The sequence below is a fragment of the Parambassis ranga genome, chromosome 24 (assembly GCF_900634625.1).
Source record: "Parambassis ranga chromosome 24, fParRan2.1, whole genome shotgun sequence".
Lineage (NCBI taxonomy): Eukaryota > Metazoa > Chordata > Actinopteri > Ambassidae > Parambassis > Parambassis ranga.
Window position 1 is genome coordinate 6,951,353 of NC_041043.1, and position 70,567 is coordinate 7,021,919.

Consider the following 70,567-nt stretch of genomic DNA (forward strand, 5'->3'; position numbering starts at 1 on the left):
TGAGTTAATGAACTTAGGCGACTTAGTCATTCTGTGATGACCTCTCAGACTGTTGGTTCACACGAGGCTAAACCCGAGCTGATATTAGAAGCCCCTTATTATTCTAGGAAAATCTGATTTAACCCAAGAAACCGACGTTGGCCGGGGAGTTCTCTCTGCAGGCGCACACATGCTCTTTTCTTCTTTTAGCCTGGGTGTAAACAACCGAAAGATGCCAATGGTCTAATCCAGATCAGAGCAGCAGTTTAACAGAGCGGTGTGGAGAAACCAAATTCACAGGAACCCTTAATTATAGAGCTCTAACCATTTAAATGAGTTCACCATTACAGACGAAGATCAGACATTCTTTGCGATTCATGGGTTTCTTACATTTATGGTAAACACCTTGTTTGCCAGCCTTTAAAAGACCCTTACAAATTACATTAGTAGTTTGTTATAAAATAAGTAGCTGTTTTTGTAGATCAAGCTTATTCACACATGAAAAATGAGTGAAAGAAACATTGTTCAACACAGTCGATTATAACTGTAAGTAAAGCTCCTCCAATTAAACGTTATTGTTCAGATTTTGCAGCTGGACTAATGTGAAGTACAGTTTGAGACATTTTGGTTGAAGTGTCACAGGACCAGAGTTAAAGCACATCAGGGCTGACTAATTCATGACATAATAAAGAAAATCTAATGTCCATTCATCCAACGAGGTGCCCTTTCCTGAATTACATCAATTTATTGAATTACATTATTACTGTCCCTGTTTTTCATGTTCAGAGTTAGATCCAGGTGGCTGCTAACATTGTTCAGATGAAAACTAGTTGTATAATGAATGCAGACATTCAGCCAAGCTGTTTAATACCAACAATTGTTTTCTGCTTAATATGGCTCTGCTTGAGTAAATGACACCGGCTGATGGTGCCTGGCATCCCATCCTACTACTCTGTTCAACAAACAAACCCGCTGCAGATGTTTATATAAAAGAAAGAGGAGTCAGCTGATGCACATCTGGTTTGTTAACGACCATTTCTCACCAGGTTGTCTGCTGTTCTTGTTTAGAGTTCTGCAGAACACCGTCTCCTCCTCCAGCGCAACAGCTGCTGAACTGTTCCAGGTGCCTGGAGGGCTGCAGGTGCAATTCACAGAGTACATGAAGCAGAGGATCTTTTCAGCCCTGTCGGAGTTTGGCTGTAACGATTGATGATGATGATGCTACTCAAATTTATCAGTAACTCTATACTACTGGAGAGTCCAGTATGGATGGCTTGATGCCACTTTTTCATGTTCATGCTACTAAAAAAGCATGTTGCCCAATAACATATGAACATGGAAACAATACTGTCACAAACGTACAGATAAGGAGGCAGGTCGGGGATGGTAGTGGTACAAGCAGTGTGGTGATTCTTCATTTAGGAGATTAGTTGACAGTAAAAACATGAGAATGTGTTCCTAATAATATAAAGTCTTGTAGTCTCAAATGAAGACGTGATCATAAACACAAATGGCTTGGATGTAATCCAACCTATATGATATTAACATGGGACTATTTGCTCAACTTTCAGTGATTGCTGTCTGTTAAATAGAGGTGCTGGTTGATGCAGCAACAAGCAAAAGAATGCAAGAACCAAACTGGACAGAGGAGCAATGCTCACTTTGAGCACAGTTATGATGGTACAGACCGTTTTTAATGTCCTTGGACATATGCAGTCTGAAGGAAGGTATCAAGTGATGTTGTGTTAAAGACCTAAAACAAAAACAAAAAAAGGAAATTCTTTGTCACCTGTAGTGTTTTAGTAGCTCAGTCATTCTTTGTTTTGGAGAGAATTTCTCCTCTCAGTTTAAGGAACTCTCAAGCCTCACAAAAGTCCTCCTCTACTTTTAACAGTTCTCCACCTTAAGACCTCTTTTAAGATGTTCTGTGAATCACTTTGATCTTTACTAGGATTTAGTCTTAATTTATGAGGGGAAATTCTTAGAAAATGTCATAATTCTGAGAATTTTCAATATATAGTATTTTTCAATACTAAGAGAAACTCTTAGCACTAAGAATCGTTGTGAACACAGCCCCCGGTCAGTACTTCGACTACCATCAGACACAAAGAGGCGCAGCCATAACACGTCAGTTTTTCCTAGTGAATATGGGCTGCCTAAAACTTTATTATCAAATTTGAGACACCATTTCTGATCAGATACAGATTTCTCTCTAAATAAAACAAAACTAATATGACACAGGAAACACACTGCACCGACCAGTCCAGGGAAGTGATACAATCACACACACAGGTAGAGAAAGAGGACAGGACCCAGTACGGAATGACAAGGACAAGAGGGATCAGGTAATCACAAATGGAGGGAACACAACAGGAAGTAAATGTTAAGAGAATACACCAGGAAAAGAAGACTTTCAAAATAAAACAGGAAACAACCAAAAGAGGGCGAAGTAACCCACTAAAAATACAATGACACTAAAAGGACTGAAATGAAAACAAAACCAGCTGAACAAGGCATCATGACTGTCTGTGGGGAAGAAATTCTCAACTTTCAGCTGACGGAGCAGAAGTGAGTCTGTGTAGAGAAGTCACAGAAGGTCACATGTATTCTGACAGCAAGACAGGTTTTAAACCTACCAGTGTGGAAAAAAATCCACTCACTGTTGTTACAATGCAATCATCCTCACAGTGTTGATTTATGTTTAGTGTGCACGCCTCTCTGGAGGCGGAATCAGCTGAATACAGCTGGTTAGCTTTGCTTAACATTAAAAAAATGCTGTCCAAAGGTAAACTCCACCTGCTGACATGTTTAAGGCTCACTGATTAGCAGGTTATAGCTTGTCTTATTTGTATCAGGCTTTATGTGTCTTGGCAGTTGTTGCTGTCAAATGTTAAGGGCTGCACCTCAACAGACACGAGCGTCTATAAAAGGTGTAAAAAGAACACACAGCCAGGGATTAGATCATTCTAAATGTATTAAGACAAACAACTTGGCTCCTCTGAGACATTCACTGTATCGCCAAACGTATTCACTCATATGAACTTAGGTGACATCCCATTCTTAATCCATAGGGTTTAATGTGACATCGCCCCACCCTTTGCAGCTATACCAGCTCCAACTCTTCTGAGAAGGCTCTCCACCAGGTTTAGGAGTTTAGGGGAATTTTTGACCATGAGCATTTGTGAGTTTAGACACTGATGTTGACGTCTTCTCTGTTGGACAAGGCCTGGCTCACATTCTCTGCTCTAATTCATCCCAAAGGTGTTCTATCAGGTTGAGGTCAGGCTGGTCAAGTTCTTCCACACCAATTAAGAAACCTTTATTTCCCACAATGGGGAAATTGCTTAAGGCAGCCCAGCAGTGAGTACACTGGAGGCTATGCAGGTAAAGTGCCTTGCCTAGTTGGGATCGAACTACCAACCTTCCGGTTATTGGACAACCCTGCTATACCACTGAGCCACTTGCTTATCCATGTCTTTATGGACCTTGCTTTGTGCACTGGTGTGCAGTCATGTTGGAACAATACTTGTTTGACTGCATATGATTAAAATAACCTTTATTTGTCTAACAATGGGGAAATTGTCATGTTGGAACAGGAAGAGGTCATCCCCAAACTGTTCCCACAAGGTTCGGTGCATGGAATTGTCCAAAATCTCTTGGTATGCCAAGGCATTCAGAGTTCCTTTCATTGGAACTAAAGTGCCAAGCCCGGCTCCTGAAAAACAACACCACACCCTTCACCAAACTTCACACTTGGCACAATGCAATTTCCCCATTGTTAGACAAATAAGGGTTATTTTAATCATATGCAGTCAAACAAGTATTGTTCTCCTGGCAACAGCCAAACCCAGACTAGTCCATCAGATCGGCAGATAGAGAAGCGTGATTCCACACTCCAGCGTCTCCACTACTCTGGAGTCCAGTGGCGGTGTGTTTTACATCTGAAGAACAAACAAACAGACGTTCTGGTACTTATGTTACTTTTTCCTGGTGAGGTGTATTATTTACAGTAGTAAATGGGTTGCAGCTCCTCCTAGGTGAAATTGTTAAGGTGATTGATGGATGGTGTTTGTGTGCTTACATATGATGTAAACCTGCTGGTCAGGGAGGGATCTGTCACTATGGTAGCCTGGAGTCTTATTGCAGATATCTGTGAAATCTGTGAAATGATCTGTTCCTCAAAGCAGAATTAGTCCCTGAACCTAAATGGTCATGTTGCTTTAGTAGTCACTAGCAGTAGTGTTTTCTGTTATGTGTGTGTGTCACTTCACTTCATCTACACTCTTCAGTGCTGCTCAGGACTGGGTCATCCTGGCTGAGTGAACTCATCACCTCCATTATTATCTTCATCTTTTTTTGATAAAAGTGTTTGTGAAGTGTGATAAGTCATTAAAAATAAAACAATTGTTTTGTAACAGGGTGTTAGAGACGATCCACATGAGGATAAGAGAGAGACAGAGAGAGAGAGAGAGAGAAAGAGAGAGAGAAGACAGAGGAGGAAGAGACACAGGAAGGGGGAAAGGGGCTGGTCAGACACATGCTGGTCTTGTAACAGCATCACACAAACAGATCCAGGCGGTCACATGGATGTCATTTCTGTGATGAGGTGGAAAGTTTCAAGGTGAGGCAGCACGATTTGCAGTGGTCAAGGCTGAATTATCGTCACGTATCTTCCCAGGCAGGATGAACTTGAAAATAATGAACTAAAATATGTTGTTTAATCGCTGTTTACCAGTTTAGTAGCACCAAGAACAAACCGTAACAGATAAAACAGACATAAGGTTGATAAGAGAGAGTGAAGAGAGCATTTAAAATGGCTTACATGTGATTTACAGTGATTTAGTGTTAACTCTTCCCATGCTGGTGCAGGTGTTTTTTGTGAACATAAGATACTGCTCAACAGAACTGTGGTAAATAAAATAAAATTAAAATAAAATCACGTTCTGACAAATCAAAACTTCACAACAGTGTGTGTCTGTTAAACTGGTGCTGCCTTCAGGTGTTCAGTGGCCCCGGCTGATCTGTGAATGACTCATCCAGCCTGGACACGTCTGTTTGAACCCAGCGCCGTCTAGTGGCAGCGGAGGGTCCTGCACCCACCAGATCTGAGAGTTCACGGGCAGAACGAAGGGAAGTCACAGGTTTCCCCGGCTATGAGGTGCGCATATATGGCCAACAGTGAGCGCCGCACAAGGAAGTAAAAAAAAATCAGTGATGTTTAATGCACGTGGACTGAAGACTCCGTCATTGTTTTGGGCCTCTCTCTCTCTCTCTCTCTCTCTCTCTCTCTCTCTCTCTCTCTCCCTCTCTCCCTGGATCTTTGGAGCCCAGAGTTGACGGGAGGTAATCATCCCCACCATGTGAGTGGGCGGTGCGGGTACCAGAGGCGTGTTGTTTTTTTCATTATTCAAATACTGCTGTACCTATAAAAAGAGTGCATGCGTGCGTCAGATAGTTTTCTCCAATGAGCAGCTAAAGGTGACTCAATTGTCTCTCTCGCCGGCACAGTCTCATCCTATCGGCAGGGGAAGAGATGATGGACGACTCCGGCGGTGTCCAAATGGCGAGGGCGCTGAAGCACGCAGCCCTGTGCCTGATGCTGCTGCCCCGGTTCCTCCTGGCCGCCGTCATGCTCTGGCTCCTGGATTTCTTGTGCATTAGGAAAAAAGTGCTGCTGAAAATGGGAGAAAGGCAGGACGGCCAGGACGACCCGTCGGTGTGCGTCTCAGACTCCAACAAGATGTTCACCGTGGAGTCTCTCAGGGCCGTGTGGTACGGTCAGAAATTGGACTTTCTCAAAACTGCGCACCTCGGGCGCACTGCGCCCAACACCGAGGTGGTGCTGGTCCAGGAGCGGAGGCAGGTCCGGATCCTGGACTGTATGAAAGGGAAGAGACCACTCATTCTTAACTTTGGCAGCTGCTCCTGACCGCCATTCATGACGCGCCTGACGGCGTTTCAGCGCGTTGTGAGTCAGTACGCAGACATTGCGGACTTTTTAATTGTATATATCGAGGAGGCGCATCCCTCGGACGGCTGGGTGAGCTCGGACGCGCCGTATCAGATCCCTAAGCACCGCTGCCTGGAGGACCGGCTGAGAGCCGCTCAGCTGATGCTCATCGAGGTGCCCGGGAGCAACGTGGTGGTGGATAATATGGACAACTCGTCCAACGCCGCGTACGGAGCCTACTTTGAGAGACTTTACATCGTGATGGACGAGAGAGTGGTGTACCAGGGGGGCAGGGGTCCAGAGGGATACAGGATTTCTGAACTGAGGAACTGGTTGGAGCGGTACAGGGACGATGTGGTGAATTCCCAAACAGCGGTGCTCCATGTGTAGTTTGAACGATGCTGACCTGCTCTGCGCCCATTCTGCTTAAAGTGTCCAACCCACAGTGCGAAATATTCAGATGCTGCTATCAAACGTCCACACACGGCACATTTCAGATGTTCACAAGTCAAATAGCCTGAAGTCATATGAAGCCTATAGGACTGTAGGCGGGTATATTGCGCTTGTCCTGACCTTAACTGAGTGCTCATAGCGGTTTTCTTTCTGTTTTTTTTTATGAAAAAGTCTTGAATCAGTTGAAGCTGTATTCAATTGGTGATCACTCTATTTTTCTACAATACTGATGTGTGTGTGTGTGTCTGTGTGTGTGTGTGTGTGTGTGTGCGTTCACACTAATATCTCGCTCTGGTGTCTGTGTGAAGTTCGGTTTTTAAAAGGCGCATCCAGAAAACCGGCACTGATGTTTCTGACACCGGCAGCGGGTCCATATTAGCAGGATGCCTTCCTGATGATTGATGATTGCCAAACGATGTAATGTTGAAACAATGTAACTGAACAAATGTTTTTAATAAATGTCAGATTACACAGTGCTGTTGACTGTAAAACAAACACCTTTAATTTGATATATTTATACATCTGCTTCTCTGTTTACAGCTTGAATTGAGCTTCACATGTTGTTTATCTTCTTGTTTTGATTCAATATTAATCAGTCATCATGGCCAATCAGGATTCATTCACTCAACTTCATAAAAGGCTGATCTTTTTATTTGGAAAATGAGAAAAGAGAAGTGAAGTCAGCTTTTTTTTCCTCTTTTTTCACAGTTCAAAGGAAGAGTTGTTGTGTAAGAGGGTTAAATCAGACATAATAATGAAACTGATGGGATGATCAAGCAAAAGAGCAGAACATGTCAGGGTTTAGGCCTGAAATTTATTCTGTTTGTTGAATTGAAATATCTGTCAGGTTTATCATTACACTTTAAAGACTAACTGACTCACAAGAATTTTACATTCTGACCACAAAAACTGTAAACAGGCCAAAAAAAAGATGTTCTGAATCAAATCAAGCTCTGCTGCTGCTCGGCTGGTGTGATGCTGCATCTTTAATCTGCCTTCTTATCTTATTCACTTTCTCATTATTCCTGGATTCTCTCTCATACACTTCACATGTAATTAGGATTAGAGTGAATGCTGTGAATGATCCCGTGTGGACCCAGGTTTTCTTTAACATATTCAGGTTTTCTTTATGTCTCGCCTCATTTCCATTATCTCACAACATGTATGTACAGTTGACCCGAGTCTCTGAATGCAGCATGCTGCGAGGCGCACCAACAAACATCCTCACTTTTACCGTTTCTGTTCTAACAAGAGAAAACAGGTCTCTTTAAACCCCCCCCCCACCCCCAACCCCAGTCACAGAACAGTCAATATGAGGCCAGAGGACATGTTTGTTTTTCGTCCCAGCGTTGACCTGAGACTGACTGATAGCTCTGATTTGTGCCAGAAAATGTTCATCTTGACACGTTGCTCCGAATAAACATGAAAGATTTAGAAAACAACATCAGTCTAAGAAAAAGTAGGGAGAGAAAAATAACGTATAAAACTAAAGTTCTTTCTTTTTTTTTTTTAGCTGGTGTTTAAACTCAGATTTAAGTGTCTGACTATTTGTGTTTTTTTTGTTTGGGAGGATCACGTTTGTGTTATCTTGCAGACTGACCGGTCAGAAAACATACAGCAGGGATGAGTGGGGAGCAGACCTTATACACCAGAGTTTTATCAGATTGCGCCTGCCCTTTGCGTCAGACATGCATAATACATGTATGTGTCCAAATAAGTGCACAGTGGGTTGTCAGTGTAACGGGCTTATCTCTGTGACAGCGTGGCCAAAGCTGAGCCGTGATGAAGAATTGATGAAGAATGTCAGAGTCACAATCCTCATGTCCTCCTGTCACACCACGTCTACTGCTTTAATCACCACTAATGCTGATATACATCTAATATACACCCTTTGTTAAATTATCGTCCTCTACCCCCCTAGTGGCTGAAAAAATGCTTCCACCACTGCTGTCTGTCGTTGACTGTCTCACTGTGACTCCTACATCCTTTGTAAGATGTCTTCCTGACCCCTAGGCACTAAATCATTTACATACTGCCTCCCTCACCTTTTGCCCACCTGTATAAATGTTGTAACTTCACACTCGGTCAGCTCTGAGACAGTCTGTGTCTGTAAGCCCGCCGTACACTGCTGTGCTCTGAAAACAAGTTATTACAGCAAACTTGGAATATGATGTCAAGTGAATTTCTTCAACAGTTTGGTGCTGTGACCCGGATGGGGTCTACTTCGGAGGAGACTCTTTTTACAGACCAGGGACACACCAGCAACTTGCAAAATCCAAATTAGAACTAAAGGTAAGGGATCTTTTAAAAACCCAATTTCTGTTGCTGTGTGCTGTCGGAGGTCTGTGGAACTGTAGTCCTGAAGAAGTTGACACCATGTAATTTGAAGTAAGTTTGCTGTTAATGGTTGTGAAGGGTGAAATGTGTTTTTTACACTCTTGCACTTTTTTTACACAGCGACTAAAGCTGTAAAATCAGGCAGATCCTCTTGTTATAAGCTTGTTTGTGAGTTTTTGGCTTAGTTTGGTTTTCTTGTGTTGGCTTCTTGCCTTAGAATCTGACATGCTCTTGTAAAGGTTATGCATTTGAGTTTACAGAGAGTAGTGAAATAAAAGTTGGCTTAAAGAGTAATGATTCAGAGAAATCACAGTTAAGCACGTGTGTTTGGAAGTTTAGACATTTGTGAGAAAATGGAACATAGAGAGTCTTGGACACAAGAGAGAGAAAGAAATGTCCAGTGTGTCTGGGAAACACACAGATGCAGGACTGGTTGTATGAAGTGGAGGATGGCTTGCTCTCCCTAAACAACTTAAAGTTGCTGACCTGCTCTCCTTACAGTAACAGGAGTCAATTGAGTATTATATCAGAGTATTTAGAAGAAGATGGGGATAAGTTGTTTCCAGTCCTGCGGAGTATGTAGAAAATTTTAAAAAATAATTAATTAACCCCATAGAAATCCCTTGAAATTAATTACAAAAACAGCAGTTAACAAAATGCCTGAAGATGTAGAGGATCAATTGTCTGTGTGGATATGTTGTCAAACTGGCCAGAGGCCTGGCCTTGCAGGAAGGTGGGCTGTACCTCTGTGATAAAATGGCACGACTCAATGCAAAGATCTGACTTTCCACAGAACATCAACTCAGACTGAGGTGGCTAGAGGTGAACTTTGTGCACAAACTGGTCTAAAATGGACGACACTGTTGCGTAAATGTCCTCTACTATGTATGGAGAAGATGGTTCTGCTTTAACCTCTGTTGTCCAACAAGTCCACAGCTTCTGTCCTCTCCTAGTGACACAGCATATCACAACATCACACCCAGAGACTGGGTCTGCATCAAGGAGTTGCACTGGAAGAAATCCCTAAAACCACACTGGTCCAACCTCACCACCAATACCAGAAGAAGACACAGAACCCCCCACACACATGACAACAGGATCCAGGAGAAACTCAGCCACCAGAAGCAATGAGAAAAAGGAAGAGCCTTTTGACCTTTTTTTTAGAATCCTTGGACCACGATAGAAGTACAAGATCACAGCCACCCTCTAACACCTCCCTAACAGCACCACTCCCACAAAGTGCTTGTGGCTTCATCCCACAGCACGAGGGCAGGCGACAGGTTGGCCTTTGAGTTCATTTTCAGTCACTCTGGTGCAAAAGTGATTGATGTCAGTTGTTATGCTGAATACGCAATGAACAGAGGACACACACCCAACATGGTGTGTGTGTGTGTGTTTCATGGCCTTTCAGTTGTGGTATGATGACTGTGTTTCAACACCACGAGTCACAAAATGTGACTAACATGTGTCTGCATTTCAGAAATATCCTTCAGAAATATCCTTGTGGCAAAAATCACTGCCGCCTTCGCACCTTTACTACAGTCTTTAAATGAATGAAATTAATGCTTAAAGGAGTCCCACGGAGCATGAACATGAAACTTAATTTTTCTTTTACTTTTACTTTTGGATCATTTTTCATCCTCATTTCATTCTGTGCGCAATCTTAATACTCAGCTTGTGTTATTATGTGACTGCACCGCATTTCACATTCATGCAAATTTATATTGCAACAATCTTCAGGTGTAAACTGCAGAAACTGCATATAATAGAATAACAACTGCTGGTAATATGGAATGACATCACTTGGCTTGTTTGTCAGTAACACACACATGCAGCTATAAAAGTGGTGACATTTCTGCTGGATGTTTTCATGTCTGTGGGCTTTCATTTCTACATTTGTCTCCCAGACAAACAGGCACCGAGCAGAAGCAGCAGAAATATCTTTGTTTAGACAATTACTGTTGTCAAAATGTGATTCGATTGAGACCGATCAATTTCTTTGTCCAATCTTGGCCAGCACACAAAAGATTTTTCTAAATCTCAGGGAAGCATTTCCTGGTTAAATAATGTTATTAACTATTGAATAACACACAAAACACTTCCGTACCTCATAATCTTGTAGCATGATGGGAAATTCCAAAGCGGGGAAACCTGGAGCTCTAAAATATTAATTATGACTAAATGCTTCAGATATAATCCAGGTACACACCCAGGGCTGGGTGTCATTTTACAAACATGGCAGGCCATATGTCTGCATGAAAGCAGCAGGAAAAAAGGCCTGTTACATAAACAGCTGATGGTTGTATAAGGAAATTACAAAGAATTCAAATGCACAACAGCGTTCAGCTCATTGTTTACATTTTCTGCAGATTTACTGTTGGGTTAATCGCAGCTCTTAAATTTACAGTGTTCTTAAGAAACAATATTTTCTGTGCTTGCCTTGGCTCACAATGATCTTTTTCTAAACCTAACCAAGGAGTTCTGTTTCCTAAACCTGACCAAAGAGATACAACAACATACGTATAAGTGAGTTGTAAAACTCAACAAAACCCGGACCCGGACCTGAATCCTCCACCACAATCTGATATGACCACCTTACAGCATGTTCGTCAGGGTTGTCTTTCTAAAGGTTCTGTTCGCTTTGCCAAATATAGTGGAAACCTGCCGTGAAATGAAGCAACATGACAAAAACACAGTGTAAGACTGGCCCAGACACTATGAGTAGTGCAGCATTTTATTGTTTGACACTGTAACAACTGTGAAGAGCAGCTAGGATAATTTGTTTTGCTGTCTGGTAACATGACACTGGCCATGGAAACAGTGAACAAACAAATGCCCAAAAAATGTACAACAACAACTACTTGGTTTGGACATCAATTAGTTTCAGAAACACTCATGTTTAAGACAAACAAGCCTCTCCTGTCTGCAGCAAACTCCGCTGTTTATTAGTAGCTGGTTGCAACCTTTAAAACCTAGATAAGCAAATGATGTGTGTATATTGTGATCAATAGATGAGACACTGCTGATGATCACCCCTCACTCACTCTGATTATGCTCTGATGAAGAATACACATCCTTTGTTTCACTGTTAGCATTGTCTGAACCAGGTCCACCAGGCAGTCGGGTCATTGATCTTCCGGGTCTCAGTTCTTACCTGTCAAAGCAACACCTCACTCATATTGTCTGTCTGTATAAATGTGGTAACTCGCCGTCGCACTATAGCGAATTATAGCAAAGGACAAATTTGATGTAGCTCTACTCTGACAAGCTCAACCAATCAAAGATATTTATAAGTCTGTGCTGATTTCACAGCATGATTTGCTGCTGTGTGGAAAGATGTGGTCCAATACAGTCAAATCACCACTAATACACAATAACATGGAGGGAAAAAATATATGTATTTTGATTTAAATCCATTGTTTTCATCAATGACTGATGTTCTGGTCTACTGTATGACTCCACCCCCGGCATGCTGTCTACCTCAGAAACCCACACTGATTTATGAGAACAAAAAAAACAGCATTGACTGGGCAAAAAAAAAAAATATATATATATATATATATATTCCCACGCCTACAGGTCATGAAATAAATACTACTTGAGACAAGGGACTGCTTGGCAGGAGATAAAATGCCTCGCTGAAATGATATCTCTCTATCTAGCCAATCCCATGACTTCCCATTCAGCTGCAAGTTCTTGAAGTCATATGATGTAGAAAACAAGGTTTGTAACCATGGGACAGGGAAGCCATGTGGAAAGACACTCTATGACACACTTTACAATTTTGGACCTGACCTCAACAACCCCCTCTGCCCCCACCCGCCCGCCCCAGGATAATTTCTGTCATGTAAGCTTTTGATTTAGTATTAGTCTGAAAGCAGCACTTTAGCTGCTCACCAGGGACTCGATCAACCCTGTTCCAAAGCAATCATAAATGACATGTGGCAGGATGGCACACCTGCACAGGACATGACAGGCTATAACACAACCAAGGCTGCCTGTTGTGATGCAGCATTAGTGTACAATATTGCACAGGAATAAAGGCAGGAGGGGGGGGGTCTGAGTCAGTTTCATAAACTATGCACACAACATAGGCGATAATAATATGATACAGGAGCAGCGAGGAATCCCTGGAGGGGACCTGGAGATAACAACATGCTGGTATTTGACTTTAATATACAGTAAGCTCATATAAGCAACCGAGCTTATGACACGTGAGACAAGCACATAAATCTTCGCCCTGTGGTGCAAGTGTGTGTTAGATGTTGCACTTCATGTATATTAGGTAATATAATGTTTAGCCCCAAATTGACATAACAACTGTTTTCAAAAAATCATTAACTGTATCTACCCTTCATAAGCATATAAACATATTTTATGAAATGAAGCACTTTTAAAACTTCAGCCACACTCACCTACTAATACAGACATCAGTAAGTATAAAGAAGATGCAGACAATAATTTAGGGATGGAAACTAGATGAATCATTCAGTTATGTTTTTTTTTTCTTATGGAAAAATTTGTCAGTCTGGCAGCCAGTCACTCTGCATATCACCTCAGCATGGCATCTGTATCCAGGTTGCCATGGGAATGCGGTTGCTATGAGATCAATTTATCTGGAGATCTGGCAGTTGCAGATGTCACTGGGCGCTGCTCTCAATAACAAAGTCTTGGTCAAATCACAGTTGAGTCTTTTTGTATTTCAACTCCAACTGATAGAAAAGAATTAAGTCAAGGCAGACAATGATGCCTTACTGATGACTGTCATCATCACTGGTCCAAATACAGTGCATAAATGCCATGAGATGCCAGCCTCACTCTTTTCTCCTGACCCTGTTCCACTTCAGAGCCTTGTTGCTGCACGGTGCAGTGAGGCCCCTGCGTGACGCACGTGTCTGCACCTCTGACGTCCGGATCTGTTCAGAAGTTACTTGCTTTCCATTAGTTAATATCGCAGAGTGGCGTATGAAGCTCATCTGTCATGTAAATCTCTAACGTGAGTCAATACAATGTCCTCACTAAGACAGTGGTCATAGCAGGAGCTCAGGTTCTACCCTGGGCTACAGCATCATACCATGTAAGGCAACTATGTAGGACAAGACAGAAAGTAGGATGAGTCCAAAAACAAGAGGAAGTAGTCATCAATTGGAAGAGATTGAAAATCAGAAGACCCTTGCAGCCCTTAGCAAGCAGCCATTTCCCCACATTCAGTAGGCAATACAAAGGGAAAACAAGAGTTAATATTAAGGTCACTTTCCACCTCATCGCATCATTAGCTCTGCATCAGCTTATTTACCTTGTTTTTACTGTAGCCTATTATCTATGTTCTGCAATGAGAACATATATGTTCTTATGTAAGAACATATATGTTTTTACATAACATTACATATGTAAATACATATGTAATGTATTTACCAGCCATGTGTATAAGAGGAATATGCATTAATACTAATTAACATAGAAAGTTATTGTTTGTTTAAAGACACATTTTTTTCATTGTTTAAAGTTTATTTCAGGGAAATGGCTCGATACAAACCAGCTGGCGACCGTAAGTTGTTTGAGTCTCGTGTTATGGAAGACTGAGTCTTGTTTTACTTTGGTGCTGATACAGTTTTTCAGGCCATCTGCTTAATTTCCTTTTGGAATCAGACTGAAATACTGTGTATAGTTCTTGAGCCACATTCTTGCACAAAAAAATCTGTTTAATGAGTATAAATGGCTGGGTTAAAGGCTCTCTCTCTGTATCTGATTCCAATTGACAGGCTTGCTATTGAAGTCAATAGTGGAGTCCAGTTGAAAGAGCTTCTTCAGAATTATTGAGTGACTCCACCTGCGTGGTGAATTTTGTATATTAATATACAGTAGGCAGTGGATTATTGAAGTCTGAGACGTCCCATCATGTAATAACAAACTAATTGAGCAGAGCCAGTGTGTGGAAAGACTAAAGCGGAACTGACTGAGTCAGAGGGAGATGTTTCATCCAACCAATGCATGTAAACATGCCTGCTGTCTGTTTACGAAATGCTAATTGTTCCAGCCTGCATTTTCTATATCACTCCTGAATCCTACAAAACCTCTACTTAGACGAGAACACTGAAGTTGTGCGACACTTGTTTTGCTGAATTAAAAAATGAACATTTTTTTCCAGTCAACCTTTCTCTTTCAGCTGGTTATGTTGCCTGTTAAACACTCAGCTCAGGCATGTGCGCACAGCAGCGTCTGAGCAGAGCGCCGTTTCCTTTAATGTCAGCTGTTATTGCAACATATGGCGCAGACAGTTGAAGACGATCTGGACTCTCCTCAGACCTCACGTGCACTTTGGAATCTCGACTCTCACAAAGTCACCCTCGGCCTCACATACTCCTGCCGCTGTCTGCACTACATTGCTGAAGGTCGCCTAAGGGAACATGTTACCTTAAGAGATTTCTGTGCAAGTGCACACGGTGCTAACAAACAATCATGACCTATGAATTAACTCCTGAGGTTAGAAAACTAGTGCCACATGTTTCTCTTTCTGAGGCCTGGCATTCAGCAGATTATGCTTTCTTCACCACATCAATAAAGACGAACATATGAGACACTCCGGAGGCTGAGCTTCTCTAAATCGTGACCTCACATGCACCTTTCAATTAGATCCAGCAGAGGATGCTTACATATTTGTTGTTCTTTTACCTCTAGTAGTGCATGTGATCACATGGGACTGACTTATAATAATATATGCAGTCTAATCCAGCTTTGTGAATAAAGTCTGTGTTTACATTAATGGTGGTAAACATGAGTTGGAACAACAGTTGTTTTCTGTGTGCATACACCCACAGCACACAAATGCATCCATGCTGGGGAAAAAAATCCTTCAGCATCGCTGTCTAGATGAAGCCTCTCATCTGAACATCCCCTCCTGCAAAAGGTTGCCTCCGTCACTTTCTGCATATCCGTCTATCGCTCAGCCAAGTGGAAAAAGAGCAAAAGAGTGTGAAAGACCTCTGTGTGTGTGTGTGTGTGTGTGTGTGGCTGCTTGTCTGTTTCTCTCCCGCCCTCCAATTCCCTCTGTCCTTCTTGTCTTATTTCCAAATGCAAGCAAGTGTTTTCTGCCCTTCATGTCCCTGAAGTGTGCTCTGACCTTGTGTGCAAAGAGCAGTGAGGCTCCAGACAGTCAGGTGAGGCTGCTCTCTCTCTCTCTCTCTCTCTCTCTCTCTCTCTCTCACACACACACACACACACTTGTTCTGGTTCATCTGCCCCACATACAGTCAGACAGTTATATGTGTCTCTTGTATAGGCCGGGCCCTTATGTGTCCATGCAGCTTCACCAGACAATGGGGATGTCCCCAGGTGGCCCAAATACTGCAAGGATAATAAAGGTTTTGGTGTTTCTGTGTGTGTGTGTGTGTGTGTGTGTGTGTGTGTGTGTTCCAGACAGTCACAGAGGAAGACCGTCCTGGTACGACTCTGTTGTGCTCAGACTGACAGGCTGCAGGATTACTGCTGGAGAGGTGACCACGGTTTTATCTCCCAAATGCATACGCACGTGCACGCAGATGCACATGGAGAACACACTCTCACTTTTTCTCGCTCTCTCTCTGCATTCCCCATTTCCTCCCCTTAACATTAACTATCAAGCAAAAATGTCTTCACCAAGATCTACCTCTTGACCTCTTTTCAATGTTTTAAAACTTCTGACTTGTGATGACATTCTGGTATCCTGATGACATAAAATGCTACATTATTTAGCTCATGACAGATAACGTATGTCAGAGTGACACACGCTGCATCAGAACCCAGTGACAATCTTTCAAGGCAAATAAAAGAGACAACACAAGAACACAACAATACATCAACCCAAACATAACTTCACAACAACACAACTTTTACTGCCATCCTTTGTTTAGTTAAATAGAGACTCAGGGTCAGAAGAGTTCCTCTACAGTCCTGCAGAGCTAAATAACGGCTCTCCTGCAGGCTAAAAATGAAAATGAGAACTGGTCGATCTGAAGGAGGACATGGAGAAAAAGAAGAAAAGCTGGGAGCAGGAGCGACATCAGAGCTGACAGTTAGCAACGACTAACGCTAGAAAACTAAAAAAAAAACAGACACATGAGGTCATCCTGCTCCAACAACCTCTGAACATGAAGGTCAAAGAAAACCAAATCATCCAGCTGAGTCTGAGGCATAGTTCATCCAAGTCTCTGCTGAGAATGAGACACTGAAGAAGATGGTTGATCAACTGAAAGAAAACTTGGATCAACTCAAAGAGTCTTCAGCGAAGGAGTGCCTGGAGTTAAAGTCTCAGTTGGAGACTCACTTGTTTGTCAAATGTGAGCAGCTCTTCAGTGAATTTTCCACAAAAGAAAAAGAGATGGAAAAAACTGAAGCAATCACCGAGCTGACAGGAGAGAGGAACGCCCTGGAAGGTCAGCTGAGAAGCGAGCAACAGGCTAAAGAGGACGGCCTGAAGAAAATACAATAAATAGAAGAAGACTGAGAGTAACGAGACAGAGAGGAAACAGTGAAAAAAGGAAAAAATCAAATCAAATCAATACAAATAACCAAAGTATTCATTTATAAATTATATTTCCACACGGTGCTGGTAATGACATTATAAAGGCAGAGAGATATGTTTGCATTTGAAATAGATATTAGTGAGTATAGATTAGTGTGTATTGCAGAATTTTCACTTCAGGTAGAGGTAAAACACACAAAATAACATTTTAAGGGGAATGCAGGGTTTTAATGTCCATCAGAGCTGTTTACATCATACTATAGGTAGGAGGTTTACAAAAGTCCCTGTAGGAGGTGCCAACTGTCATAGTTTGTCTAAACTCCAGATTAGTCCAAATACAGGCAAAGAGGCGAGTGGAGCTGAGGGAGGAGGGCTGCTGACATGTGACTGTATGTATAAAGTAAGTGAGATATAAAAAGATATATTTGAAGTTGAAGCTGGATGAAGGTGTGTGTGTGTGTGTGTGAGGAAGGATGCTGGGTTGCTGCTGCTGGGCCCGATCCCAAGTCCTCAGCTTTGATGCAGAGGACTTTGAAGCCAAGTGTTGAGCATCAAAAGAAAGCACACCAACCCTCCGTCCTGAGGGGGCAGATCGGTTAAAGTGAAAGGTGCAACTCGTCATGTTGCTCAAGAAAACTTTAGGTGTTATAAAGTGCCAGCGTGAGAGGAAAGAGGTGGATACAAGACCACAGACCTAAGCTGTACATCAGACCCCCCCATGTGGTACGATGAGTCACTTTTTGGCTGCCATTCCTCACAAACACCACACAGACACACACAGACACACACACAAAATCCTCCTTCAGATGCAGTATCAGGTCCACACAGATGTACGCACACCAGACTTCTGACTAAAGTAATGCAGCACAGAAAGCTTTTCCTAAAATCTGATTGGATGTAGCCACAATGGGGGTCGACACTACGAACTTTTGAGCACTGTTTCCATGGCAATAGGTTCTGACATCTCCTGTCGTGACGAGATGTTTTTTGGTTGCAAGGACCGAGGGAGGGAGAGGGAGGGTGCACAGCAAGATCTGAGCACTGACAGTCAAGGAAGGTTGTCAGATCAAAAAAAAGGAGAAAAAACATTCAAGTCAAGAACTGCACTACAACACTCCAACTGCAGGCAAAAACACTGAACCCATGTGACCTTATCTGAGAGAGGAGAGAGGGAGATACACAGAGGCTTTTAACCACCCACAAAAAAAACACTGACGTATTTTGATTTTCAGTGACGCATCCAGCCCTGAGGAATATTTCCTTTCAGATAATTGGGATACAGTGTGTTGATAATGAGGCAAATGTTTGTTTCTTTTTCAGCATCCTCATTAAGAGAGGCATTTGAGGGCAAAGGCTATTATGCTACAACATTTTCTATGTTTACAGTAAATAAAGAAATGTAGGCTTGATTTGCATCTGTGGAATTGTTGAAATCTTTGCAGTAATGAGGCACACGCATGATCAATAATTGACGCGGCGTCTTTTTTCACCGTGTCACCGTCACAGCGGCAGTAGCCATGTTTCAGGTGGCGACAAATGCGTGTAAGTCTATTAGTTTTCTAAATCCCCGCAAGGATTGTTTGGGTTCAGTGCAGGACCCAGCAGGGGTGCTAGACACAAGAGAGTGGGTGAGTGCCAAAACCTCCTCGCTGTTGTCTTCAAATGAAAAGAGGAACTTAAGTGACCTCAGATAAAAGCACCTTAAAGAGGGGTTCAGGTTCCTAGCAACATCTCCTAAAGGAAAGCAACTGGTGGCCTTCAGATGATGGAGTATGAAAATATGAGTGTATTGAAATCAGAATATAATGCCACTTTACTCAGGAGTGGATTACCACATTAGGTAACTCACCTCAATGCAACAAGGCTGAGTATATAAATAATACCATTTATTGGAATAATAACTGAACATATATTTGCTTGTGCAACACTAAATAATAGGTCAATATTTACTGTAAATACAAAGGGAATTGTACTCATTACTGTAACGAGTCATTGATCATTGATGTTTTTTTCTGTCAGCTGAAGATGCATTTAAACACTACATTTTAATGTATTTCAACCTGGTGGGCAGCAGTGTCAGTAAAACCTATGCTGTGTTAAGATGACGTTTAACATTTTAAATGTTTCCCTTTTTTGTCCACCAGGTGTCACCAAAGGACTGCTGATTCACCTCACCTGTACCATCCTAACTGTGAGGGAGCACTCTACCCAGATGTACTGCACAGTCTTTGGGCTCTGACAGATGCATGACTGCCTCATTCAGCATAAATGATCTGAATACAATCGTTTCTACTGTTAGCATCGTCTGAACACACTCTCGGGTCTTGGGTCACATGATCTGAGTTTTGTTGGCGAGACATTATGTAGACTTTCAAAAATATCAAATGGAAGTTATTTTATTTCTTTTAGTAAACTTAATTTTGCCTCCTTTTTTGGTATAGCCTCACTATTGTTTGATTTAAACACAGTATTCTGCCAAAAGACTGGTTGAGGCCACCAGGTAGATGTGTTGTGAAGTGGCTGACAAAACAGACATTAAGAACTGATGCATATTGGCATGTTGTCAGAGACTGGATAAGTTGACTGTGTCCTCCGTGCAGTATGTAAATAAAGACACATCAGCAAGTGAACAGGAGGGCCTTTAAAGTCTGAGGGCCAGAAACTAATAGCAGAGGTGCTACACGCAGTGAGCATTCCTCCATCACCACAAATCAAATTATCCACCTTTATGAAGTATTTTTATTCCACTACATGAAAGACCTTTTGTTTTCTGCAATTAGAAGGAACAAACACAGTGCATCCTTACTATCATGCTAACGGTGTCACTGCAAAGATGAAGGAGACCGATTATGACGAATAATGACTCAACAAAGTTTTTTTTTTTTTTTAGGATGAAAATATAAAACTCACATGTTCTCTTTATTTGCTGTATATAGATAGATATACACCACTGGAGATTTGGATAAAAGCACACACAAAAAGCTCATGTAAGGATCAACACATGTCTGAAGGTGAAAAGAACGAAACAGAAAAGATGTCTGATTACAAAGATAAAAAACTATCCAAACTCTATATGGTTTCTAAATGTAAATAGTTACATGTGTTGAACTCTGTGCCACATACCAACCGTCTGCTAATACACTCTGTATTCTGTACACGGGGTAGTTTGTACAAAATATGAAATCTACCATTTAATAATAGATATAACATAAAAGTACATTATGTACAATATTAGATGAAGCCTTTTAGTATATAGAGTTATACTAAAGGACACTTGCAAAAAAAGAACAAGAAAACAAAGCTTATTTAAAATAAGGAGCTCCAAAGAAGCCAAATATTAAAGCTATTTCAAGAAGAACAGCAGTCACCAACTAACACTGTGCTCCTCCAGCACATGACAATCAGAGGCTGCAGATTACTGAAGGGATGGAATCACTTACATACACTGAAATAGCCGGGGTGGAGGAGGAACCTCGGTAGCTGTTGTTCTTCAAGACAAACATAAAGACAATGGATGTATTATTTACAATTTGCACATTCAGCTGAAACACTGATGACGAGGTTCTGCAGGCAAAGGAAGAGTAAGACGACGACATAAAGGACTCGCAAGCATCCAGAACAGATCGAACTGATGTCCAAACAATCCCTACAGGACAGTAGGTTTTTCTTTTAACTAAAGGGGGTGCGCAGGTCTCAGCGGGAAAATGATGAAAGTCAATAGTTAAACGGGACAGCAGAGGAGGGGGGAGAGTGGGGGGCGGGGGTAAGGAAAGCTTATGATGGGAGATGTTTCCTCCTGTGGAGGCTAGCTCTTAACAACAGGCACCACGGAGAGGTGACCCCACACACCAAGACAAACAGCATCATGGATTTCAATTCTTTACTTTGTTGTTTTTCAGTTGAGTTTTTATTTTCTTTCAAGTTTTATCAGGAAGTGCTTCATTGCAAGTGGTTTGGGGCGACCACGCTGCCTCTAGTTTCTCTTTTTCCCACAAATAAATCTACTATGTCACTTCAACAAGGCATGTGCTAAGAGTCCAAGCAGCTGCAGATGTGGCAAGCACAGACTTGAACACATCTTCTGGAAACCTATGTTACGTTTTCTAAATGACGCAGCTTTCGCACTACTTCTCCATTCTCAGCAGAGCAAATATCCCCCTCAGACTAAAGGCACTGTGAAACGAAAGGCTTATGTTTGACCTCTACAAACCAAACATACCTCCTCCTCTATGAAGCAATCTCTACCCAGTGTTTCATAAATAAAAAGGGTCTTACTTGAGAAGAGTAGAAAAATCAGCACAGGGTCTGCCCCTGTATGACTTTTCAACACACAGCAACACTGTGTCAATCCCAGACAGGCAACTACATCTCTCTGACCTCACGTAAGCCTCACAGGAATGACACCGACTTGTACTGAATGTTAATGACCATGTTTAACACACTCCTACAATGGCTGGATGAGAACGGGTGACTATAAATAAAACCCACATTCCCCTTTCATCTAACTGGTGCAGCAAACCAGAGACCACTAAAATGGTTCTGAATGTGTAATCAACTATCCGAGCAACAGACACAACCTGCAACCTGTGCTAATTTATTGCCAACACAATGAAAGCCTTATTTTAAGGGGCTAAATTAGAGCAAGATGTTGGCACCAAACTGGGCAGAACAAGATGTGTTAGATGTAAACCTGGACCTCAGTCAGGCAAGCAGTGTTTGATGAATTGATCTCCAGATAAACTGAATGATCATTGAATGAGCAGACGGAAGCAAAATGACAGGGTAGGTAAGAAGGTGGGACCTCACTCTCCTAATACACCACACAGGGAAAAATATAAACAGCTGTTTAGTTTGAGAATGTTAAAGAGAAAAATATAAAGTTTATAGAAACAGCTGACATTGTCTCACCAACTGATGTTTTGTTTTTTTTTTTAACTAAAAAAGTCCTCTGTGGAGGCAACAGTTGGGGTGGGCTCATATTTTTTGTGCAAGCACCTGACATCTATAGAGGCAAGAAGAGAAGACCGCTCACACACCAATGGAACACCTGAGAATATGACCACGAGGGGGCAGCACACTACCCCAAAAACACAAGCGTAGAGGACAGGAAAAGAGAAAACTGGGGAAGGAAGAGGAGCAAAGACATTACAGTATATTAGAAGTGAAGCTTGGGAAATGGTTGGTGTTGTGGTCACTCTACAGACCAAGTGGGGCGGGGACAGGGGGATAAGGCACCGCATGTCCCAAAAAAACCTAACCAGGCTGATTTTGTGTGTCAGGTGGAGCTAGGACTGTTCAGTTCGGTGTTGTGCTGAGCTGGATTGAGATACTGTTGTTGTGCTGGCCTTCTGTGAGCCTGTGGTTCCTCTGTGGATGCTGCTGCTGCTGCTGGTTTGTGCTGGATCTGAGGTGGTCTCTTTAGTGGCCGTCGTGCGTTGTCAACATTTCCTCGGCTCTTCGGTGTAACTCCAGCGCTGTGACAGTTGAGATGTCTTTGGGGAGCTCTGATTTCCTCCGCATCAAAGGGCGTTCTCTGCGCTGATCTCTTTGGATCTGGACACAGACACATTAATGTCGGACTAATTGTCACAGATTCTGTACTGAAGGTGGTCTGACACATTGAAGTGTTGAGTGACTATTATATCTGACCAACTATGGGATTAAACAATACACAATTTTACAATGAAAACACAAATTATCGAAATGATCAAATTATTTACCAGATAAGTAATGTTTTGTACTTGAACATGAAGTGATAATAAAATTATATATTCATCAAAATAAAATAGACCTATAATAAATTGTAAGATTGTAAGAACTTGACAAAAACAAAACAACAAAAAAAGGCAAAATCGACTGCACAGTAAATGTAAACAACTGTGGCACAGGTTGATGGTCACTGAACAAGTGAGCATCCTTATGCGTCTTTTTTAAACACCAATCGAAAGGTTTATATTTGCTGAGTGCCTCTGATCAGAGTGGGTTAGCAAGCAACGTTTACTTAAATAGCAATTTACAAAATCTGACAAATATATAATAAATAAAAACATCAGATAAAATATAAAAAGCACAACAAGTTAAATAAATACATACAGAGGTACTAGTGTGCTGACAGGATCTGTCATATGCTACTTTCTCCTCCTAACTGCAGAGAACATAAAGCCTTTCCTGAAAACTTATCAGGAAAGAAATGCATTTCAGGATGCTGCGGAGGAACAGCATGATGGATGAAACAGCTCATTATCCGTCTGCTGAAGCACAGGTCATACCGAGCCAGTGCTCTCAGTGGAAATAATACATGCACCATGAATCCTAGCACCTCTCCCTTGTTGCAAATGCCAAATATTCGTCCACACCCTGATAAGGCTGAATGTCACCCAAGACGAGACAGCACGGCCTAATTATCAACACATCATACTTTAACGGAGGCAGCCATTGAACCACAATGAAATATTTTTTCCTTGACTTCTTTCATTTTACATTTTTTCCCTTCATGGTTGCTACACTGTACACTGACCTGTGTGGCTTCCTCCTCCATCGCTTTCTTTAGAACACCAACATCGTCCAGCATGGGCCCATCTGTTTCCATGTCCATCGGACTGCCTGATCCTGGGCCGTCGACGTACGTCAGGAACTGGACAGGAAGAAGAGAATGAGACATTATGAAAAACTGTGAAGCAAGATTTTGTTCAGATACTGATTACATACTGAGTTTCAACCAGTGGGAAGAATGGATCAGCTGGGTGAAAGGTTCTTTGCTCACCTGTGGGTTTGCCTTTGCTAGATTCTCAATCTTCAGCCAAGCTTCTTCTCTCTCTTTCCATTTGGTTTTCTCTCTGAGGAACAAAACAAAACCGTTACATCATGAGACTTCTTCAGACGGAAAGTTTTACTTACAAGATGCACACACACGACAAAACTCTGAGTTTGTGGTTTTGTTTACTTATCCGCTTTGTCATTGTTTTCCATCTCCAATGATGTCTGTGTTTTGTTTGATGTCTGGAAATCTCTGTGATATCTAACTTGGTGACTCACTTGCTTTTCTCTGCTTTGAATTGTTGAGTGCAGTCATCAAACAGCTTCTGGTTCATCTCCATGAAGAGTTTGAGAGCGTTATAAATCAGCCCATGAATTGTCCTGCAGACACAAATATTACCACAGGTAACATCACCACAACCCATTATAAGATAAAAAAACACAGACACGGGGGAACACTGAGCAGACACTCACTTGTTCCAGTGGGTTTTGGAGTTCCTGTAAAGGGCTGGGAACATGATGGGCAGGATCTTGGCAGCATTGTCACTAATGAGGCTCATGATGTACTCATTGTTCCAGTAGTACAGAGCTCGCTCTGCCACCTGACAACACAGTTTGTGGCAAAGTTACAGAGAGTATACACACAGACGGCAAAAAGTAGCAACCACACTTACAGTACAGTGAACTAAGAATGTATTCACACTTGTAGTCTGGTTTTGTATGTTGAGCTCAATGTACTCTGCCATTTTTTGTATAATCAAAATCAGTTTGTTGGCCCTTACTGCTCCATGTTTATCCTCCTCATGTTGTTTGGTTGGCATACACTGATCTTATTATGCTGTCAAATCACATGACTTTCAGGGTTGCATCTTGTGATATGAAAAGACGCAACCCTGGTTTGCTTAGAAGTCTCTCATCTGTGATGTATTCATATTATATATATATATATAATATGAATACAGCACTTATATATTCACAGACGCTCAACACGTTTCAGTCTGCTTATGTAGTGCATAAACCTAAAGTGTGAACACACCCCTAAAAACCACATCAGCAGGCTCTAAAATGGAGAGCAGACCTGAAAGTGTGGGCTTGACACACACTTGGCCAGCTGTCTGAAGAGGGGCTCCATGACTTTGACAAACTCTGATGGCTCGATGACGTCCAGTATCTCCTCCAGTTCATTGAGGAACATCACCTCCTTTGGACTGTGCGTCTTTGGCCAATACTTTAACAAAGCCATAACTGTCTGCACACACACACAAACAGGACAGAGAAGAATGTCTTTACAGACCAGCACTATAATCAATGTAATATTTGTTAACATCATATCGATACTTAGACCTTATTTTGAACCCGTTTGTTAAGATTTCAGTTTAAAATGAGTCACATATTATTCTGCTATAATATATATTAGAAAATAATATAATTTATGCACTACGCTCCACAACCACAGAGCAATTTTCTCATTAGATACCAAAACACTGACTTTGGAAAAAGACTCCTTGGGGTTATATTGAAATTAACTGATGCTGAACAGGATATTCAAGGGTAATTCAATTACAACATAAAAGACAAAACAATAATTAGTGATTAAATCTTACCGGTTCTGTGAGCGTGCTATCCTTCTCTAAGAACTGTACCACACAGTAGGCCAGCTAGTAAACAAAGACACAGCATGCTTTACCTCCAACAGTATCACATAAAGATGAACACTGATGTCATATCATCTCCTCACAACAAGGCAAAGTACCTACCTGTGGGTGATATACACTGAGAGACTTGACTTTGTGTAAAGGCAGTAGGACTTTCAGCAGGAAGATCTTGTGCTCTTCTTTCAATGGTAATGCAAAGCCATTGATTATGCTGTAAAAAAGAAAGGGAAGCAATTGCTCCACTGTACTGTAAATCTGCGTATAATCAATAATAACAAGCCTTGTTAATGTAACTGAAGTGTAGCAGAACCATGAAGACCGGCTGCTTACCTGCCTAGAATTTCCAGTAATTCTGCTATTCCATTATGATGCTCAGTTTCATAAATGAACCTGAAATATAGCATCAGACATATGGGTTCATCATGTCGACGCATTTAACAAACTAACAAAATTAACGAAATTATGTCGAGTAGCAAGTACGACTAGAAAACACTCACCTATAAAATATGTTATTGATCTGTTTCCTAATGTACGCTCGCAGGCCCAGGAACTTGCCGTAGATGCGATGCAGAGTGGTCTTTAAAAAATCTCTTTCCCTGGGGTCTTCACTGTCAAACAGTTCTAAGAGCTGAGAAGAAAAAGGGGGTTACTGCAACACAAATCAGACTGAGAAGTGAATACAGAACCTTCTTCCCCTCAAACATTTGTTAAAGCCGTGCACACTAAATTTTTCTTACCTGCATTACAAACCTCTGGTCAATATACTTTTTGGCTATGTTTGGTTGGAAGTCTGTTGACTCTAGGAACCGTAGGAAGAACTCGTAGACGAGCTGAGAAAGAAGAGCAGAGTTTTGTGAGTGTGTCTGAAAGCAGACAGGATTCTTTACACTGAACGCAACTTCTTGACAGTGTACCTGTAGATGTGGCCATGCAGCTTCTAGTGTGGGCTCATCTTCCTCTGGGTCAAACTCGGCACCAGTGGGGTTGGATGATGGCGGCAACGTCCTGAACATATTCACAGAAAACTGGGGACAAGACAAAACAGACAGAGAGTTTAACTAATTCCAGAAACTGCAAAAATTCTTAGTTGACCTAACACTTCACCCCCCAAAAAAATCTAATTTCCACATTTTTTTTATTTCTCTATGAACCATATATGTGCTATTCATTCTCGGTGATGGATGAATAGCGCAGCAACATTGCATTTAGTGTTACAGCCATTACAGCTATTACCAAAGTCTGGAAAACACATGTCAGTCCAACAAAAGACGTTTGTTTGCTTCAAAAACACAGTGCCTGAGAAGCCAATTGGGTTGTTTACTGATAATTAATTCCACAGTACCGAGAAATATTTAATAAGAGGAGAACTAAGTAGCATAATCTAACAGAAAAAGGAGAGCCTCTAAACCAAAATAAACAAAAACTGTGTGATATGGCTGCTATGCAAGTGCAAACATCAACATAAAAATGCACATCAAAACAAAACTAGAGCCTCTGCAAGCCAATTTATGAACAGATTCTATCTTGCTCTTGTGAGAACTGCTAAGCTGTCTACTAAAAAATAATCCACTATACCCAAAATATCAACCTGACCTCAAAATACCTAATATTTCATTGTGAACGTCAGAATAAATCAAATTGTTGAAAATTCTCTGTTGTGCTTGCAACAGTATGACAAGTTCCAACTGGGAAGGATCCATCTGTTTTTTTCCTTCAAGTCTATTCTCACTTTCAAGACAGTGCATTTAGAAAGTCCCAGGAGAACTCAGATGACCAGAGGTCAGGGCACAGTCACTCACCATCATGTTTATGTTCTTAGCAGAAACCTTTCTTACTTCCCCCCTCAGAGAATAGGACTAATGGAACAACTACTGCCGTGTCATCCAAAGGTCTCCTAAAATATTGTTCTCAAGCTCAAACGGTGAAGCGACAAGCATGGCCTGAAAGATCCAGGCCTTGTGGGAGAAAATTGTGCGTACAGTGTTAACATAAGAATACACTCTTTATTGCCATAGAGGAGTTTGCCATGTCAGTCTCCATACTTTGATGATGAAAGCTAGCAGTGGACTTCAAAGAACCCTCATCTTTAAGGGGGCAGGGAAACAGGGCTCCCAGCAATGAGAGTATATTTTTATGCTGATTTTGCACCTCAGTTGCATTTTCGGCTGCATTCATCAAATGAAGCCCTGACAACGAGGATGGAGGGACATTTGCACCTTGATCATCTGCAGTTTACCATGTGGCATTGAGGCAGGGCTTTGATTAACATCAAAGGCTTTGTAATTTGGCATGAGAAAGCAAATCTGGCACAGTGAACACATCTAGTTCACAATATTAATGAAACACATGTCCAGTAATCATACACTCAAGGCTCAATGGCCACGGCTTCCAACCCAAACAAGTGGAGGGTACAAAATCTTTAGACAAACAAACCTAAGTGATGGGAAACAATAATTTATCACTAAATATCTTGCAATGATTTAAAGATTTTAAACAGTTCAACAAATGTTTAGGTTCAGACTGAGGTCAGTGATGCTCATTGACTTTCCTGTGAATCAGTGATAAGTCAAAAAAATACAATAATTTCATTTCTGGCAGTTGACACAAGAGCTCTTCTCAGGCTTCTTCACAGATAGTGGGAATAAAAGCATTAGGTACAATGTACTGACTGTGATTGCTTTTCAGTCTAGAAACCAGACACATAAAATCCTCAAGTGTTTTTTTTAGTCGACTTCACATCCTGAGTGTATTGCTTGGGACCCAACTAAGTAAAGCATGAAGTCTTAAGATGGACGCCTGGATGTTTAGAGTAAAACTCTGTTTCACAACAGTATTTCCTAATCGTCTGTAGTTTTTGTCCTCAAAGAAAGTCTTAGTCTGCTAATTATAAACTAAACTAGTACAACCTGACAAGCACAGTCATTCTCCATACAGGATTTCCAGTCTTCCTGGGTGAATGGTGTACAGCAGTGAGATAGTGAACATGAGTCTGTTCGTGTGTGGAACTAGTGCAGAAATAATCAGAATTTTTGATTAAATAATAAAACTGTCTGTTGAATGACAAACCCCTAATTCACTGCGTTTCAATACTGACCATGTGAACCACCTCTGGGTAGATAGGTTCGGTGATGACGTTCCTGTTGTGGGTGATGTACTCCACCATCTCGCTCAGCGCTGCTCGTTTCACCTCCTTCCATTTTAGGTCACTCAGTGGGTCTGAGACAAAATCGAAGAGAACGCAGCACTGACGCAACTTCTGGATGAAGAGCTTCTCCTGCTCTGCAGGGGGAACGTCTAGGAAACAAAAATGAAAAGAAGGCTCGATTTAAGAGAGCTGCAGTATAGCATAGGACAGCAGTAACATGCAAGATGATTACAATATGTGAGGGAACATGCACAACTGAACAACAACCATTTTATCATCCCTGAATATACAAGCAGTTAAAGGCAATGATGAAATAATACTTATATGCACAAAAGTTTGGTTGACAAGCTTAAAAAATAAATAAAAAATTAAAATGCAAATGTGAAATCAATATTTTGCATTTCAAAGGCAGAGCTATGACTCCATGAATGATGCAGAGGCTCTAAATTAGCCTTTGGGAATATGGAGCCACACCTGTTTGTGTGTCATTATTAACTTGAAATTAACAAGATCCGTACAGCTCCTCGTGCCACAGAAAAAAACTACATGAATTGTCAGCAGCTGCCCTGAATAAATGCATAAAAGGTGAAAAACATTGATACTTAATACTGTCACACAGAGACAACAGCTACTCTGTGGGGGCATGAAATGCCGACCCAACGCACACATCAAAGCTGTAAAGCCATAAGAGTAAAGTAACTTCAGAACTATGCTAAAGCTACAGGAACCTATGTTTGTTGACAGTACTCAGGAAGCACTAAGCTTTTTTGGGAAGGACTACATTACAATAATCAATCTTTATTGCACTAAATTGTATCCACTTTCTTTACTGTTTTTACATTATTATTAAATGTCAGTAGCGGCCTATGAGAAATAACAAAATAAAAACAGCTCCTCTTGCAAATCACAAATTACCGGTAGGCTCTTTGCTGAACTACAGAAAGTACCCTGAAACGAAGAAAAGGGAATATGCGCTCATAGGACTAGTGACATTAAATCAAACCTACCTATGGGGCTGCATTAATCGGTTTGCCACAGCCTGAGACAGATGAGTCAGTTTTTTCTGCCCATTAACAATCTGCATGTGTACCATACATCACCATGGTGACTGCAGACACAGACAGGACTTTGGACCAGGGGGTGACCACTGCTAATCAAAGATGCAGGCAGGCTGCTGCTACACTGGAATCATATGCTGCTGATTTTCTGATCTTTTAGCTGTGGGCGAAGGATGTGTCAGCCAAAATGACCTTGTTAAAAAATGGAATACCTACTGGGAGTAAAGCAAAAACCTAAACACAATCAGTCTCCATCACTTTTTAATAAGGCAAATAAATGCAGAGGTTACTGCCAAGGAACATTTTTCTGTTCTCCTGTTCAACGAACTGGGACTGGAATATAGCTAGATATGAGATATTACAGTACAGCCTTAGTATTCAGAACAATAATGTTGGTAACATTTCAAAGATTCACAACTTGGTTGAAAAAGCGTCACTGAAACTCTCATTAAACTCTGCGGTGACATTTACTTTAACCTCAAATCACGTATAGAGCACATGGTGCAGAGAGGAGTGGTAAACACACTCTTGGCTGAATTAAGAAATTAAGTGTGTACCACACAACCCAAAGTCACAGCCAGTAAAAGACATGACAGATGCTTTGCACAAACACCAATAAGAGAGTAACAGAAGTCCATATTACTGATTCAATGGACCTTTCACCTTCAAAGTAAAAGTTACGCATAAAACTACGAGTAAAACTACAGATTCTCTACACAAGTCACAGACTCATATGACTTGCATATGAATACACAGTCTGTACAAGGGCTTAGTCTTGCTACTATTTTGGCTTGAGGTGACATTTTGTAATATTTAAATAGTCAGCCTTTAGTAACCATTAAAGATTGTCTGGAGAACTATGAGCCATTTAGTACTAGTCGATGTTTGATCAAGGTATTCATAAACTTGCAGGTGGCCTACAAGTTTGTGTAAGGCCATAATCAGCATAGGACTTTGGTATAAGAAATGTTAAAATGTTATCAAAAGTACTGATGCTTAGTGAGGCTGAAATGGGTCAAGCTGTTGATTCTGAAAGAGCTGCATCTCAATCCAGGGCACCATCATACAGACTTTCTATAATAATTGTATTCAACACACAACACAAAATACAGCTGCTTGTGTGTAGCTTGTATTCTGTATTCCTGCTTCTATTAGTTCTCCACAGTGAAGCTAGGCCATAAAACATATGGCCTAGCTTGCTTTCAATTTGCGTCTCAATTGCAGCACTACCGCTCAGCAGCCTGTTCATTATTTCGGTGCCATACAGGGCCTTTAAGAAGTAATATAAAGCTGCGTATAGTGAAGTCATTTGACATGTGTAAAAACATTTGTGCATTTTTCTGCTGAGAATAAACACTGGTCCACCTCATCTTACCAGCCTTTGAGTGCCAAGAGTTCTACCAGCTCCTGTTACACAACAGCACTAGGGTTTCTGAACAGGCCTAAAATATTAAGAGACGTGCTGTGAAACTGCAGACTTCACACACAGGCATCTCTGCATGGATGGGAAAATAACCTTTGCTCATCTGTGGGCTCCTGCTTGCACACAGGAAGACAGTCATGAACACAAATCCAGAAGTGACTAGTGCAGAATATGTAATAAAGTGATTAATAAAAACGTCACCAAAGGGGAATACTTTGTTCTTAGCCTGTATTAATAGAGACACAGGACATCACATGCAAACTAGGAAAGGTGGTTTTGCACTGAAACTTGACACAATTTTCGCTGCGCATTTCAATGTTACAAGCCAAACTTTTCAGTAATATTACTAAATACAAGTTGCAAAAAGAGGCACTTAATCTCATTAATCTGGAGTAAAGATCTGTGTACACGCTCAGTCCAGCACACTTGCAGGTCCCAGCTCCAAGCATGTCTGAGTAAATAGTAACCCAGCAGGCCAGTAGAGATACAGCAACACACAGACCATTTCAACATACAATATGTGTCAAGTTACAACAGATACGCATGTCCCATACAATAAAGACACAAACAAACAAACCACAAGCTTTGACCTGACTTCCTATGACATCAATAGACTTGATGGGGGAGGGGTGACTTTAAAAAATAGCACTCTTTTTCACTCTCTTGCCCTCCCTCCCTGACTGAAGCGAAGCTATGCAATGCCTTGGCAAAACCCTTCCTTGTTGACATACATACACAATCAGACACTTCCTCTCCCCAAAATACTCATGCCAACAACACTAAGAGGATAGGAGCATTTAGTCTCTTGCACCAACTTCCAGAAAAGTCATCTCATTTCCAAATTTCTTGCATAAAGCTCAATCTGCTTTATTTCAACACCACTGTAACTCATCTCCCCTTGAAACACACACAGAGTAGCAGAAGAGGAAGATTTACTATTCTCACCTCTAAAATGCATAAGGGCCACAGGCTGGAAAGGCCCATTGGAGCTCGATGCATCCAGAACCATCCCACTGGTAGCTCTAGTACATGCCAACATCAGTGAGCTGAGGCAGGAGACAGGGGAGAAGAGGGCAGCCCAGGCTAAGGCGAGGAGCCAGCCTCCATTTTAGCACGAACACTCAGAGCAGAAAATGAAGCTCCCCTGCTGCTGGAGGGAACCAGCTAGTTAGTGATGTCATCCCCCACAGCAGCCACCCAGTTGGCTGGCTGCAATCACATGGGCGGGCTGTCAGAATAAGTAAACATGAGGGAAGGGATTGGCTGGTGTGCTGAGAGGAAAGGGGTGGAACAGTTGCTGTGATTGGAGCCAGAGAAGCTACATCTGTCAAGAGTACAAAAAAGTACAAACTGCAGATCTGATTTCTGTTAAGTCCGCTTTGAAACATTTATAAATACACAGAATAATAATACTATCCATCAAGTAGGCAGCTCACAGGAACCAGAGGAAATAAAATAACCCTTTTCATTTATGAATAAAACACCATAATGCAAAGAATGTATCTAATGACATCAAAATATACATTAAGAGTGTATGTTCAGCAATGATGTGTGCTTAATATATGCAGGATATATTTTTTAAGTATGTGACCATTTGTTATGTGTGCCATGTTTATGAGTATATCTGTGAGTCTTTGCATGACAGATGGCTCTCCAGGAGCACAGCCTGAGTCCAGGTGTATGTGACAGAGAAACAGGAAGGCAGGAAGTCTAAAGTGAGCAACACAGGATGTGGATATGCAGATAGCCGCACACTGTCTCAGCAGCACCGGGGACAAAACCTTGCACTGTAAAGCTGTGCAGGAGGAAGGGCATGTCTACAATTATGCAAACAGCTGACTAGGAAGAAAAACTCTGCTCACAAACAAGTGTTTAGCAAATCAAGCAATGGCAGGAGAATTACTCTCAATGACTTGCACATCCAGTAACCAATACATCCTTACTAAGGACAACAGGTCACATTCATTTTCATTATAAATGCTGCGCTAGTCTCAATGAATGCTTTGTGGTTCACTTTACTGGAAGAACTGCAAATGCATATGAACACACACAAGACAAAGGGCTGCAGCTTAGCCTATGTGCTTCTTGAACTGTGCAGCAAAAGACAAACAAAATATACAAGCAGTGCTAGATGAAACACAAACAGTAATTTATAGGCAAAATGTAACCATTTGCAAACATTTCCCTTGAAAAAGGGTAAAGTCCTGTTCAAACACACTTTGCATAACCCATCATGCTTAGCATTTTATTACCAGACTAATGAGGGCAATTCAACAGGGAGCCTGCATCCAGGGTAATAACCTTAGTGTATGCTTCACTTTTTATGAAGCACAAATATAGTTTGAGCATTATTTTTTACTTTTTATGGCTACAAACTTTACTCCATGTGCCGAATTTAAAAAGATTATGTTGGTGTACTCCTATATAATAATTTTCTACACAGCAAAAAGCAAGGAACTAAGTCCTCTCAATATTGTGAAAATGTGTCAGTAAAAAAAGATTTGGGTTTAGTTAAAAAATATGCTTTTTTTGTAGTTTTGTAGAAAACACCTAGTTTTCTTTAACATGTTATAACTTGTCACAGCTCCTCCTTGTGGGTTTGCACTTGTGTTTCAGATGTGTTAGGGTGGTTCAAGCTGTGGTGTCCCGTGGCATTAAATTCTCACAGGTTTCTTGTAGTGTTAACTACACAGTCTTTAGTAGGTAAAAAATAGCCATACATATCTGACTTGTAAGTCTTTAAACTGTATTGCACAAAACAATTATGTCTAGATCTCTAACAAAGATCGACAGTCACAAAGAAGAACTAACATCAAGTCTATATCCAAATCTTTACAATAGTGGAGTGTTTCTAGTCTGATCATATAAAGGGCTCTTTCTTGCTATTTTGCCATGCCTCGTCATAGGGGATCCTTCCATCTGAAGATCTGTTGTTCAGACCAAGACAAGATAACACTAAACATGCCCAAATGCTATGAATACACTCCAAATGCTTCTTTGGCACATGCACTCATCAGGCTTGAGCTTTTTATTTCCATGTCTGTGCTATTTCTAGCAATGGACAGAAAGACGGTGAAGTTGTGAGGCATCACGAATCTGTCCAGAATGGGGCGTAAAATGAGCCTTCTTGTGTTACAGCAGAGCTTTCTCTAAACTCATCACTGACAGCAGCAGGAGAGCCTGAAATACACAGCTGAGTGGTTCATTTACAGGTCTGCTGATCTTCAATGTCATGGTCTTCTGTAAGTGCTTAGGGCTCAGATCTATTTGGAGAGCTGAGGACACAGGCTCTTTTAACAGTAGCCGAACTTAATTTTCCCCTTAAGCAGCTTCTGCTGATAAAAAACACAGCTCTATCCAGCTCCAGATCAATTCCAACACAATACACAAAGCCTAAAATAAGGGAGGTCAGATTCATTGCTCTGTACTATTTTCACATTCAAAGTTATTAAACTACCAGCTCAAAGTCTCTGCTGCATTTAAAAATGCTAAGAAAACTGTCACAGAACTATGATACATTAACTAAAGTGAGACTGGGTGTAATATTGTTTTCACAGTATTTCATTTTCTTAAAATTATTTTATAATTCATATAATTGCTTATAATTCTTAAAATTCCTGGCTTACCCTTTTGTATCCTTCACCAGCACCTGCCCAGGGAATCACTTCGGCCAATTGTAATTTACCACACACTATTATTCAAAACTAACCAAACAGATTGGATTAACATCAAGCATCCTTGTCCTGTATTATTCTTATACATAAACTATAGCACAATTAATATCTTACAAATATGGCTGACACTCAGTTTCATAGTACGCAACCTTCTCATATTATTTTCATGTCATTGCTGTCTCTTTTTGTCTCTCTCTACCAAAACATTTTCCGACCTTTGGACACATGGACTCCACAAGACCTCTGAAGGAGCACTGTGGTATGTGGCACCAACATGTTACCAGCACATCCTTTAATTTCTTCAAGTTGTAAGTTCAAACTACGGTACTGTGTATCAGCTCAGCCTGTCACCATTTCACTGTCTTGAGGCACTACAGGTCAGTACTCAACATTAAACAATAAAGACTAGCCATGCTGTTTCAGACTTACCCCTATACAGTCATCTGCCCACATGTAGGTTTTATATCAGCTCGTGTCTCACGCATCCGACAGCTGGACCACAAGATGTGATTGTTGAAGTGCTAACATATCCCAGACTATTGCTTGCATTGTTGTTACATGACAGTAAAGAAAACCAATTAATCTTAGCATTAATCTGATCACTACCTATCAGATGTCTGCATTAAGTTATTAAGTTTAGGTCCGGACAGTGTACAAATACACTGCATGGCCTCTGGCCTATAAAGATTGTTAAAGATTATGTCCTTCCATTTTGCGAAAACGAAATACAAATGTCTATTTCTGCCGTAACAATACAAAAACTTTGACACAGTTGGCCAACATGGGCTCAAATGCTCTGACCAGCAGGTGGCGACAAACGCCACAAGACAGATGCCATATTCAGGACAGCTCCTGCTTCACACAAGGACACATACAGAGGCAACAACTGTTGTTCTGTTCTTTTTGGCATGTACATTAACACTTGACACCAGACAACAAAGGAATATGCACATGAAGAACATTCATCTCCTCCCTAATTGCTGCACTCAGATATATATAGAAAACATTTACGCAAGACACAGTTTGAGTATTTTGTCACAACCTTACGAAATGCATGCACAGTTGCTGTTACTCACACCACTCTCCCATCAACAGAAAACAATTGAACTGCAGTTGAACTAAATGCAAAATCTGGACAGATGAATATACTCTGCTGTCACAAAAAAAGACATGGAGTGAATCCATGGGGGGGAAAAACTGCTAGTGGTAAGGGTTTTTAGTCTTGCCGCAACTTTGTAGCTCTGCAGGACAGGCTCTCGGACATGTGTTACCATCAGGAGGTGGTGAACATGCCTGGAATGAAAACAGGCCAAGCAAGGAGCCTGTTTGGACAGGACTAAGTGATAACATCTACTAGGCCACTGTGGGATAATATTTTGCAGAATGTTACCAAACCTCACATTGGGGTGTGGGAAGTGAGCAGGTTATCAAGAGTTTAAGCTGTGTTCATTGGTGTGACTACTAACTGAGATAAAGTCATTTTTTTAAGATTTAATCCCCTTGTGTATCCTTCATTTCAAGTCTTAAAAAAAGACTAGAAGACTGGAGCATGACAACACAACAACAGATGACTTTGTATTGCCCAAGTCTTCCAAAGAGAGCAATAACAAAGGAATGCTGTTTTTGCTCAAGGATAGGGTTTATGTGTGCTGACAATATTACATTCACCACAACAAGGGTAATAATAAGTGCCATAAACTTGTCACTGCTGTTGCAACAGTTGTAAATAATTTAACAATTCAGGAAGTATCTGTCCTTGAGGAGATGTTTCTGCCTACCCCTCTATCAGGCACATGCCCAATGACCCAACTTTGTATCACTTAGAAAATAGTCAACAGGGGACATTTCACTAAAACCCTTTTTTAAAACAAGAACACTGTCTCCGAACAGTTAAACAGTGTTTTTATTTTTTGTGTTTATTTGTATTTTCAAAGTTTATGTAAGGATGTTTTCACTGCATCTTATCATCTTATCGTTCTTAAAATATTTTTTTTTAATTGCTTACTTACATTTTCCCCCAATAGCCAACAATACCATTGTAGCCATTGGTTTTCCTTACACCATCAAGTTGGATAATTATTTATTAAAGTACTGGGGAAAAACAGGGGACTGAATTGCTGTGTGTATTCAGGCATGCATACACACACACACAGCATGCACTGACAATATGCCCAGAGGCCTTACAGCAGTGTCCACTCCTTGATTTTCCATCTGGTGCTAAGCTGACACTGGGATTAGTCATTAAAGTAAATATCAATATACATGTTTAAAGTTCTGAACAAAAGAAAGGAGAAGTAACAGTAGTATTGCTGCCAAACATTTCTTATCTGGTCACTGGCAACATCCTGAAACACAAGGACTGTGGAATTAAAGCTTTATCTCTGGATTACCACTAAATATAGATGCTTGGGTTAAATCCAGCACAAAATCCATGCCATGTACGTCCTCTGTTTGTTTCCACGTATTGCGTAACGTCATGCTCAGCTTGGTATTAAAATGAGGACTGATGTCCATGGACATTTCAGCAGGGAAAGAGTGAGTAAAATGGTACGTGCTTGTTCAGTGCATATTTTTGTGAGGTATGGACCTATCTTTGTCCAGACAGCAGTTAATTTGAGTCTTAAATTCATGATTTTTGGCCATTAAAAAGGCAATTTGTCTACAATTCCACAACCATGGGCAAAATGATAACTAGTGATGAACTGGCCTGTTGGTTTACTATGGCCAAAGGATTTCATGTTGTCCTGTAGGTATTTACCTTTAAAAGCAGGTAGTTTCTGCAGCTCCCTGTTGTTGCTTAAGCTGAAGCGGGAGGAGCTCTGCCTCTTGTCCTTTTTGACAGGTGTCTGTGAACCTGGCTGCTTCCCCTTTAGTAGCTGGGTGGTGGGAGGAAGACTGTTGCTCGCTTTCCTGTTTGAGCTCTGCTGAAACAAAAGAAAAACCCACATTAGACACACTGAGGTAATGTCTATGCTAAACAAAGGCACCCAGAATGTGAAAAAGAGTGTGGGCATCTCTTTAGGAATCTCATTAATTTTTAGTGCATATTGCCACTAACCAAGCAGTTTGATTGCTTGCCCTAGGTGGGAGCTTTTTTAATTATATACGGTATGTTACTATCCACTCAATAAGATAGAGTCAAGTATTATGTAACTAAGGTCATAAACCACAGTTCACCCAATGTACAGATACTGTTTACATAGAACATGCATGAGGAACTCAAGTTTACACAGGATACAACAAACTGTTATCAAACCAACCAGCTGTTTATGTAACAATGGCTTAAAAACATGAATATGAAGGGTTAGCTCTAATCCTTATCACCTGAATATAGCAAATTCCTCACAGCTGGTCACACCTGCCTACTGGGATACATTCAACATAGACCTGGTGGCACAGAGCTTACTTTAACAGATGCCACTGTGGAGCTGTGTGTGGAGTCTGAGTCACAGGATTTATCAAATTCATGTAAGACCCAGCTAAAGTTGGCTACAGTCCATGCAGGAGGTTATCTTGTGTCACAAGAAAGTTGTTTAGTAAAGAGGAAAATAAAAGTGAGCTAGTCTGAGATATGATCTGCAACAGATCACAACAAAACCTTGAATTAACATACAGCAAGATGTAGGATTATTAACCAAGCTTGGTTGGGTGAAAACACCAAAATAACGTAATAGACCAACAAATTGGTCATAATTAACTGATGTTGAGCCAAAGTATAATAAAACACAGGCCAGTGGTGGCAGTCTTCCAACATATTACAATCTAGTACAGAGAGCTACCTTTTGCTTTTAAAACAGCACAACCAGCTGTCAGCTGTGCGAGCAAGCCTGAAAAAAAGTGCATCAACATGTTTGTTTTTTTGTAAAAAATGAGTCCATGAAGGTAAATATCTATATTTGCCAGCAGGTGCATTTAGGCCATACTGCATGACCATTAAAAGCCTTCATAAAATAATATAGGACCAGGCAGGCCATAATGTGAAGTAATTATTCAGTCCAGATGCCTGTGCTATCAGCCCACATAGTTTGCCATGTGGGCTGAAGGTAGCCTTTAACAGATTTGAACCTTTTCAGGCAGAAGCACAGAAAGTCAAAGGCAGGTCAGAATATAATGCCGTTTTTAACAGACTGCACATTAGGACAATCTATTAAAGATTGCATATTAGCTAGTATTCACATTCTTCATCGTGCAATCCTAGCACATCCATTTGTCAATATGGTCTCATGTACACACATCAGTTGTGGAACATACAGATGCTTTCTCTGCAGTCTGCTCTGTTGAGCTAGCAATCATCTGTCACTAATGAGTTTAGAAACCACTTCCTTATTGTAAGAACAGCTACCATCCTCTAGTGTTGCCATCAAGTCCTGTGGACTTACTTTGTTGATAACAGACTTCTTAACAAAGGTTGGTGATATTATTGATTTGAAACTTTTTGCCTTGTCACTAACAAATCAACCCTGAGAAATTATATAACTGCAGCAGTGTCCGTAACAGTGTGAGTCACGTGTAAACACATCAACAGCACATTGCATCTACATGAGATTCTAATTTACAGTTCGTCCTTCATTATTGCCTTGCTGGCAGCTCTGACCCCAGCAGTGAGTAGCTGCTTTACAACAGAAGAACCGTATGACTTCTCCCAAACCTAACTATATAAGCACAGAGATGGTGGAGGCAATTATACTGGTTCACATTTCTGAACAGGTATTATAGTTACCAGCATTTTCTTTCTTTTTTTAATCATTTCACCCTCAGACAAACAGCACCAGAATCTGTAACAAGACTATTTACAATACAATATGATGCCTTTTTGCCACATCACATGCAGTAGTTATGACCTCAGGGCATGATCCTATCCCATCTAAGGATCATCTTGCATATTTTTTCTGGTTGCGTTTTGGTGCACTGATATTACAGGCCATTTTCACACATAGTCACACAATGCAGCATCAGTGACAACTTCCAGAAGGGTTTACCAGGTATTCCATACTTCCTACCTCATGATCCGAATTTTCTTGTCCTCCACTCTTTCCCACTTTTCCGGGCTTAGGAATCTCCTGGAAGAAGGAAAATGTATTTACTTGATATTAATAAATACGTAAGCTGACAGTCTCAGTAAGCAGTCAATCATTGAATACCGCCCTGCATAAATCCAGGCTAAATATAGTACGCCTGCCCACCCAGTCTCGCACTCCTGTTTGAACACAGTAGTAGGTCTGCTGCTAGCTAGCTAACGTCAAAACCATTCACACGACCCTAAATTTCAGTTTATGAAAGTAATTAAATTAACAGATCAATTATACACACATGTTTTATGGGAAGACATATGCATTCATAGAATACTATCTCACTTCAGAATAACGGCAAAGTATTTAAACAATGTAGCAGAAAGGTGCTAACATGTTGGCAAAACAGCGGTTAGCTGGTAATGATTGCTGGTTGGCTAACGTTAATGGGATGGGACACTGCGCTGTTAGCTAAATTTTTCGTTACGCGCCCGGCTTATCAATTAATGCACTGAAATACACCTCGTGCAGAGTTTTTTTCACTACCGAGAGAACCTCTTAGATATTTTCAAACTCACCTTATCCTTTTTCGATTTGTTCGGCATTGTACAACCGTAGCCGCCCTTGCTCCCCTCTCGGATACTCCACAACCAAAACCTTGACAACTCTCCGGGCACCACACTGCAAGGCGGTTCAGCCTGTCCTCCCGCTGTGATTGGCTGCTGTTTGTCAGCTGACTTGAGCTTCTCAGATTGACAGCAGAAGGCAGTGGGAGCTCCCTGCTGGTGACAGGAAGGATATTACAGCATTCTGTCAATGTCTCCTCAGCTTTGTAATTTGAGATGATCACACTCACTGTAAAAATACATTGTCACAAAATACAAATTAAAGTTGCATTACATTGCTTATTGTGGCTTTAATGTTAAATTTACTGCTGGACCTCTGTGTAGTGTTACTTCTAGAATATTTCAGTAGCTTGGTAAATGCAGCACCCATGTTGCAGTGTTTCTTTACTGCCACCCACTGGGAATGCCCTATAATGTCCATCTAAATTGTATCCTATTTCTGTCCCAATACTTTTTGTTTTTTAATATGTCACAAATTCAACTTTTTTGTACATATTCACGTGTATTCGACTCATCCCACTTATGTGAATGCTCCATGTTAATGATTCATACACTTTCCTACTTTGACAGCATGCAATTCACAAATTTAGTACTTCTCTTCAAATGTATGTTCTGCTACAAATTAACACTGTAATGCTACCTGCATCACCTAATTAGCAACTACATACTGTATAAAGTAAAATCTTCAGTCATCAATAAAAGTAACCAAACATCACTTAACAATCTTTATTCATACCGTTTTCCAAGAGTTAACAGTTTTGACAGTTGATATTTACAGTTAAAGAACACAACTTTGGAATGTCAATAAATACATAAATGCATTGATACAACTTAAAAGTACAAAAAAGTAACACCTTTAAAAATAAAGTTCTACAAGGAATGCATCCGAGCTGTATATGGTCAATTCAAATGGAAATTAGGTGAACTCTGCCCAAAAAAGTGTTTAATGGGAGGGGACATTCCAGGATCATTTACAACATTTAAGTTGAATTTGTAATTAACACTACTTCTGAATGCTTTTAGGAAAATAAAGGAGGCCTAGTCAACCTCTTCCATCCTGGATGTGTCATCATCATCCCCTTCAAGAGGGGGCATGTCCTCAGTGGGAGCTGCTGTCACTTCATCTGCTGGCACATCATCTTCATCAATACCTAGAAGAATAACAAAGCAGATTATAATCAATGAAGCCAGGCAATTGTTAAGACATTTTTACTGACAAGTAAGTTGAATAATGACCAGACATTACAGACACTCACCAAGACCAAGCTTGATCATTCTGTAGATGCGATTGGAGTGGGTCTGGGGATCATCCAAAGTGAATCCTGAGGAGAGCAGGGCGGTCTCAAAGAGGAGGATGACCAGATCCTTCACGGATTTGTCATTCTTGTCAGCTTCTGCCTTTTGCCTCAGGGTCTCCATGATGGGATGGTCAGGATTGATCTCAAGGTGCTTTTTAGCAGCCATGTATCCCATAGTGGAGTTGTCCCTCAGTGCCTGGGCCTTCATGATCCTCTCCATGTTGGCCGTCCAGCCATAAGTGCTTGTGACAATGCAGCAAGGGGAAGAGACAAGGCGGTTGGAGACTGTGACCTATAGAAAAGTACATGATATTCAGTTACATAACACGTAATTGGGTTATTGTAAGCACCAAAAACAGACCAATACTGAAGAAATTATATGTCTTGACTGCATTATTTGCTTAATTCATTATGTTAAAGTAGACTGCTTTTTTAAAATTAAAGAGAAATTATAGATAACTTGTATGTAAAACATTTTTATTTACATGATGTAAGTTATTTAATTATGCAATGTATGTCAAGCCAACATAAAAATGAAGTGAAAGTAAACTAGGCCCTCTGCTCACCTTCTCCACCTTCTTTTCCAAGATGTCCTTCATGATCTTGCAGAGGTTCTCAAACTGAGCCTTCTTCTCCTCCTGCTTCTTCTTCTCTTCATCATCCTCGGGCAGCTCCAGGCCTTCCTTGGTCACAGAAACCAGGTTCTTGCCTTCAAACTCCTTCAGCTGCTGGACACAGTACTCATCAATGGGCTCGATCATGTAAATGACCTCCAGTCCGGCTTTGCGGAGGCGCTCCACAAAGGCAGAGTTGGCCACCTGATCTTTGGTCTCACCTTGAATACAGATATGGCAATATTGTCAGACATCTACCATTACATCATTAGCTAACTGGCTTCATTTAAAATGCAGTTTTGGCTAACGACAGAATGCTCACCAGTGATGTAATAGATGTGCTTCTGGTTGTCTTTCATGCGTGTGACGTAGTCTTTCAGTGAAACCATCTCATCTCCAGAGGCTGAGGTGTAGTATCTCAGCAGCTCAGACAGCTTCTTCCTGTTCTGGGAGTCCTCATGGATGCCAAGCTGAAACAAGAAAACCATTTTAACTGTGAGAAACATCTAGCCAAAAAGCGTATATTCAATTATTATGTATAGAGCTATATTTTTTTTATTAAGTTTTTATTCCAATGTGTGTGACAGGCTAACATACACTGTGTAAAAACACAAATGCTGGTCACATTAGTAGAATAACACAACCACAGTATAACCAAAGATTACAGTGAGGAGCTTGAGGCTTAAAGCTGCTTTCCATTCAGACAATATGGCCAGAAGACCAGACAGATGGCTACAGAGTTACAGGTCAGAGGAAAACAGGTAGTCACTCTAAACTCCATGGTTCTTCTTAAGCTTTGCACATCTTGCTGGAATTTGGCTTACAAAAAGGTTTAACACAAGATGACTTCAATAAGAAGAGATTAGAAACTCTGCTGACAGCGCAAAGTTGTGGACACTGACCTTAATGTTCTTTGAAAACTGCTCGTAGTATTTCTTGTAGTTGTCCTTGTCCTCTGCCAGTTCTGTGAAAAGCTCCAGGCACTTCTTGACCAGGTTTTTGCGGATGACCTTCAGGATCTTGCTCTGCTGCAGCATCTCTCTGGAGATGTTCAAAGGCAGATCCTCAGAGTCCACCACACCCTTGATGAAATCTGTATTTATTAAATGAAGAGAGAACTTGATTACTAATAAATCTTATTAAGATGATGGATACACATGTCATTGAACAAAGTGAAAAGATGAAATGAGTTTGGATTCTGATTACTCACTAAGATACTCAGGGATGAGCTCATCACAGTTGTCCATAATGAAGACCCTGCGCACATATAGCTTAATGTTGTTCTTCTTCTTTTTGTTCTCAAAGAGGTCGAAGGGAGCGCGACGAGGCACAAAGAGCAGGGCACGGAACTCAAGCTGGCCTTCTACAGAAAAGTGCTGTGGGACGATAGGTTAAGGAGGTTATGATATTGTGTAAAACAGGAATTTTAGGTTTCTTCGAATGATGATGTACACATTTCCATGTGTAATAAAACTAACCTTGACTGCCAGATGGTCCTCCCAGTCATTTGTAAGACTCTTGTAAAACTCTCCATACTCTTCATTTGTGATGTCATCTGGGTTGCGGGTCCACAGGGGTTTGGTCTTGTTCAGCTCTTCCTGGTCAATGTACTTCTCCTTGATCTTCTTCTTCTTCTTCTTTTTGTCTGACGACTTGTCATGGTCGTGCTCATCATCTGACCCAACATCCTCAATCTCTGGTTTGTCCTCATCCTTCTCTTCTTCATCCTTGTCTTTCTCCTTCTCCTCTTCCTCCGCCTCATCATCACTCACTTCCTTGTCCCGCTCTTTCTCCACCTGAAGGAAAAAGACATCTTTAGTTGAGAGTCATCAAAGGAATTTTGACAGAACATTTTGCAATTCAACTTACAAAAAGCGTGATGGGGTAGCCAATGAACTGTGAGTGCTTCTTCACAATCTCTTTGACCCTCCTCTCCTCAAGGTATTCCGTTTGGTCTTCTTTTAGATGCAGGATCACCTTAGTTCCACGACCCATTGGTTCAGCTGTATGAAGAAAATGTAGGTATCAGGGCATAATGCAATATACATGCTGATTTAGAATAAGTCATTTTCTTAGGATGTACTTACAGCTGTCCACTTTAACTGTAAATGAGCCACCAGCAGAGGATTCCCAGGCATACTGCTCGTCATCGTTGTGCTTGGTGATGACTGTCACCTTCTCAGCCACCAGGTAGGCAGAGTAGAAACCCACACCAAACTGACCAATCATGGAAATGTCAGCTCCGGCCTGCAGAGCCTCCATGAAGGCCTTGGTGCCAGACTTGGCGATAGTGCCCAAATTGTTGATTAGATCAGCTTTGGTCATTCCAATACCTGTGTCAATAAGGGTAAGACTGCGCTCCTCTTTGTTAGGAATAATTTCAATTTTCAGGTCTTTGCCCGATTCCAGCTTGGTGGGGTCAGTAAGACTCTCATAGCGGATTTTGTCCAAAGCCTGTCAGGAAAGAAAAGATCAATTAGTAAAATGATTAGGTTGAAATTGTATAGACAAAATATAATTATAATTCATAAAAAATTGGTTTCTTATTATATTTCTTTATTTAAAACAAATAAAATGCAAAACCACCTTACAGACAACTTCAGATTAATGACATATCTGATAGAAACTTACATCTGAGGAGTTAGAGATAAGCTCCCTTAGGAAGATTTCTTTGTTGGAATAGAAAGTGTTGATGATCAGGGACATCAGCTGAGCAATCTCAGCCTGGAATGCAAAGGTCTCAGCCTCCTCCTCCATTGGTTGATCATGTGGTTCAGGCATCTATGCAAAGGGGACACAAAGGCATTAGTCTATGAATATAGGACATACATGCACACACAAAATAAATAATTGTAATAATAGTGACCAATATTTGACAAAACTGACTATGCTGTCATAATAAAAAAGCTACATGCTGCTTTCATTAACTACCTTTAATCTAGCTAATTCTTATTATTATGTCATCTATGTAGGTCCAAATGCTTGTCTCCACGCTTCTCTCTAAACGAGTAACAGAACAGTAATGCACTACACTCTTACAAAACCTTCCAATGCTCCTACAGTTATGCATGTGTTATCCTTAATGTAATGATGTACAGAATGAGAATAACATTTTTAAATTAAATTACTACCAATTTAAAGCAGTCTCCCTTTTTAATACATAGCATTAATCTTAAAAAATGCAATATTTATATTATCTAAAATAAAATTAACAAAAATATTTCTGCTTCTGATTTAATACATTTATTTAAGAGTTAGCAGGGTATTATGTAATTTATGTTTCATATAGTCATGTAATGCTTGTCAGGACAGGTGGTGTGACAGACTGCCCAGCTCTACTCCACCTCTCTATAATCCATCTTTGGCAAATTAGACTAGATCCACTCGCTTCAGCCTCCAGATAAATTTTCCAGAGAGCCTTAAATGTAAGAAGATGTACATGTGGGTAGTATAAAATTTAGTGAATTTAAAACTCTGTAACATTCAAAATAAATTTCAGGCTCTATAAATATATTTTGTTCCAGTTACAACCCGTCCTGCTTGGTCATTGGTAAATCACAGTGGAGCACGTGGTTTGAATTGCATATTAGCAGCAGTGAAAATGACTCCACCTGCTGGTTTCCCGGATTCACTGCAAGTTTCTAGAAGGTACCAAAAGAGAAGTAGAACTCTCTAGCAGTTTCTATAGAATCGAAAGATCCTCCTCTGAACCATCAGAAGAAGTCCGGTCCTGTGAATGATGTTTCCTGCATCTTAAATCCACTCTTCATGAAAGAGAGGATGTCTAAGACTGAAAACCTGAGGAAGCTCTCTCTGCACATGAAATCTAATTAAGGTTAATTAACTTATTCCCCTGCTTAACCACAATTCCTTACGAACAAGTGCACCGCAAATGCATCCTGCCATGTGGCTGTCATTTTGCTGATTGATGCAATGCAAACGTACTATGTGCGGGTATTTTCCAAGATAATGTTATAAGTAAAACATTTTATTAAAAAAAAGTTCTGCAACGTCCATATGCATGATTCACAACCTAATGAGAAGGCATTGACGAGCTTGTATAAATGTACTATAACACCAGGCAAATTTCAGCGTCACAGTTTCTGTGCAGACCTATCAGAGTATTTCAACATTATGAAAATATTAGCTTTAATCGACAACGGCTAAGCTATATTACAGTTAAGCTAACATTAGCAATGTGTCATGAATGTCAGTGTGTGTTATATCATATTAATTATTTAGTCTTCATCCAAGTTATGATGCTGTAATAGAATTTCATTTACCTTGGCTCTTCTATGTAGGGACAAATGTCCGGAGTGAGATATGTAGATTTCAGTTGTCACTCAGACACAGCGACTCGAATCGTTCCCACCGGAGACACCGGAGCTGTGCTGCTTTTGTACACTCTCCGAGCATTCGAGAAATCCTGACCTGAGCTTCCAGAACCATCTGGAATCTTCATCTCGGCGGTGCCCGGTGACAGGACCGGTGAGCTATCAATCATGACGTATGCGCACGCCTCTCTGTCCTTACTCGGAAGAAGGAGGCGGAACTAAACGAGGGGCGGCTGCGCAAGTGAGGAAGGGGAAACAGGACCGACCCACGCAGTGTTCATGAACATTCCGGAACATCGAGTCAAACAGAAAATATAATAGTTAATGTTGTTATCAATATATTGTACTTCCCAACTATTAGTATTCACTGTTATTTATTATTTGTCGCATGGAATCGAACAAAGTGATAAAAGTTACCATGCAATTAGCATAAGAAAGGCAGCAGGTATTATTTCTTAACATATTTTATTACAAATTTGAAAGCTTTTCATAAAAAATGTTACAAAAAGACACATAATCAGTCAAACTCCCACTGACTTTATATTACTCTTAATGGTTATCAGTAGTTTTATAGCCGTTAAAATGTAGACTTGCATTAATGCCATTTCTGTGTATTGACTGTTTAATGAAGAATAAGAGGTGTGTTCAAATAAAGAAGCAAGATAAATTACAAAAATAAAAATTAAGAAAGCCAGGGGGGAAACAGTCTGGAAATTGTTTTAGTCAACTTCCTCCATTCTTGATGTGTCATCATCTCCTTCCAAGACTGGCATGTCTTCATCAGCAGGCTGAATGATGTCTTCAACTGCAGAATCATCATCATCAATTCCTGTGAATGAGAACGCATCTGTGAGTAACCTGAATCCCCCTCCCTGTAAAAGAGCAGGGTGGTGGACTATGGTTTTTTTTTACATACCAAGACCAAGCTTGATCATTCTGTAGATGCGGTTGGCGTGTGTCTGGGGGTCCTCCAGTGTGAATCCTGAAGACAGCAGTGCTGTCTCGAAGAGGAGGATGACCAGGTCCTTCACAGCCTTGTCGTTCTTGTCAGCTTCCGCCTTCTCCCTCAACGTTTCAATGATTGGATGCAGGGGGTTGATCTCAAGGTGCTTCTTAGCTGTCATGTATCCCATGGTGGAGTTGTCTCTCAGGGCCTGAGACTTCATGATTCTCTCCATGTTTGCGGTCCAGCCATAGGTGCTGGTAACGATGCAGCACGGGGAGGCAACCAGGCGATTGGAAACTACAACCTGTTAATAATGAAATTTAGTATTATTGTCATGTTCAAACACAGTCAATCCAAGATAATTAGCGCATTAGCACAGGCTATTTTTTTAGAATATAGTTTTAGAAGGTAAGGGAAATTACCTTTTCAATCTTCTTGTCAAGAATGTCCTTCATGATCTTGCAGAGGTTCTCAAACTTTGTTTTTAGCTCCTCCTGCTTCTTTTTCTCTTCATCATCCTCGGGCAGCTCCAGGCCTTCCTTGGTCACAGAAACCAGGTTCTTGCCATCATACTCCTTTAGCTGCTGGACACAGTACTCATCAATGGGCTCGATCATGTAAATGACCTCCAGTCCGGCTTTGCGGAGGCGCTCCACAAAGGCAGAGTTGGCCACCTGATCTTTGGTCTCACCTGTGAAGGTTAATTCATTTGATCAATATGTTGTTTAATAACTCAGTTTAAAGCAAACTCTGAAGCAGAATTAGACATTAGCACTTACCAGTGATGTAGTAGATGTGTTTCTGGTTTTCCTTCATGCGAGAGACGTAGTCTTTCAGGGAAACCACCTCATCTCCAGAGGCTGAGGTGTAGTAGCGCAGCAGCTCAGACAGCTTCTTCCTGTTCTGGGAGTCCTCATGGATGCCAAGCTAAAATGTGAAATAACAGGAAATATTATCAACATATGACATTCAGATATTAAAGTTTAACATTGAAGACATTGATTCACATGGTTTAGCTGACCTTAATGTTCTTTGAAAACTGCTCGTAGTATTTCTTGTAGTTGTCCTTGTCTTCTGCCAGTTCTGTGAAAAGCTCCAGGCACTTCTTGACCAGGTTTTTGCGGATGACCTTCAGGATCTTGCTCTGCTGCAGCATCTCTCTGGAGATGTTCAGAGGCAGATCCTCAGAGTCCACCACACCCTTGATGAAATCTGATTAGAAAACATAAAGACTGCTCAGCCATCCAAAGCCAGACATTACTGATTACTCACTAAAGTGTGTGTTTAAATGGTTATTTAATTATGTGTTACTTACTGAGGTACTCTGGAATCAGCTCCTCACAGTTGTCCATGATAAAGACTCTGCGCACATAAAGCTTGATGTTGTTTCTCTTTTTCTTGTTTTCAAAGAGGTCAAAAGCTGCTCTTCTGGGCACAAAGAGCAAGGCACGGAACTCCAGCTGGCCTTCCACTGAGAAATGCTGCAAGGATAAAATATAGTTATAATTGTATTACAAGCTAAAAGCATAGAGGTGGTCACACATTTACAGTATCATGAATAGAAACAGTTTACCTTGACAGCCAGGTGGTCCTCCCAGTCGTTGGTGAGACTCTTGTAGAACTCTCCATACTCTTCATTGGTGATGTCATCTGGGTTACGGGTCCAGATAGGCTTGGTCTTGTTCAGCTCCTGAGCATCAATGTATTTTTCCTTGACCTTCTTCTTCCTCTTGTTCTTGCCATCCTTACTATCTTCATCCTCATCAGAGCCAACATCTTCAATCTTAGGTTTGTCCTTGTTCTCTGCAGCGTCCTTCTCAGCTTCCTCTTCCTTTTCACCCTCTTCAAGGTCCACTTCCTTCTCTCTTGTCTTCTCCACCTTGAAGTTAAAAAGGAAAGATTCATGAATGTTTGGTTTATTGTGTTATAATAATTTAGTTGTTATTAGATTTTATTTTAAAAGTACATGTCCTGCTTATAAAGAGCTTACATAAAGTGTGATAGGATAGCCAATGAACTGTGAGTGCTTCTTCACAACTTCCTTGACACGCTTCTCCTCACAGTACTCTGTCTGATCTTCTTTAAGGTGAAGGACCACTTTTGTGCCCCTGCCAATGGACTCTCCTGTAATGTAACAAAGAGCAGTGTCAGGTCACAAACCTACTTTTATTAATTGTGTAAATGATTGATTAGATGAATCGATGTGGAGAAACATACCAGTGTCAGGTCTGACTGTGAATGAGCCTCCAGCTGCAGACTCCCACACGTACTGCTCGTCATCGTTGTGTTTGGTGACGACTGTCACCTTCTCAGCCACCAGGTAGGCAGAGTAAAAACCCACACCGAACTGACCGATCATGGAGATGTCAGCTCCAGCCTGCAGAGCCTCCATGAAGGCCTTGGTGCCAGACTTGGCGATTGTGCCCAAGTTGTTGATTAGATCAGCTTTTGTCATGCCAATACCTGTATCAATAATAGTCAGGGTGCGAGCATGTAGGTCAGGTGTGATTTCGATTTTCAGGTCCCTGCAGGACTCAAGCCTGCTGGGGTCTGTCAAGCTTTCATATCTGATTTTATCCAAGGCCTGTGCAGTAGAGAGAATGCAATACATTAGTGGTTTTTCATAAATAATAGGGCAACTTGTGTTTTTTTTTTTTTTTGATTTGTGTTGATTTTACTTACATCTGAAGAGTTGGAAATGAGCTCTCTGAGGAAGATCTCTTTGTTTGAATAGAAAGTGTTAATAATCAGGGACATCAGCTGAGCAATCTCAGCCTGGAAGGCAAAGGTCTCAGCCTCCTCCTCCATAACGTGGCCAGCATTCTCAGGCATCTACAGACAGGCAAATTTAATTCTATTAAACTTTCATCTTAAATCATGTTTCTCAAATTTCAATATGTTTTATTCCAATATTTAATGTTTGAACTCTCTTTCTCTTTCATGGCACATGGCACATTAAGCAGAAGCTGCTAATGTAGGCGACCACATGTTCCTTCCGTCAATCAAAGTCTGGTCATTTTGGAAAATGGGCGGAGCTCTGATGCTCTCCCTGCCCCCAGTGGCTTCAGCATGTGTCATTTAACACCTTTTTGTTAAATTAAGATATAGCAGCTGGCTGATGAAAGATGAAAGAAAATCTAACTTTAAGTTTTAATCACAGACTGGCAAACTCTTGATACAGTATTTTAATGAATGAGTTTGGCCTTGGTATCACTTTTTCAGTCCGCTCTTCATCATTTAAGTTTTTTTTTATTAGCCAGTTTTTGCTATTACATTTACTTATTATGTGTTCAGTGTTATCGAGCTAAAATGCAACTGTGCTGCATCAGCTATTTATGCCAACTCGTTTTCCTGCTCATCAGCCAGCACTCTCTCACTCGGGGTCACCTTGCTTGCCATGTGCTTCTTGCATGTTATAATCTCACTTCTGATTATGAAGTTAAGAGGCTTCCGTTCTACTACTGGCTAATACTAAACCTGTAAATGAAGTGTCTATTGCAATTGCAATGCAGAAATTCTGTTATTTGTTCCAGTCTTACCTTGAGTATGATCTTTGTCTTGTGCCTCTTACAAAAACTCCAATGTGGTTTCGCTGTTGCAGTCAAGCTTCTCCTCGAAGTGTTCCAGTGAGTGTCTTTTGACCCTATGCAGACCACCCCAACATGCCGGTTCTTTTTATACTTAAGGGGTGGTTTCTCGAAGCTCCCATTCAGAAGCTTCCAGAAGATACCTTCACTACAGTTAAAGGGGGGTGGTGGTTAAGGAAAGGCAGGGAAGGGGGGTGGTGAGTGAGCCCTAAAGTTTGTGTGCCCTTATAGGGCTGCAGAGTCACAAGGAGTGCCTGTCACTCACACTGAGACTTTTTCTGATAGCTTCCCAGGCTGTTAGACCCCACACCCCCCTGTGAGCGTCACAGCTGTGCATTGCAGCTGCTATCAGCTGTTGTCTGGTTGAAGTCCTATACAAACGCTTCCTATGGAGAGCAGGCCTGTGTCGTTTTTTTTAGGGTGTAAGAATGAGATGAGATGAGCTTTACATATCTTAAGGAGTTGGACACACTCACATCATGCATATGTCTCAGAAAAAGATCCACACATCAAATGAATTTCACCCTCTCAGGATCTCAGTTTGCAAACTAAATCAGCCAGCTTAAAAAGGTTTGTCAGAGGTTACAATTGCAAAAGAATATTCCTTTTATTTTTTTCTTCATTTTGTAGGATATTTATATATTTAAGTAATGTTATATATATATAGGCCTCATTCTAGTGGTTGAGAATCAGAATCAGAAGCCTTGTAGGCCTAAACTGAAAATGAACCAGATTAAGCTGAAAGCAGTTTAGACTGTCACATACTGTACAACCTGAACATAGGGTTAATAAAACTAAGACACAGAATATTGTGACAATTGCACACATCATAATGTGTGCCTAAGGATTGTGTGTACAGCATGATGAGGAGAAAGGCTGCATACAATCACTCCATAAAGTCTGCATTATAACCTACCATACATGAGAAAATGTGATTTTTTTTTTTATTTTTAAAGCCAAATTTAGAAATATGAATGGAATTATCTAGTGTAGTCCATGTGAGCGACAGTGGTATTATCTGACCAGAGGATGGCAGTGTTCTACAGATCTGTTATGTAATCATAATGTTTCCAGTTAATAGCAGACACTACTAGAAGCTGACTATCACGTAACTGAACATTGGACATGTTGCAACTGCTGTAATGTGATAGTTAACGCAACCAGATTCTTCATAGTTTAGATATTTTTGGCCAGAATAAAATGGTGAGCCAGTGATTTTGTGAATAAAACAGCAATACATCTGGATGTTTTTACAATTTTGTGCTGCATGGTGGACTTATTCATATTTTAATATTTTGATCATAGCAATGACAACTATGAGCTACAACATCCTTGATATGGGAATTTGTTATTATGTGTCTCCCTACTGTTTTCTAAGAAAATCTTTTAACATTAGGTGATTATATCTGTCATATAATTTAATTTTTATTTGCTTAGTTAACTTTTTGTGTTATTCTGTGTAGTTTGTAGGTTATAACTGACAGGATTTATAATATTGGTATACCATTTTATCCATGTTCTTAAAAAATATAAATATTATTGCTTCTGAACTGTATTTGTAGCCTCCTTCACGCTACACACGGTTTGTTTTTCTAGCTCTGTCTCTACACACATGGTTGCTGGACCTCAACGATCTAACGCATGCGCTGTCGCTAACATCCGGGGCTGGGAGAAGGATGAACGCCAATTTCCAAGATGGCGGCGGAGGGAGGAGGGAAGGAGATGAACGAAATTAAAACTCAATTCACTACACGAGAAGGCGTCTATAAACTCCTCACTCACTCCGAATACAGCCGCCCGAACAGGGTGCCTTTCAACTCGCAGGGCTCCAATCCTGTCAAGGTCTCCTTCGTCAATGTAAACGACCAGTCCGGCAACGGCGACAGGATCTGTTTCAATGTGGGCCGGGAACTGTACTTTTATATCTACAAAGGCGTGAGAAAGGTAAACAATATTGACTGCCGAGACGAAGGCACCACTGTCCGGATGCTCTCCTCTGATTTGGCATCTTTAAACGTGTTGCATCCAGGCTGTCAACACTCTTAGCTTCTGTCATTGAAGTGCGCAGATTGTCAAGGCAAGGCCATGGAGCAGACCTTGCTAAGTTAGAAACTAATTAGCATTCTTAGCTAACATCGCCACAGTTGTTTTTGCCTCGATAGATGTGTCCGCGGGTTGTTTTGAGTTCTCCGTATTAACAAGCTGTGACATGAGATTTCCTGTGTATTGAGTGACGCGAGACAAGGCTTGTCATGTCATGTCATATGATGTTTTTGTGTATCCTTATTCTGGACTTGGCAACTAACAACTGCTCCCCAGTTATGATTGACAAGCTGTCAACAGTTCTTAACTTTGGTGTCGCCTCACAGAACCAATCAACGTGCTCATTGTGATGTGTGTGACTGGATGTGAGGGCTGTTTGTTGTTCTTGGTGTAATGATGTGTGCGCGCTACTGTCAGTGTTGGATGTGATGCACTGTGATCTACAATTCGAATGCATACAGTGATGATGTCATTGCAGCAAGTCACGTTTGGTCCTGTTAAACAGGGAGTGATCATGTTGATGATGTTGTGTCTATAGGTTAAAGCAGTAGCTGAAACTGTAACCTAGCATCCCAATAAAAAAAAAAAAGACACTGAAAACTACTGGTGAGAAAGGAGGACTGTAAACACTCTGTTGTTTTAAAATATTAAGAGTTCATATGCATTCAAATATTAGCTGACGCTGCAATTTTAAGCGTTGACAAAGAGTTTAGTTTTCTTATAAGAAGGCTACCAAACTAAGAAATGTAACCAGAATGGGTTATTTATTTTTATATTTTTAAAATGGAGCAGATGAATCATATTGCCTTATTGTTGCAATACATACACATGCAGTAAATAACACACACGTCATAAAAGACTGCCTCAGGGGCCACGAATAACAATTTACAAATGTCATGCAAATATTTGCCCTATCAAATGGAGCTTTGGGTTTGTGGGCGATGTGTCACCTACCCTCAGATTAATTGGTCTCAGTTTTTGTTGTTAGCTTAGCTGGCAGCAGAAGAAGGGAAAAACAGTGAGTCAAATGTGAGCATACTTTTATCTCAAGCCACTGACAACAAGCAATATTAAACGATGTTTTTGGACATTCTAGATTTTCCTCATAGCCGTCATGCACTGGAGTGGGTATTATGTTTCATCAAGGTGTCTTCAAAGATGCTTTTGAAATGGAGAAGCTAATGGTTTAGTGTAGGGTTTAAAAAAAATAGTTAAAAATGTTTATATAAATCAATCCTTAGATATGTCATTGAGGTGATTTGTTAAATATTTAGGCAGCTTTACCAAAGTTAGCATAATGGAAGCGCTTCTCCTTTCTGTAGTTTATTTAGAGATGTGTCTATAGTTGCAGCAACAGATGCTTTTTGTCTTGCACCTGTGAACTACACAAGATTTTGGTTATTTATTCTTTCTCTCCTTTGTACTTGGTGTGTCTTTGCAGCATATGGTGTCAATAACACAGTCTCTTGTACCTTTTTTTGTTGTTTTTTTTAGGCTGCTGATCTTAGTAAGCCAATAGACAAGAGGATATACAAAGGAACGCAGCCTACATGTCATGATTTCAACCCTCTCACAGCTACAGCTGAGAGTGTCTCCCTGCTAGTGGGCTTCTCAGCAGGTCAGGTGCAACTCATAGACCCAATAAAGAAGGAAACCAGCAAGCTCTTCAATGAGGAGGTGGGTTGTAGTAATATTTTTTGTTTTGTTTTAAAGACCAGATACCTATCAGAAAAAGAGATTTCATAATTTTTGCATCAACATTTGGAATGAAATAACTAGACGGCCACTCATCTTGATTTTTATGTGTTTCTTTTTCTCTTTCTTCTTCCAGAGACTTATAGACAAGTCAAGAGTAACGTGTGTACGATGGGTTCCTGGTTCAGAGAGTCTGTTTTTGGTGGCTCATTCCAGCGGCAGCATGTACTTGTACAATGTGGAAAACACCTGTGGCACCACGGCACCTCACTACCAGCTTCTAAAGCAGGGTGAAAACTATGCTGTGCACACCTGCAAGAGCAAATCAGCTCGTAACCCATTACTGCGCTGGACAGTAGGTGAAGGAGCACTCAATGAGTTTGCTTTCTCACCGGATGGGAAGTTTCTGGCATGTGCAAGCCAGGACGGCTTCCTGCGGGTGTTCGGTTTCGACGCTGCAGAGCTGCATGGGACAATGAAGAGCTACTTCGGCGGCTTACTGTGTGTTTGCTGGAGCCCAGATGGACGATACATTGTAGCAGGAGGCGAGGACGACCTGGTGACGGTGTGGTCGTTTATGGACTGCAGAGTTATAGCACGTGGACATGGTCACAAGTCATGGGTGAGTGTAGTGGCATTTGACCACTGTACCACCAGTGTTGAGGATGGTGACCCCCCTGCTGAGTTCAGTGGCAGTGATGAGGACTTCCATGAGCACTATGGTGCAGGCAGAGATAGAGCTAACAGCTCTCATTCTAGGCTTTCTAAAAGAAACTCTACAGACAGTAGGCCTGTTAGTGTGACTTACAGATTTGGCTCAGTGGGACAGGACACCCAGCTGTGTCTGTGGGACCTTACAGAGGATATTCTCTTCCCTCACCTTCCTTTATCACGCACTAGGACTCACACTAATGTTATGAATGCCACAAGCCCTCCAGCCACTGGACAAAATACTACTACTGTCTCCACCACCACAAACTCCAGTGGCACCAATGGTAAAGACAATGTGAGCAATAGTAGCACTAGTGGTAACCCTGCTAACTCCCTCCCTAGCACCTTGCCTCGGTCCAACAGCTTGCCACACTCCTCCAACCCAGCAGGGGGCAACACCCCCAACAGTCACACGGGCAGCAGCACTAACAGCAGCAGCAGCACCAAGGGCAATAGCATCATAGATGGCGCTTTCATTGCCACTAGCGTCAGCAAGTTTGCAACGCTGTCACTGCACGACTCACGCAAGGAACGCCACGAGAAGGACCATAAGCGGAACCATAGCATGGGTCACATCAGCAGCAAAAGCAGCGACAAACTAAACCAGCTTAGCTCATCACGGACCGCTAAAGCTGACGCAGCTAAGACTCTCGGCACAACATTGTGCCCACGCATGGAGGAAGTGCCACTTCTTGAACCACTAGTGTGCAAGAAGATTGCTCACGAAAGACTCACTGTGTTAATCTTCCTTGAGGACTGTCTGGTAACAGCCTGTCAGGAGGGTTTCGTCTGCACGTGGGCTAGGCCTGGGAAAGTGGTGAGTGACGGACCTCCCAAGGATACTGTCATGTGACACCTCAAAACTTATATTTCCATTTTTTTCCACATTCAAAAGCTTTTAGTGCCACTGTCTGAAGCCAGGTTTTTTTTTTTACAAAACCCACCGTGTTTGTCATCTGAAAGTAAACATCTTGGCCTCACTGTTCTTCCTCTGCTGTTGTGTTCACTGTTGTTTATGTGTGTGTTATCTGTCTCTCTACAGGGATTGCTATCATCTCAAAACAACCCAGCTAACTCCCCCAGTGGAACAGTAGTATAGCCCCCAGTGCTGGTGCTGCTAATGACAGCTCCATGCAACAGAGACGGGGATGACCAAGGCCAAGGCCCTGCAGCACTTCTTCACACACTGTCACATACCACATGACCTCCAGTGTCACCTTCATTCTCATCACTACAACCAGTCAAATGCTCTCTTTTGTGTTACTGCTTGTGTTGGCCAAGCCAGGGTTAGGAACGTGACACCCCCCCCTTTTTTTGTTTTGGGGGTTTAAAAGGGTGCTACTGGAAGAATATAGGGCAAGCTTTAAATCATCCAGAAGGTTTATGAGAAGGTTTGCCAGGCTCATTGTTGTATCTGTGGTCATATCAAGTTATGTCTAGTCTGAAAATAGCAAACTCAAATACCCAATCTTTTGTGCCTGTAGATCTTATGACTAGACATGGTCTAAGCATTGTCACAATGCCTTGACCTAACCTTGTTGTGTGGGTTTAATTCAATACTTTGTTCATTTAATACGTTCACAGATAAAGGGAATAAGATGAGGAATTGTTTTGGAGCAGGCAGCATATCCCCAAAGCCAAGTCCCATTCATTCCTCACTTCCTGGGTGACTCCTAGTCCTCCAACACCTCTTACTTCCTTTACAAAATATTTGAATCTGAGGTGTCACACTTTACAGTGTATTTTGCACAAATGTTCTTTTCCCCCCTCTCCCCATCTTTGAATGCATGATGACATATTTGAGTTTTGGAAGCACTTGGGGGAATCGGCTTATTGATCTCTGTCTCAGTGATGGATGCTGCAGTCATTGTTTTTTATATGGAAAGAAAAATTGTTTGCACTTCATAGTTTGTTAGAGGAGAATGGCTTTACATTTTTGGAGTGTGTAAGGACTCCTTGACAAGGTTGATATATTAATAGAATAAAAAAATCTTTGTATCTATTGAACATTTATTTTAATATTGTTTCAGATTAAATGAGCTCTGTAATATATGTAAATATTGTATTTCAATGATTTATGGGTGAAATTATCATTATTACATTAGTTCAAAGATCCTCATTTCAGAAAATAGTGATATTTCTAATACAGAAAAATCTATACCTAATATTAAAATGAATCTTGAATATGCAGGTGAAAATGTTTCTTTTCTGTTGTACATAAAGAGAATTCAGGTGTATTTTTATTAATGACATATTTGGTATAGGAAATGTCTATAAGATCCTCCTTTGTCTAACTGGTAGTGCTGAATGCTAGCAAGCCTATCGCTGCAGAATCCTTTTACAACATAGACAGGTAGGCACAGATGCAGTGGTCTGATTCAGCCATCATTTCGAGCTCAGGTAAACCACAGGAAGTGTAATGCTGGTGTAGCCCCTCCCACTTTTTACCCATTCACCCCCCCCCTTAGGCACTAGACCCATTAATCAATATGCTTGTGAATTCACTTTTAACAAAGACTGACAAACATGTTCTGCAGATAGGGCTGAAATCTGTGATTATTTTGGAGTAATAATTACTGAACTGATGCTGAACTTGTGAACAAACTTTTGACACTGTGTTGAATAGCAACTGACCAACGTCAGCACTTGATGGCTTGAGGTGGGGGTGTGTTTTTTTTTTTTTTCTCAGCACCCACACAAGACTGAGGATTTTAAACAGTAGGAGCTTTTTCCTCCATGTGACGCCTATTAAAAACAGCTTTGACAGACTACACGTGCCATTTGTGTTACTGTGTGTTCACCACATGTCCTCATGTTAACAGAGTAGGTTTATTTTATTAGATGGAAATGTAACTTCACACTTCTCTTTGCAACTTGAAACATAAATATATTTTATAGACTTACATCACTTCATTGGTCTCACATAACAGTTATATTATGACCTTATATAAATTGATAAAATAAAAAAATAGAGGGATTTTTTCCTTGCCACTGTTACTCTTAAGGGGGTTCAGGCTCTGGGTCTCTGTGAAGTGCTTTGAGACCATTTCTTATTGTAAAATGCGCTAAATAAATAACACTGAATTTATTGACTCAACTAATATGCATCTATTTGTGTGGCCCTGCAGATGGGTCTGCCTCTCAATCAAAGGAGTCATCATTAATATATCCTCTTATAGTATAGACCTATAGGTGTACAGGTGTAATTAGTACTTGACTCCATCAAGGGAATTCTTTATGGCATCATGAATAAGGGGCCACTTACATAGAGAATATCCAAAAAGTTCACTGAAAGACATAAATCATCAAAAATGTCATGCAACAAACTACACTGCTAGTGCTCAAAATATCACAGCTTTGTGTGTTTTATAGCAGGGGTGTACTTGTGACACTTTTGTTTTTAGATGCCAATTAATTCTGTAAATTGACCCAATCAGATCACAGCACCTGGATCCACTCAGGATCTTCAGCTGCAAATAAAGATGAATATAAGCCACCTCACACTTATCATCAATCAAAAAATGTTGTCTTAGTTACAGTCATTCCAATCATGTTCATGTTCATGAAATCCACAGTGGTTTACTGATAACATCAATGATGGCTTTGTTACATTTATTTAACTGTCAATATGTAGTGTTAGTGTGAGCCACCATACAATATACTCTGCAACTGAAAGAACTAATGTATGATGCAGCAAAAATCTGAACAAAAAGTAACTGAGCAGGAACCGCCATCTGGACTTAGTGGCAGATTAGTATCACAAGATGGTCAGTAGGTGGCAGCATTGCTCAAACTGATAGAATTCATAATAAGGTTTAATTGAATAACAGCTATCACTTGATCAAACTTTGACATTATGCTCTAAATATGTATATCCTGTTGTCTCTCTTTCTCCCCTTATGAGTGTGTTCCTACTACTACTTCATATATATTTTATATTCTAAGAGTGAAATAAAACTGCTCCTCCATAATTTATGAGTCACTTTTAGAAGAAACACAAGCACTCATAGCCATTAAACCAGCAGCATGCGGCGTCCATGTGAGGAAAGGGGTGGGAAGTGTGATGAGCTGTTGGCTGGAAGAGGGGGTGATCATCTTGCCGGGGTGTCACTAAACACCTCTGACTGATCTCTGCTGAGCTGCTCCACATCAATGCTGAGCTGGTACCAATCAGGATAGCCGCTCAGTGAACTGTCATTCATTAAAAAAAGAAACATCGCACTGTGCTCTTTTCTGTATTTTATCTACACCAGCTATCAGACAAACATATTCATTTATATGTAAACCCCGTCAGGCATTTGAATAGCAATCACAGGAGCTTGGAAAACAGCCACATCTATCTTGCATCTTCGGGGAAATGGGTCCCCATTGATTGGAATTCAGTGGATTGAGAGCAAATCCTGCTGTAATGTCCTGCTTTAATCAACTTCTCACAATGATGCAACTCCCTCGTCTGTATGCTTCCATATATTGACCCACAGTTTTGTTTACCTAGCAATGTGTGCACTGGCTATGAATGATTAATATCTCCTGACGCTGTAAGCAGAGGGAACGAGCAGCATTGTATGTGTTGCAAAATGAATGAGAGCATGCGTTGGTTATTTCTATATTTAAACTTGTCTAATAAGATTTTTGGAGCTGATCATATTACCCTAGTTTCTTTTAAGAAAAATCCACAGGGATGTCTACTGTGTTTAACCCACTTATGAGTTCAGAAAGGAAGGAACACTGGAGTCCATGTTTGTGCTGACATCCAGGTTGGACTGTTCAGATTCTAACAAAACAACATGTCGGTGATTTTAGCTGCTAAATCATCAAGGTATAGCGACTAAAAAGAAGATAGTATTTAGAGACATACTGAATATTTGAATTAATTATACCTACATATAAACTACTGTATGAAGAAACCTGAAGAATTCTGCCTAAATGCTCTGCAGATATCCTTATGATGGTGGTTTTAATAGTACGTTTTTATTTTTACAATATAAATAAAAATAAAAAAGGGATGACTGTGTTTACCTTCAGGCTGTTGGTGGAGGAAGGAAATCCGTTAACCATTTGTCACCAAGAATAAAGTGCAAAGTGCTACTTCCTCTGTTCTCCTTTCTATTCTAAGCCATGTTTCCCCTGAGGTGCAGGCCCAATTATTGGGTCTCTACCATGGGAGCAGCTGCACGATATGCCAGTCACATGACCCAAGCACAGCAGAAGCACATGTCTTCACACCACATTAGGAATTAAAAAGTTCACACATAGCAAATTAAGTGGGCCGTCTTACCCTGCAGAGATTGTGTGGTCCACTGTAGTGTGGTACAGAGGAAGCTTTGTGAGGCTTCTTTATTCAACATTTGTTCAACTCGACAACTATACTGAGGCTGTATGCTTTATATTCAGCATTTCATATGTGAATAATGCAATGTTTGGGATTTTTATGTTGAGAGCTGCATCTTTGAAAGGTCACCGGCAGACTCTTCCGCAGAGGATGGGAACACTATGGGGAGGGGGGGTCCTGTCAACCATAACTTATTGCAGATCTTGAACAGTGTGCAGAACTGATTGTTAAGTATTGCTAAAAGGGGGGTAGGGGGAAGGGGGTGGGGGCAGAAATCAATGAAGCCTCAGAGAAGCCACTGAACTCAGGCCTCAGAGGAAAGCATCGATACAGAGCTGTGGTCTGAGCACTTAAAATGTAAATGCATCTTCAATTGCAACAGCAGAGACAAGAAAGCAGTATTAGTGCCTTGGGACTCCTCCAGGTGCATCATGTTTATCCATCTGTGAGAATCTCTGCAGATACAGTAGCCTAACCTGAACTTCAGTATTCTACTTTAGGCTGGACAGTGATGCATTGCAACAAAACAACACCCTGCAGTTTTATTTAGTTGCAGTGCACCTCTTCGCCTGCTCTTTCAAACAAATACTGTTGAGGAGTGTGCCATGTCATGTAAGCAAGGGTATTATATATTTATCCATACTGTGTACTCTGAGTGACATCCTTTCTACAGCCGCAGGAGCACAAAGACTTCCGATGTGCTCTATAAACCTGTTGAAGATAAGTGGGAGATTATTTAATTGGGACAAGGCGTCTCAACGGATCTCTTTTGATCTCAGCAAAATTTGTGAGATATAAATATCTTTGAATTAATTGCACAGTAGGACGTAAAGTCCGCAGATTTAACAAACTTATAACCTGCCTGTACTTTCCATTGTAGAGATGTTCTACGTCTTTAATAAATTTGAGAAACATGTAAGACTTATTTTAATCTTGTTTTTGAAAAAACAATATATTCTTCAAGATATTATCGTTACAAAACATTGCAGGCTTAAATAATTCAACGTCAAGACATGTTTGTGTTAAAGAAGCCAAAAATCCAACATTCGTCTTTATTTGGAACAATCCAATAAAACAGGCAATATGAAGAATAGTCCATAAAGATTTACTTTTTCTTTATATAGGATGCAAAAAGAGACATAATATATAATAGTAGCAATTAAGGTCACTGTAATCGAACATAGCTCTTGCAGAGTTCGTGGTCCCTAATGTCTCCCCAACCCCCATTTTTGACATGTGGGGCCACCCCTCCAGCCCCATTGGCTGGCAGTCTCTTTGTTATCAGGAGGTTTTTGGGGAAGAGCTGGTTCCCACTGCTCTGTAAGATGTTTTCTATTTTAGTTTTCTGGCTGATGGGCATGCAAGAAACCTTCTTGTGATGCATGCCGCAGTCTCCAGCGTGGAAAATCCTTGGTGCCTCGCTCACCATGACCTTCCAGTAAGACGGCAGGCAGGACACCGTCAGATGCTGCAAAGACCAGTCCCAGTTGTAGTCATCGTAAGTGCAGAATGTGTCAGTGCATTGGATGAGTTTCTGGTATGTCTCTCTGCTAAGAGCCATCCCCATGTTGTGCTCAGTGGACTTCCAGGCTTTTACTTCCACCTTATTGGCTTTGCTAGAGTAGCCAATGTGGCTGTAGCTCCCCAGGGAGAGGATGTCACAGTCAGTGCACTGCTCCCTTTTGAGAGCCGTCATCAGCTTTAGGAGGTGGATAAAATCCGGAGACATGTAGTGGTCCTCCTCAATCAGGAGAACCAGACCCTTATGATCTTTTAGGGCTCGGACTCTGTCCCATACAAAGTGTAGCTTCCACCACCAATGGTGTTTGGTCTGAGAGAACTTGGCCTCGCGGTAGTGGCCGAATGAGTCAGGGTACTCTGCATTGATGCATCCCAGCTTTAAGGCGTCTTTTTTCGGGATGTCTCTGGGGCAGTCCCTGGGATCGTGTCCAGGGAACTCTTGGGGGTACAGCTGAATGCTGAAGGGGAAGAAGATCTGAAGGACTTGGCAGAAGTCAATAGAGGCCACAACTTTATTTATCTCTGGAGACCAGTAATCATGGCTGAATATCAGCAGTATGTTCTCAACACCTCTGGCCTTACGCAAACTATCCACTAACAGCTTCAAGTAGTCTGGTCGGTTATGGACCTGAACCACCACAACCAGGTCATCCTTCTGTCGCTTAAACTGCTCTTCATTTCTAATTGTCTGGTCAAAGTTTAGCTGGAAGACAATTCCACGGTAGACTAGAGTTGTGTTATCTACCTCCGGCTTAGGTATTTTGGATTTGTCCATTGCTTTTTCTTGGTGCGTGTCATTTCCTTGTATGATAGGTGGTGGTACAGGGGCTCGGCTGACAGCAGGTGTGGCTTGCACCTGGATATGATTGTTGATGCTACTGCTGCTGCTGCTAATACTGCTGCTCCTCTTCACCATCTCCACCTCCTTAGGGAACGATCCACTGTCGCTCTTCTTCTGCCTTCCACTGCTCCAGAAAGCTAAGCCACAGATGATAACCACCAGAGTCAGTATCACCACCTTCCTCTTGTAGATTCGGAATCTCATGATAGAGGGTCAGCCTCTTTCAAAAAGCAGAGAAGTTGAGTGTAGAGAAGGAAAAAAAGAAGTTTTCGTTGTGTGCTTGTACTATGCACAGGGAGCAAGCCTGATTTAAAAAGAAGCTGTTAGGAGGCTAATTGTTGGCAAAATTGAGTGTTACTGTAAACATGGATCCAACTGGAGTGTCACTGGTGGTAAATGGAAATTCCATAAGGCATGATGGTTGATGGGAGGCAACCAGGGTAGCAGTGTGCATGAACCACCTGAATGGGAAATAAAGGTGGAAATGGAGTGAGTGTTAGGGTTGAGCAAAGATTTGAGACATTAGATTCTTATCCATTACACAGTGAAGTGACCCCTGATTGAGTTTTCCCTGTTATCACTTTCTCCACTGGCCCTACATGATGGCCCTGCCTCTGACTCGATCTCAGTATCAACCTCAAATATTAGGAGATGATGATTGCGCATTACTTTTCAACAACCAATATAAGTGAGCTTTAAAAAGTTAAAAACAATAAGCTATCATCAATACAAAACATATTTTGTTTGAACACAGCGGTCTTCTCATCATCTGAGTTTCAAAAAGTTGTTGGACCATGAACCAAACTGCTTAATGCAGATAATACTGAAACACTAAAAATACTAACTTACAAAAAAAATGCATGTCTTTATTTTTATTTGCTTATAAAACTACTTAATTCACAACAAACCTTGTGGATGTGTTTATTGTATAATGATGCACTGCCGTATCTGCTACATCAGTGTTTCCCTGTTCATATAATGCACCACTGTGTCCTGACGGTCCATTACATTTATTTTATTCTTGCTGATAAGAATACGAGCAGGTGGCTATGTGCACTGGCTAGGCGAGGCTGATGCTAGCAGGCTAACAAAAGCTAACCTGGCCTCATTACAATATGGGTTAATGCCGAAAACAACTATAACTTCCCATGTCTTTGTTCGGAATCTTCTCAAGGCAAACGCCGGACAAATAATACCGTCTACTGTAACTGAAAGTAAACAGTAGCTTCCTCCCAACTTTTCTAAGTTGATTTAACATCAACCTATCGTCACCTAGGTCCATGTAACAAAAGAGTAAGGCTTTAGCATGAGTTAGACTTTGTGGGATGGCACTGACGTTACCTCCTCCAGCTTCGAGCAGCACTGGCGGTTCTCTTTGCGGTCACTTACGCTTGCTCAAAGCCACTGGCTTCGTTAGGTCTGTTACTATAGTAACGGTATTGTAGCACTGTGGTAACAAGGGAAACGGGAGTGGATTTCAGCTGTGAGGTTATTCTCTTATGAATCAAGTGGAACAGATTTTTTCACGAGCAATCGAAACAGCATTAGGTGGAGTTTCCTACTCAGTTAATGTGGGGGGGTCCAAACGGGTCATTTTAAAATGTGGGGGGGACACATCCCGCTCTGATATAATGGTAGCTACGCCTATGCATATAATCTATTTTTGTGGGTGGTAAAGAAAGAGTCCTTTCACAGCTTTAATGGCTTCTTCCAAAAGGCATGAGACCATATTCACAAATTAGCTTATTTAGCAGGAGAAATCCTCCAAAGTAGTGCTAAATGTTCGTAAGTAAGAGTGTCCATTTAAAAGCCATTTGTGAAGCTGCTGTAAGGAATACAGACTCTATGCGCCTATGGATGACATGTTTCAAGAATGAGCTTGTAAATTATTCATGTATTATTAACATAATTATTCATGTGTATTACCTGCATGTGATGCATTTATTACACACCTGTCTGATGTACTTGCAGAGTTTAACGGACTGTGCATTGCTTTTAGTGGTAAAATGAATTGTGAGAGTAAAAGTTTCTTTAGAAAGTCCTACAGTTCAAAAGTTTTACTTTTACTTAGTTCATTTAGTTTAGTTAAGTGTATAGCGTTAATGTTTGGATGTATCCAGCACCATGACATCAACATCACTGAATGACATAAAACATGGACTGCCTATATCTACAGAACAAGTCTGGGAAAAGTTGCCTGTGAGTCATAGTGGAGTTTAAAGGCAGAATAAAATGGTGATTAAATTTTTCCATTTGCAACCATTTCTACAAAGTTTACATATTTACACATTACATACATTGTATATACATTTATATTACAAGCGCACATGTCTACAGGGAACAGTTGTAAAGTGCTGCGGGATGGCAATATGATACTGCTGATTCCAACTGCATTTGATAAATAATATCATCTAGCCTTCTGGAGCTGTACACAACAGGCCACTGGTTTCCTCATAAATCAGCCATTAACAAGATTTAGTGCACACCTTATCCTCCTCACACTACAACATCTAAAGTTACATTATCAATGCTGATTACTGCTCCCTTGTTTTCTCCTGCATTTACTCCTACCCTTAACTACATTATCAATATTGATTTCTGCTCATATCTGCTGAGCAAACCTCCATATCTTTTTTTTTAAATTAAATTAGTTTCTCAGGCTTTCTACCTGACCCTTAATTTGTCGTCTGACTGCTTGGAGACCCAGCTACATGGTCCCATCCCGTCCAGACCAGACCTTGTATCAATGTGTCACTAACACTGGAGGGGCCATTTGATACCCTCTCACTTCTATGATAACACAAGTAAACACATTCCTGGTTACTGCTGCTGGTCTAAAATGCTACCAGTAAACATGCACTCAGATGCAGCAATATTCCAAATATGTTGTACCAAATTGAATGATATAACAGCAAATACATCACGTATCTTTGTAATGTGCATGCTCAGCTTTTCCAGTTTGAACGCTTTCCAAACACTCGCTGCTTGCCAGTAAACTATGATGTTTTTTTCGCTGCAGATAAACGTGTTGCTGTTTTTATCCACTATATATCTTCATAGCTCGACCCAATTTATCCCGTCAATGTCTGCATCGTATTGTATTTTATGTTCGGGTATGTACGAAATATTTCCCAGGAACCCGTTAGTTTTTCTGTCCTGAATTGGCCGCTGTCAGCCACACCGAGCAGGCTTCGAGTCTGATCGATTTAATGATTGCATTCAGTTTCCAATATATCGCCGTTTGACACGAAAAGCTCTCGTAGCAGACGAAAACAACAACTGGCTTTATAGCATCGGGTCCTTCTAATTTATTTATTTATTGACAGCGAGCATTCAGAAAATGCTAACGGTAAGTTAGCAACGGCTCCTCAGCTAGCAACTTACGAGCAGCCCCGTCCAGACCAAACCTCGCCAACAACAGCGTCCATGTCGAACCAAAAAAAACCCAAAAAACAACCACGTTTTACAACATTTACCTAAAACCGGGGAGGCCGTGTGGTCCTTTCACCGAGACACATCATCAGTACGGCGGCGTCCCGTTCTCCTCCATGCCTTCCAACGAGCTGCATGGAAACGCAACTATCGGCTAGCTGTGAAAATCACAAATACGGAACCACTGCCTGCCGCTGTCCCACAATGCACTGGTCCAGCGGGGGGCAGCCAAACACCCTAAATAACATCAGTCTCTGCTGCTGCTGCTGCTGCTCACTCCTTTCTCCTTTCATCATTTACCTTTAGGTCACAAGTTCACACAGCTTCATACGCCCAGCCCAATGTCTGCCTCAGTCAGCTGGAGATCAGCTTTAAACGGTAAACTGAAAAAAAAATAAACAAGTACAGAATCAGATATAAACTATATATAACTATAAGACTGATCATATTCTGTATTTCTTGCATCTCCTCTATTTACATTTTTTATTACACTTTAGCACTGATTCTTCTTTTAAATAGATATCCTTTGTTCAAAGGTCATAAAAAAACAAAACTACTTTCTAATGAAATAGTTGTTCTATGACTTTTGTCATATTTAATCATAAAATCTGCAATCAATGTAAATAAATACTGAAACATTTAACCTTATAATATAACTATTTTTTTGAATTGATAGCCCAATATTAAATAATCAATGCAACTTGTGGACATATGGAATAGTGATATGACGCCACCTGCATGCTGATCCACTGCATGCTGCGTTGTCATTCTTCAGCCTGCAAAGCAGATGCTCTCAAGATTCAAAGCTAGTATTTATGGAAAGTGTGTGTTTTGTTATTAAATATTATCTATAGTATCTATTCTATCAATGTTTTGATTGTGGGTCAGATAGGTTGGGGTTTCCACAGATCATTAAAGACACATGACGTTTTATATGATTAAATGTTGATTCTAAAACCACCATTCAACCTACTATTCAGAGACTACATAAATGTATTATATGTAATGAAAAACACTAAGTCAATATTTTTCGTCACTTTTAATTTAAAATGTACTATAAAGAACATAAGCTTTGTCATCCACTAGGGGGCGCTGCACATGTTTAATGCCGGAAGCAGAGCATCTAAACGACTCATTTGCGCATGCGCCACCGTCTTTCTTCCTTTCCGATTCTCGAGCGAAAAGAGACAAGATGGGCCATCAGCAGCTCTATTGGAGTCACCCCAGAAAATTCGGTCAGGGATCTCGCTCCTGGTCAGTGTTGGCTTTATTTTATCATTTGTCAGTTGATGTGCGTAATCGAGTGACTTTAAAGTTGTTTGTGGCTATTTAATGTCGCAAAAAATGCTTCAAAATGTGCACCGCATGGGCGCTGAGTCTGAGCCAATATGGCGGTTGATGATGCGCCTTACTACCTTGTTAGCATTAAGCGTTAAGTTAGCCCCGCGGTGTCATTGAAACTTTGGTTGACTGCCTGCATTAACTAAAACTTTTAAGTGGGTGACCTCTAGCTTAATTTCAGAGAAAAAATGTTGATATAAGATGGTTAGTTTATTACACCGATGATATCGTTAGGTTGTTATAGCTAAAGTTAGCCGGGATGCTCTGAACGGCAGCTCAAATGCTAACCATCTCTGCTTCAGGGACTTCCGTACTTTGAATGAACAGTTCTTGCAAGTACAGTACAGTCAATGAACTCCGTGAGGGAATATAATAATAATAATAATAATATATAATATAATTTGTGATTGCAGCCGAGTGTGCTCGAACAGACACGGCTTGATCCGTAAATACGGGCTCAACATGTGCCGCCAGTGCTTCAGACAGTACGCTAAAGACATCGGCTTTGTCAAGGTAAGCTTTGTTATTTATAATAAGATATAAGATCAGGTCATATTCATGACATGTAGTTCACGTGTCAATAGTACACCTGTGGTTCATTGACTGACTGCATATTGACTCCACTGATGACCTTAATGCACCTTTAACTAACTCTTCTGTTATTTTCTGTACAGCTCGACTAGATGTCCTATGCTGACACGTCCTCAGATGGTTGTAATGATCATTGGACGGCTGGCCATGATGGGATAATTCAACATTGCTAATAAATGTGTTCCTTTGTTCCAACTAGATTGAGCTGTGTGGTTATTTATCTGCTGTCTTTTATTTTGTGGAAGAGATAAAGCAAATATTATCAGTAATCATTAAGTAATGACACATCTAGTGGTAGAAATATAGAGTTAAAATACTTCTGGAACATACTTTATTGCATGTTCAGCATATTATCTGCAGTTTAAAATGACTTCTTCAATAAGGGTGATTGAGGTGTTGATTTGCTTTCACTTCCAGGTGTTTTGTCATTATGTGATTTTAAAAAAAAAAAAAAAAAAATCTAGGCAGCTTAAACATGTGTTCAAACATTTCTTTCTGCTCAGTCACTAGGCTTTTTTCATTCTTAATTATACTGACAATTACATCTCTACTTGGGTAATGACATCGAAAAGAAAAGGGGGAAATGGTTCTTACTGCTGTTAAACATAAACTGTAGTGCAGTAAAGAGCAGTAAATTAAAGTCGGCATGAAAATACATCCGAGGATTGACATGCTGAGGCTTTGCTCTTGTTCAAAGTTAATGAAATCTGATGGGACCCCTGGAGTGTGGCTAATTGCTCAGTGCTTTGTGAGTACAGCTGCAAAACTGAAAATATTGAATGGGCTCAGTGCATACTGCAGGTGGGATTGTATGCAGTTCCTCCATTGTGCGCTGTCTTTAAAGCAAGTTTAAGCACTAGATGGCAGCAGCAGTACATAATTCACGGCCTCTGACAATGACATGCATACAACAACCATATAAATCCTTTTTTATGCAGGCAGATAATTTTTCAATTACCTCAAGTACCTAGCTGCCTCTACATTTTATAACTTAGCAGTGTCTTCTTTATGGTCACTAAATGGTACAGAATTGGTGACATAGTAGTGGATTGTGGATAGCTGAACAACACAAGGGATTTAATAGGTAGGTGGTAATCTGCATTGTATTAATTTTAGGGTTTTGAGAAAGAAAAGTGAAATTAATCATAGAAAGTTACAGTATATGTCTTCTCATGTGATAGTACAGCTTGGTGAACCAGCTACTTTTAGCAATTAGTGGCTTGAATCAACAAGCAAAATCACATAAATGATATTTGGCAATCCGATGGTCCTATTGATGAAATATTGACAAAAATACATATGACTGAAAACATCTCTTATCCATATAGGATGCATGAAATGGGGAAAAGTATTGGAAATTGCAGCAGTACTGCGCTGTAATATGTGAAAAGAAACATGCCTATATATAGTCCACTAAAACCAGCAAGTGTATGAGATAGACTACAATGTGTGCATAGCGTGTGCAGCAAGGCTCAAATATGAATTTGTACTAAGTCATGCATAAAGGAGTGTGTGTGTGTGTGTGTGTATTGTGTGTGTGCTAACCCTCTTTTAATGTACTAATGCTGGCAGAGGCTGGGCTGTTTGGACAGAGGGAGCTGAACACACAAGTGCTCCATGTTGCATCAGTGTGCTGTGGAGGCGAGTGGAAGGTGTAGTCTTTGATGTTCAGTTCAGTTGCATTTTTTTTTCCACTGGTGCATTAATGCTCTTGTT

The 70,567-nt window shown here is 40.9% G+C and overlaps 7 protein-coding genes across 9 annotated transcripts; 3 read left to right on the plus strand and 4 right to left on the minus strand.

The window, feature by feature from the left end:
* The first annotated feature begins 5,435 nt into the window (after positions 1-5,435).
* On the plus strand, positions 5,436-6,877 carry LOC114429205 (thyroxine 5-deiodinase-like). The gene has a single exon (XM_028398105.1). It carries the CDS (start codon positions 5,513-5,515, stop codon positions 6,317-6,319), a length of 807 nt encoding a protein of 268 aa, XP_028253906.1. The 5' UTR covers positions 5,436-5,512; the 3' UTR covers positions 6,320-6,877.
* Positions 6,878-20,103: 13,226 nt separating this feature from the next.
* Positions 20,104-40,634, minus strand: ppp2r5cb (protein phosphatase 2, regulatory subunit B', gamma b). 3 transcript variants are annotated; one of them, XM_028397070.1, is made up of 16 exons: positions 40,518-40,634; positions 39,931-39,990; positions 37,689-37,851; positions 28,725-28,924; positions 26,545-26,655; positions 26,368-26,460; positions 26,128-26,258; positions 25,961-26,020; positions 25,733-25,841; positions 25,580-25,633; positions 25,054-25,224; positions 24,450-24,577; positions 24,255-24,356; positions 23,983-24,055; positions 23,737-23,853; positions 20,104-22,772 (listed from the first exon to the last, which is right to left on the minus strand). In XM_028397070.1, exons 1-16 carry the CDS (start codon positions 40,542-40,544, stop codon positions 22,638-22,640), a joined length of 1,734 nt encoding a protein of 577 aa, XP_028252871.1. In that variant the 5' UTR covers positions 40,545-40,634; the 3' UTR covers positions 20,104-22,637. The 3 variants fall into 3 exon arrangements, with proteins under 3 accessions (XP_028252871.1, XP_028252870.1, XP_028252872.1); XM_028397069.1 differs by having other exon boundaries at positions 37,689-37,854; XM_028397071.1 differs by lacking the exons at positions 37,689-37,851; positions 39,931-39,990; positions 40,518-40,634 and adding an exon at positions 32,202-32,404.
* An 857-nt stretch (positions 40,635-41,491) lies between these two features.
* Positions 41,492-46,909, minus strand: hsp90aa1.2 (heat shock protein 90, alpha (cytosolic), class A member 1, tandem duplicate 2). The gene is made up of 11 exons (XM_028397266.1): positions 46,761-46,909; positions 45,109-45,258; positions 44,565-44,931; positions 44,347-44,480; positions 43,956-44,273; positions 43,688-43,853; positions 43,380-43,570; positions 42,800-42,947; positions 42,430-42,698; positions 41,822-42,155; positions 41,492-41,716 (listed from the first exon to the last, which is right to left on the minus strand). The coding sequence occupies exons 2-11, from the start codon at positions 45,256-45,258 to the stop codon at positions 41,604-41,606; spliced, it is 2,190 nt and encodes a 729-aa protein (XP_028253067.1). The 5' UTR covers positions 46,761-46,909; the 3' UTR covers positions 41,492-41,603.
* Positions 46,910-47,259: 350 nt separating this feature from the next.
* Positions 47,260-51,557, minus strand: hsp90aa1.1 (heat shock protein 90, alpha (cytosolic), class A member 1, tandem duplicate 1). Its single transcript, XM_028397267.1, has 11 exons — positions 51,297-51,557; positions 50,440-50,589; positions 49,975-50,341; positions 49,748-49,881; positions 49,331-49,636; positions 49,073-49,238; positions 48,779-48,969; positions 48,537-48,684; positions 48,180-48,448; positions 47,728-48,061; positions 47,260-47,640 (listed from the first exon to the last, which is right to left on the minus strand). The coding sequence occupies exons 2-11, from the start codon at positions 50,587-50,589 to the stop codon at positions 47,531-47,533; spliced, it is 2,175 nt and encodes a 724-aa protein (XP_028253068.1). The 5' UTR covers positions 51,297-51,557; the 3' UTR covers positions 47,260-47,530.
* A 1,428-nt stretch (positions 51,558-52,985) lies between these two features.
* Positions 52,986-58,556, plus strand: wdr20b (WD repeat domain 20b). The gene is made up of 4 exons (XM_028397718.1): positions 52,986-53,288; positions 54,882-55,064; positions 55,219-56,610; positions 56,836-58,556. The coding sequence occupies exons 1-4, from the start codon at positions 53,040-53,042 to the stop codon at positions 56,890-56,892; spliced, it is 1,881 nt and encodes a 626-aa protein (XP_028253519.1). The 5' UTR covers positions 52,986-53,039; the 3' UTR covers positions 56,893-58,556.
* Positions 58,557-62,141: 3,585 nt separating this feature from the next.
* On the minus strand, positions 62,142-67,149 carry mgat2 (alpha-1,6-mannosyl-glycoprotein 2-beta-N-acetylglucosaminyltransferase). The gene is made up of 2 exons (XM_028398003.1): positions 66,964-67,149; positions 62,142-63,948 (listed from the first exon to the last, which is right to left on the minus strand). Exon 2 carries the CDS (start codon positions 63,689-63,691, stop codon positions 62,291-62,293), a length of 1,401 nt encoding a protein of 466 aa, XP_028253804.1. The 5' UTR covers positions 63,692-63,948; positions 66,964-67,149; the 3' UTR covers positions 62,142-62,290.
* A 922-nt stretch (positions 67,150-68,071) lies between these two features.
* rps29 (ribosomal protein S29) lies at positions 68,072-69,051 on the plus strand. The gene is made up of 3 exons (XM_028398004.1): positions 68,072-68,173; positions 68,674-68,773; positions 68,935-69,051. The coding sequence occupies exons 1-3, from the start codon at positions 68,112-68,114 to the stop codon at positions 68,941-68,943; spliced, it is 171 nt and encodes a 56-aa protein (XP_028253805.1). The 5' UTR covers positions 68,072-68,111; the 3' UTR covers positions 68,944-69,051.
* The last annotated feature ends 1,516 nt before the right edge of the window (positions 69,052-70,567 follow it).

Bases quoted from the DNA above. Each gene is read 5' to 3' on its own strand.
- mgat2 (XM_028398003.1), bottom strand. From the start codon at position 63,691: ATGAGATTCCGAATCTACAAGAGGAAGGTGGTGATACTGACTCTGGTG.
- hsp90aa1.2 (XM_028397266.1), bottom strand. From the start codon at position 45,258: ATGCCTGAACCACATGATCAACCAATGGAGGAGGAGGCTGAGACCTTT. The intron at 44,481-44,564 runs GTAAGTACATCC...TTCTTCATACAG, and splicing joins TACAGTTAAAGTGGACAGCT to CTGAACCAATGGGTCGTGGA. The intron at 42,156-42,429 runs GTGAGCAGAGGG...ACTTTTCTATAG, and splicing joins TGGAAAAGAAGGTGGAGAAG to GTCACAGTCTCCAACCGCCT.
- hsp90aa1.1 (XM_028397267.1), bottom strand. From the start codon at position 50,589: ATGCCTGAGAATGCTGGCCACGTTATGGAGGAGGAGGCTGAGACCTTT. The intron at 49,637-49,747 runs GTAAGCTCTTTA...TTTAACTTCAAG, and splicing joins GCTATCCTATCACACTTTAT to GTGGAGAAGACAAGAGAGAA. The intron at 48,449-48,536 runs GTAAGTGCTAAT...TAACCTTCACAG, and splicing joins ACACATCTACTACATCACTG to GTGAGACCAAAGATCAGGTG.
- rps29 (XM_028398004.1), top strand. From the start codon at position 68,112: ATGGGCCATCAGCAGCTCTATTGGAGTCACCCCAGAAAATTCGGTCAG. The intron at 68,174-68,673 runs GTCAGTGTTGGC...TTGTGATTGCAG, and splicing joins GGTCAGGGATCTCGCTCCTG to CCGAGTGTGCTCGAACAGAC.
- wdr20b (XM_028397718.1), top strand. From the start codon at position 53,040: ATGGCGGCGGAGGGAGGAGGGAAGGAGATGAACGAAATTAAAACTCAA. The intron at 53,289-54,881 runs GTAAACAATATT...TGTTTTTTTTAG, and splicing joins TCTACAAAGGCGTGAGAAAG to GCTGCTGATCTTAGTAAGCC. The intron at 56,611-56,835 runs GTGAGTGACGGA...GTCTCTCTACAG, and splicing joins GGGCTAGGCCTGGGAAAGTG to GGATTGCTATCATCTCAAAA.
- ppp2r5cb (XM_028397069.1), bottom strand. From the start codon at position 40,544: ATGCCGAACAAATCGAAAAAGGATAAG. The intron at 25,634-25,732 runs GTAGGTACTTTG...TTTGTTTACTAG, and splicing joins TCAGTGTATATCACCCACAG to CTGGCCTACTGTGTGGTACA. The intron at 23,854-23,982 runs GTGAGCAAAGAA...CTTCCTGTCCAG, and splicing joins TAGCAAAGGCAAACCCACAG to TTCCTGACGTACGTCGACGG.